Consider the following 72,089-nt stretch of genomic DNA (forward strand, 5'->3'; position numbering starts at 1 on the left):
AAGATGAGTGGGTTGTTCCCTTGGTGGGACCCACTTAGCAAATTCAAAATTTCATATTCATGACATGGGATGAAAGAAAAAGAAAATGTTAGTTTTTTTACTATAAATATTTTAATATTATTTAATGTTTTTAGTTTTATTTCAATAAAAGTGTATTTTTCATATTAAAATACAAAAAATTTAGGTTTTTATTGTTTACAAAATAAAAACATTCCGTGTCCTCATGTCATATGTTTCAAAAACATTTCAAACTTTCAAGTCCAATCCGCATCACACGTCCTCCTGTCCACGTGTCTTTGTGACATAGCCAATTATCCACACAAGTCACAACCAGCTGGATCTTTCCCATATGCTCTATAAACATGGACCCATCCATAGGTGCAAGCGGGTTGGATTCTGACCGGATCTTATCCTATTCAAATTCAAATACAAAATGCAAACTATATATCTGAATATAGATCTGAATCCAAATTAAATCCAATGAGGTAAGCCTGAACCTGAATCCGAAATACATGTGGTAACACTGGATCCCGAACAATTGAAAAAGAAGAAGCTATTTACGTGTAAAAGAGGCAACATGTTAACATTTTGATTTGGATCAATTTTACATCCAACTTAAAATACCAATCCGAATCCGACCCAAATACAAAAAATAATTCAATGGAACATATCCAAATGCACATCTGAATTTTACCTAAAGGATCCAAATCCAAAAATAATATGTTGGACTCATATCAGATATCCGACCATATCTGATCTGTTCCCGGCCCTACCACAAATCCACGATGACCTTCTCGGATAAAGATCCAGACTCGATCCGTTCATTGAAGCAGGCAACCTGGAAAAGGATCCTACCCTACGCCGTATTCTTATGTTGAGAATAGTTGGACGGCTAGGATTGATTTATGACGTACTCAGTGATATGACTGGATCCAGTTCAGAAGAAAACTCCCAATAAAACCAGGCTACCCTTCGACGACGCCAACGATTGATGGCGACTCTCTCTCTTCCTTCCTCCTCCCTTCCCTCGATTCCTTGGTCCAACCCTAACCCTAATTCTCCCCATTCTCCATCCGAGGAAGCTGCCGCCGGAGACAGGATGGCCGCCGGAGGAGGAGGAGGAAGTGACGACTACGATGCCTCGGCGTCTCCGGAAGGGCAGGCGATCGACGGCTCGAATTCGGCGGTGGAGGCTTCCTCGCTCTCGATCCCGTCCATCTCCGTCATCTTCCCCTCCTCCCTCAATCCCAACCCCAACCCCAACTCCAGGCGGCCGCCCTCCTCCCTCTTCCACCTCGGCTTCAACCAGGACGCCGGTTGCTTCTCCGTCGCCACCGACTGCGGCTTCCAGATCTTCAGCTCCGACCCCCTCACCGAGACCTTCCGCCGAGACTTCGACGGAGGCGGCGTCGGCCTTGTCGAGATGCTCTTCCGCTCCAACGTCTTCGCCCTCGTCGGTGGCGGCCTTTCCCCGCTCTACCCCCCGACGAAGGTCATGCTCTGGGAGGACGACAAGGACCGGTTCATGGCCGAGCTCTCCTTCCGGGCGCCCGTCCGCAGCGTCAGGCTCCGCCGCGACCGGATCGTCGTCGTCCTGGAGCACCGCATCTTCGTCTACAGCTTCTTCGACCTCCGCCTGCTCCACCAGATCGAGACGATGTCCAACCCCAAGGGGCTCTGCGCGGTCTCGCAGGGTTCGACCTCCGCCGTCCTCGTGTGCCCCGGGTTGCAGAAGGGGCAGATCAGGGTGGAGAATTACGGGTCTAGGAGGACCAAGTGCATCACGGCGCACGATTCTCGGGTGTCGTGCATCGCCCTCACGCTCGACGGGCACCTGGTGACGACATCCAGCTCGAAGGGGACACTCATTCGGATCTTCAGCACCGCCGAAGGGACGTTGCTTCAAGAGGTGGGTTGGAAGAGAGTGCTCCATTTTTTTTCTTCTCCTCTCTCTTCCAATGCTCAGGATTTTTTTATAGATAGAGCTCTTATCTTATGCAATGTTCAACTTCTTATATCGATACCCATTATTGAATTGTGGTGAATTTTGGTTGTTTGGTTTTAATTTACACTCACTAAGACAGTTATATGTCTCGCTCTGTGCTTGCGTCGGGTATAACCCATAATTGCTTCGTTCTATGGCAATTTGTAAGTGTGCGTCGAACTGCTATGAGATTTTCATTGTGGTGGAATGTGTATATCTAGTAGGTTGAATTGAGTTTCTTTTCTCGAGACAGTAAATTCACCAGTAAAACTGGATATTTTTTCAGTTGTTTTGTGAATCCTGTTAAGTTCTGGTACGAACATGCCATTTTAGCCATTCAATTTAGCTGGATTTTCTGCACCATGGAACCTGAGAGAGTATGAAAGTAATGTGCGAAGACCTGGATTTTGATAAGCTCCGATGATCGGTTCATTTCTCAGGATAGGTGGACAATTTGACTGCAGGTGGTTCGCTGCAACAGTTGGTACAGATTTTGGTATTGATTTGTAGAAAAATATTGGTGAAGTGAACTGCTATTTATTTGAAGAACATATTATGAGCTGAGATTGTTGGAAGCATCCTGCCATTACCATTTGTGTGCCTCCATAACTTAGATTGTCATTTTAGTACATTGTGGTGAGGGCTGAATAATTGGTATTTCAGATCATGTCATTCTGTCACTATTTAAGGAGCTCATGTGCATATTTGTCAAATTTGGAATACATGGAAACACGGGGTGAATGCAGGTGATGTCAAGGTTTCTGATGATTATGGAAATAAACAAACAAGAATTTCTTTCTCTTGTTGCGATGATTATGGAAATAAACAAGCGAGAATTTCTTTCTTTTGTTGGCTTTCATGAAAATACAGCATTGTTGTTTGTTGTATGGCTGAACAGGCCTTGGTTTAATCCTTTTTTTTGTTTGGTTGCCATCTGGCCTAGTGATTTGTGAATTTTATGTTTTAAACTATCACTTTACTGCATTGCTCTGTATTTAGCTCGCTTTAAATATAAGATTTTAGTGGTCGTTACTGTTATAAAGAAACATGAACAGCTTTAGGGATGCCTAGATAACTAAATTAGACTTACACTGCCTCACATTTTAGCACTGATAAAATAGAACAGCATGCTAAGATGATAGCAGTAAACACATATGCAGGGAGTTAAATTCTCGTAAGAAGGTAAGAGATTGGAATATTATACTAGAGAGACATGGGAAGGAAATAATATGCTGAGCCCCTCGGCCTCCTGTGTGAGTGGCAGCATACATGTTTCATTTATGTAGAAATCATAAATTACAACGGTGCTTAACAAAAAAAAGTCAAGTTTAATCCCAATCTAAATATACAACCAAATACTACTCCATAGTTAATTCAGTTAAACATACAATCTTGTCATATGTACAATTATTTATGTAGATGTCATCCTTAGGTGGCTCCAAAAATATACCTGGAACTGGGATGATCTGAACTGAATCTTTTTCTGGACCCTGTATCGATTCTCTTCTATTAAGAGGTGCTTTTGTGATGCTTTGAACTTATCCTTTCTACGTATAATCTCATTTATTATTAGAAGATGCCGGTGCAAAAGCAGCCCTAGCTATAATCTCATTTGTTATTAGAGGGAAAAAATGGCACGCTTTGGTTGAAAAGGTCAGTAACTATTTAAACTCTGAAGCCTAATTACTTCATGCAGTAGCCTAAAATCGCATGGATCTGCCCATTAAAAACATTTGAGACTATGATAGTGTATGATCAACTAATATATGTATTTAAAAGAAATCAACCGATAACTGCTGGTTCTTTATAAATGAAAACATTTGACAGTCCTAATACCCTTGTCAAGGAGGTTGATAATAAACAACATGATAAGACATGACAGAGGGAGAAAATGAGTTGGGTACTCCTAGATCTGATACATATATACCACACACACACACACACACTCTCTCTCTCTCTCTCTCTCTGTGGCAACAGGAGATAATATAAGTTACAATTATATAAAGTGCAGAATTTATCACCTGTGCAAATATATTGCAAGTGTTATCCAAATGACGTGAATGGATCTTTTTCAACATGTAAGAATATATATAATTTTATGCCCCAAAATATATTCATAATTAACAATAGCGTGACTTTTTAATCTTACAAGTTGTATTTGTGAAACTTTATCCCGACATTCTTGTCTTGTATTGCAAACGGTATTGTAGATTACTTGAGAAAAAATATGATCTTCATTTTTAATTTTTAGTATATTAATTACTTAGATAGACCCCATTTTTCACATTGACATAAGTTTCAATATGGAGAGCGCATTGCCTCTCACCAAGTTCCAAGTCCATGGTAATCAAGTGTGACTTAGTCCATTGCAATCAACGTGCTTTTGGTCAGATCAAACTAAATCTAGACCCTTGATTAACTCCGGTGACTGCTCATTGAATGCAATCTATAATGACCTTGACAAGGATGACATAAGTTCAACACAAGCCAAAGACTGCTTTCCCCCCAAGTTATTAGTCATGGCTCTGCTAGTGTTACTACTTTTCTAGCTGTCCATTTCTTGGGACTGATGTGTCTTATTTCACGTTCCATTGTGCACATGCAACTTTACCTGGAGCTTCCGATTGTCTTATGAAAAAGTGCAGCTATTTTCATACAAATCATGCGTGTGTGTCTGTAACTTTGGGCTGGTCAGCCTGGTCTTAAACTAATAGCTGATTTAATGCTTTATGCTATGTCTAATTTCTGTTGCAGATTATTGCCCCACTTGTATTCATCACTTTTTTTCTTTGCTTTCCCGTTCTATCCTTTGTTATGTATCGATGTTCTTTCCTGGGGAATGTAGCATATGAGGTCCAGAGTGTATAATATTTCTTTTCTATGTCTGATATCATTATTTATTTATATCCAAAATCAAGGTTCGAAGAGGTGCAGATCGAGCAGAGATATACAGTCTGGCATTTTCTTCTACAGCAAAATGGCTTGCAGTGTCCAGCGACAAGGGAACTGTTCATGTTTTCAGCATCAAGATTAATCAAGGATCACAGGAGCAGGAAAATGTACCTGTTCCAAGAACTGATGCTAACCTTGTTCCAACCACTGGTCACAATCTTAGTTCATCCCTTTCTTTTATTAGAGGTAAAGTCTTTCCTTATTCCATGCTTATTTTGTATTCTGTGAACTTGTTTTATTGGTCTGCTGTAGAATATGGGGATGAACACAAACTGATGTTTTGAACTGCAAAAGATGCTAATGGAAGGCATACAGTGTTTCATGAGCCCCATGGTTTCTTCCAGCATCTGTATGCAACTTTTTTCTTTTTTTCTTTCATGGCCTTTTTTTTAAACTCAAGTGTTGGTGTGAAAATTTAGGGCTTTCTCCTCTTATTCTTAGTTTTCCTTCTTTTTAGTATTATTTCCTGCTGCAATATTTTTTCCCTTTCTCCTTGCCACTGTATTAATTCCCTTCTAATCCTCCCTCTCAACTGTGTTCTGGACAATTCAATACAATGAAAGTATTCTGGACCAGAATTGTAATAATATGAAAATGGTTTTGGTAAGGTGTATTACAAATGAACATGTTGGTCTTTAGGTAGGAATTTTTGCTGCTAAACTATAATTGCACCGTCTGCATTGTAGTTGACAAGAATAGAAAGTAGATCCTATATGCTTGTACTCAGGTTCCAGTTTGCTAGTGATTCTGTAATTTATTGGGCATGCTTACTGTTCAAATCCTTGTTTGAGTTTGATGCTTTGTCTAATGGCCATAATTATTATTTCACTGTTTCTTCTAGTAAGTTCATGTAGTTTTTTAAAGATTTTGATAATCTCATCCTTTAGGTGTGTTGCCAAAGTATTTTAGTTCAGAATGGTCGGTTGCTCAGTTCCGTTTACCAGAAGGATCCAAGTGCATCGTGGCTTTTGGCCACCAGAAGAACACTGTAATGATTCTTGGCCTTGATGGGAGGTAAAGAGCTACAGCTGAACTTTTTGATTTCTCCATTGACATGGTCTGGTTGATTTTGAATGTGATTGCTGGAATCATTAAGGTTTGCATATTTCTTCATTGAGGCGTCTGGACCGGACTCTAAATGAACTTAAGGGCTTTTGACTTTCGTTCCCCACCCAAGTCCATTGTGATTTGGAAGCTTTACTTTGACCTTGCATGCTCATGCAGGGCACATACTTGGCCTTAAATATATGCCTCGCCTTTTTATCAATTGCTTTTACTTTGAAAAGCTTGATGATTTATCTGGCATATTTCAATATTAGATTACAGCAAGTCTGTTGGTGCGCAAGTAAGGTTCCAGCGTCTAATTTTGTGATATCAGTGAGAAACTATTCATGCATTAATCAACCTGAAATCCTGTGATGACATTCAGGAGATGCTCAGATCCATAGTCCAAGTGGAGAGTGCGAAAATAGTCACTAAGACTGAGAGTTGCTGCATGTATAAATCTAAATAAATAAACATATATATATATATATATATATATATATATATATATATATATATATAGAGAGAGAGAGAGAGAGAGAGAGAGAGAGAGAGAGAGAGAGACGAATGGTGTGAACTTCATATGAACTGGACATTTTCGACACTTTTCCCACAAGTCCAACCATGCAGATGTGTTGAACAGCATCATGGTTCAGATGCTAGGAATCTACACTTGAATGGTATTTTTTTTATAAAAATAATGATTTTGGAGCATTAAAATCAGTGTTGTGAGAGGTGTATGCCTCAGTACCTGAAGCGTACGCTTCAGAGGCGAAGCGCCTAAGGTAAATATTGAAATCAGGTACTGTGTAAAAAATAAACATATATTAAAAATATTGAAATCAGGTAGGCGTACGCTTCAATATTTTATCGGCTCATACCCTACGAGTAAAAAAAAAACGAAGAAGTGTAAAAAATAAACATATATTAAAAATATTGAAATCAGGCGTACGCCTCAGAGGCGAAGCACAGGCTCAACGCCTCGCTTCGCCTCATCGCATTTAACAACCTTGATTAAAATTTATGAAAATGGTGACACTTTATTTTTTTATGCCTTAAAAAAAGCTGCTCATCTGTCATACTTGGACGATCAAAGTGCTGGTTCTTATAAAACTTATCACATAGGTCACATCTATACGGTTAGATATGAAAAAGAAGAAAAAACTGATAATAAACTCCCAATGTGCGTAGCAGTCTCCCTCTCTCTACACACACATACACACATGCAGACAAAAATACAATGATCCTTTCTTTTCTCTAAGAACGACTACAAAGAACAAGAAAATGAGTATCTAATCTACTGATGAGATTGTATTTCTCTACTGATGAGATTGTATTTCTCTGCAGCTTCTATCGATGCCAATTTGATCCTGTTGCTGGTGGTGAAATGGTTCAAATGGAATTCCACAACTTTCTGAAAGGAGAAGATGCCTCGTAGTACCTCAACATTGGTAGTGTCCCTCCATATTTGCCTCATGTAATATGCTATTTAGCTTGCTAGTTGCTGTATATGACTGTAAATAGGTTTTTCACCATCTTCCACCTAATGGATTATCTGTAAATATGATTCGAGTGTTGAACCCACTCTCCCCCCTGCTGAAGGAAGGACACTGGTTAACTTAATTGCTTACCAATTATAAAGTATGAAAATTATATATGAAAGTGAGCTTTTAGAGTTTATGTTCAAAAGTTGCTTCAGTGCGTATTAATTATACAGGGATGCTTCTAGTATGGGCTTTATTGATTAATAGTACTGAACTTTCATCCATCATATCCGGAGGGTTGGATTAGTATTTGTTACCCTTGACTGTACTGACTTTCACCATTCTTTAGACATTTTTATTAGTTTTGATTATTGATATTTAGTCCAAAATGTGTTTTGGATCGTTGGGTTATGTTGTGTAATCAGGATTTTTAAGAGCTGAAGAGGTCAAGATTTTGTAAACATGTGCTGTATATGTATATTCAAAGCATGTTTTACCAACGGGGCTCCGCTTGTCTGGTAGGAGCAGCTAGTGCACGTTGCCTTGTGTTGGGACGTTGCAAGTTCGAATCTCAATGATTTAGGGTTCTGCCTAACCTCAGTTTGCCTTTAAAAAAATCATGACAGAAAAAAGTGATATTTAGGTGAAACTTTTTATCCAATTTGCGGTTCCTAATGAAGAACAAAGGGGAATACATCTGTGAGGTCGAATACTATTAAACTGTATATTTTAAAAATACTAAAATAATGTCCATGCGTGTCAAGAGTTGTTGTCATGTTATAGTGCGTTCGACGCATAATCATTTTTGATCACCTCCTCAAAACCCTGTCTACAGGTCAGATTTTGGTGATCCAAAAGTTGGTTCCCATTAAACAAAACTTATAGATCGCATCTATGGTGTTGGATGTGAGAAAAAATGCAAAAACCTGATCCCACGGTAAAAACCAGTTCTGAATTGTTCTTATATTTCTCAGTTCTATATTCTAGAGACTATATATATATATATATATATATATATATATATATATATATATATATATATATATATATATATATATATATATATATATATATATATATATCACGATTGCTAAGTCATAACGCGCTGTCCTCCCCTGTTGAGGTGACCTCAATTTTTTTTTGTACACGTCCTGTGCTGTTCCGTCGAAGAATAGGGGTGACAGCAGAAGATGATGTTTTTGTGTCCATGGGACGCACTGAAAAAGCATCCACACGTTTGTGTGGGTGCACGGACGTGCATGGGCCCCACATGCTGGGTGTCCCGTGGCCGGAAGGGGACGGTGATGCAAAAGCTTGAGTAACTAGTGGCCTCTATTTGGTTCAATGAGTCATCTCAATAAATACATGTTTAAAATCTTTGCCTTTCTTAGGCCATCAAAAGCTCAAGTCTGTTGCAAACACTTAAGCAAACATAAGACCTGGGCTCCCTCAGATTTGAGAGGAATGATGACTGATGTTTGTTTTTCTTTTTTCTTTCTTTTTATTAGCCGTTTGGTCAAATTCCTGCATTTGAAGATGGTGATCTCAAGTTTTTTGGTAAGTTATTTGTCAACCATAATGTGTTTTGGGTGAATTATTAGGATTTTTTTTTTTTAAATTAGAACAGTGCCCTTTACTTTCTATCATGATATATTAACCAGCCTAACAAACCATGGTTAGGATAGCTTAAAAAGTGATTAATTTCTTGACTCAAGCACTCCCAATACCCGGTGGTTACGACACTGAGACCTCTCTCACAAGCAGTGGGTAAAGGTTAACATCAAAAGCAGATTCTAAGACAAATGGTATATGAGGTATACGATGCGCACTCTAGGAGTTGAAACAAGGTGTTTTTTTCATGATGGAAAGTTGGAGGATGGGAATGGTCAGCATGGCCCTAAATAATGCAAGAAAGTCATCATTAGAAACAAGCCGAATGAATGTCTACCATAAGCCTTGAAAGCAACGGGTCGAGGAATTGCTTATAAAGTTGTTACATACTTTGTACTGTTTTAATAGGGTTAACATTAGCTATAGTTATTTTAAAGCTTGTTTTTTAATTAAAATTCTAGCATAGTTAGCTAGAGGGAGAATGACCAAGACTTGAAAAGATCAGCCTTTGACTGACACCCATTGACGTAAGGGTGAATTTTTGTGTAAAAATCATAAGTATTTGATCGATAAACATGTAGGGATCTGCCTAAACCCAGCTTGACTATAAAAAAAAAGTTGGAACTTCATGAACTTAGTTACAGCCACCATGGCTAAACATGGATAAGTGGCAACGCGTTTATATCCTATATCGGACCACAGATTTCTTTCAGCGTAAAAGGTGACCAATTTCTTGAAAATCCAACATTTCTAGAAGTAAAACATCAGAGTTCATGAACTTGGTCACTGCCACATTATGCTAAAATATAGCCAAGTATCACCAACTATATATGCCATGTCGACTTTTAGAAAATAAGCATAATGGAACATTTCCTTAAATGCCTCATTATTAAAGCTAGTGTGACTAATACCGACAATACTTAGAAAATATCACAAAAGCAACGATATTTTAGGTTATCGTTTTAAAAGTTAAAATATCGTTATACTTCAAAATATTACAATATTTTCAATAAAACCTAGATATCATGATTTTGTTGTAATATTTACGCTTTTGTTCGGATGTTTTTATGAAAAAATGGTGTATTTATTTTTTATATACTTGTAGTTTTATTTTTTCTTGCAAATATATTTTTTATTTTTTAATTAATTAATTGTTGCTGTTAAATCTGTATAAATATGAAAATATTATTATTTCTCATAAGAATTTAACTGACGATATGTTTCCATTTTAAACATTTATCACCATGCTTAAAACCATTCTCTTGATTTCATCCTTTCTCAGGCTGACCCTTTTAAGTAGGGAGTTGAGAGTTGTTAGTGTCAATGGTATATTTCCTTCAATAGGTCAGCGCAATATGATGGTCCTTCCTCACCGTCGCAAGCCTACTTATCGCTCGCTTACCAGTCGCAAAAGCTTGTAATCAGAGTGAAAGAGAGAATGGAGAAGAATTGCAATCACAAGAAGCAATCACAACGAGGGTGAACAAAAGAAAGCTCAACGCATTTATTTCTTTCACAATTTAGCCTGCAAGCCTCTTACAATTCAAGTATATGGGCTGCCCCTTTAGGGTATTGATTAACCTAAACTAGACAACTTATATCAGAGTCAACAAAAGCAAAATAGACTCTAGACACAACTTTACAATGTAAGTCACAAGGGAACATGCTCTCCCTTCAAATCATGCACCGTCCTCGGCACTATCCGTTTCATGGTAAGCCCTGACTTCAGCCGGGTAGCAATTGTTCATCCAGAAAGCTGACTCCCACGTAGGTTTCACTGTTTTTCTCCCATTGCACTAAGTATTTCTTTGCTTCGCCCAAGTAGTTGACCTTATGGTGAAGGATCTGACTGAGGTGCTTCTCGGCCCATTGTGTTGTCGGGGACCTCTGCATGATGAAAACACATTGTGACACACTACATTTTGGGTCTCCGTTATCTGTACGAAACTGTTTGAGGTTGCAAACGTAGAACACCAGGTGCACCTTGAAATCTAGGTGCAACTCCAGCTTGTACGCCAGTTTGCCCACCTTTTTTGTGATGGTGAATGGTCCTTCATACTTTTTGATCAGTCTGCGGTGCCGCTCGCGAAAGATGCCTGTGCGACTGGGATAAAGCTCCACCAACACTTGGTCCCCAACTTGAAACCCAGTGGGCTGACGATGCTTGTCCGTCTAGTTCTTCATTCTCTTTGTTGCCTTATATAGAAATGCCTTCGCCAACTCATTATGCTCGTGCCAGTCTCGAACAAACTAATAGGCAAATGATGACTTTCTCTTTTCTTGCACGACAAGAATGTGTGGGGTCAGCGACTGCTGCCTCGTGACTATTTCAAACGGGCTGTGATCTAAAGACTCGCTCTTCTGTAGATTGTAATAGAATTATGCCACGTTAATGAACTTCATTCAATTTTTCAGATTGGCAGTAATAAAGTGCCTAAGGTACTACTCAAGTATCTCGTTGATGCACTCTATTTTCTCATCGGTCTACGGATAAAAGCTTGTTGAAAATAGCAAATTAGAGCCAAGTAGTTAAAATACTTCAGGTCAGAACTTGTCCGTGAAGCGAGCATCGCAATCACTCACAATGCTCTTTGGTATGCCCTAGTGTTTCACCACATGCTTTACAAACAACTCTCAGTCTTCTCTACAGGGCACTCCTTAGAAGTTGGGATGGAGGTGATATACTTTGAGAAATGATCAACCACCACAAGGATGGAGTTGATGCCATCTACCTTCGATAGACTAACAATAAAGTCCATGTAGATGCTTTCTCAATGATGTTTTAAAATCGGTAGGGGCTCAAGGAGGCTGGTAGTATTCTGGTTGGTCCCCTTATCTTGTTGATAGATGAGGCATGTTCACACATACCCATCCACATCATCCCTCATCTATGGCTAATAGTAGTCGAGTTCAAGGAGTTCTAAGGTCCGCTTCTGACCAGGATGGCCAGCCCATAATGTATCATGACACTCCTTAAGCAACTCTCGGCGGAGGCTTCACCACCGCGGCACAAAGATTCTTCCCCATTTTGTCACGAAGAGGCTATCCTGTAGCCAAAATCGTTGAGTCTTTCATGCCTGCGCCAAAGAAATAAGGTGTTGTGCTATCAGATCTTGGTGCATGCCTTCACAGATGCGGCTCAACAATGCACTCTCTAAATATACTTCAGAAGGCTCTACGCACATAGCTGTCAGTTCAGCCTTGCGGCTCAAGGCATCCGCCACAACATTGGTCTTTCCAACCTTGTACTCCAAGGCAAAGTCGAACTCAGCTAAAAACATCTGTCACAGAGCTTGCTTAGGTGTCACTACAAGAAAAATGTGACGTAGCGACATATATTAGCGACAAATTTTTTTTGTCGCAACTTTGCGTCGGATTAGCGAGAGAATCTAATCCGTCGCTAAGATTTGTAATATTAACGGATGTAGCGACCAAAAACCTTCAATATAAATCCATTGCTACGTAGTGACGGATTAGCGATGTTACAGTTTTGTCGCAAGAAACACGACGATTGGCAACAAATTTGGTGACGAAAGATTTCTGTCGCTACCTAGCGATGACGTCAGCGACAAAAATATTTCGTCGCTAAAGGCTCTTGTAAATTTACGATGGCTTGGCAACAGAATAATTCAGTCACCAAAGTCGTCGCTAATTTTCGCGTAAATCCCTAACTAAAGCCCTTTTCCCTCTTTTCCTATTTCCTCTCTCTTGCTTTCCCGATGCCGCCCTCTACCGCTTGACGCTTTCCTCCGCCGCCCAGCCCGTCGCTCCGCCGCCCGATGTCTTCCTCTGCCGACCGACGCATTCCCCGGCCCGTCTCCCTGTCGCCCCTCGTTCCGCCCGACCCGATGCCTTTCTTCGCCGCACTCCCCGGTCCGTCGCCCCTCGTTCCGCCTGGCCCATCACCCTGTCGACCGACGCACTCCCCGGCTCACCGCCCGTCGCTCCCCGATCCGTCGCCCGTCACCCCCCGTTCCTCGCTCGCCGCAGGCAATATTGTCTTTCTTGACAATGAACTGGGCACCTAGAAGGTAGTGCCGCCAAGTTCTAAGGCAATACACAATGACTGTCATCTCACGTTTATGCACCGTGTAACACCTCTTTGCATCCTTTAGCTTATGACTCTCATATGCGATCGGATGACCATCCTACATAATAACTCTAACAAAGTGTGAGGCGTCTGTATGGACCTCAAAGGGTCTTGAGTGATTAGGTAGTCGCAACACTAGCTCCCTCACTAAGGCTTTTTTCAAGCTGTCGAAGGCATCTTGGTACGCTCCTATCCAAAGCCATACCTGATTCTTCTTTAACAAATCTGTGAGGGGCACAACAATGAGGGAGTAGCCTTCAATGAATCACCGATAGTAGTTTGCCAAACCAAGGAATGACCACAACTCTACGACTTTGTTTGGCGAAACCCATTCCTTGATGACCCTTATCTTTTGCCCATCCATGCACAACACACCACGCCCCATAACGTGACCAAGAAAGTTGATCTCCTCCTGCCCGAAGAGACACTTCTCTTGTTTGATACAGAGGTCATTCTTCTTCAGCACCTGAAACATTGGTCGTAAGTGCCCGACACGTTCCTCTATACTTTTGCTGTAGATTAAGATATCATTAAGTAGACTACCACAAACTTGTCTAAGTAAGGATATAAAATCTGGTTCATTAAAGTCATGAACATGGCTGAAGCATTTGTTAACCCGAATGACATTACTAAAAATTCTTAAGCATCCCAGTGGGTGACGAAAGTTGTCTTTGGCTCATCGCCATCTATAATCCTCACCTGTCAGTAACCCGATCTCAAGTATAACTTTGAAAAGACTCGGGCACTGCCCAATTGATCGAACAAGTCTGCTATTAGTGGCAATGAGTACTTGTTCCTTATCGTGACCTTGTTTAGCACACGATAATTCATATACAATCACTTGGAGCCATCATGTTTTATCTGAAATAGGACTGGTATGCCAAATGGGGCTTTGGATGAACGAACAATGCCTGTATCCAATATCTCATTATGTTGTCTGCGCAGTCCTTTCAACTCATCTGGCCCCATGCGGTATGGAACCATTGTAGGAGGCTTTGCTCCCGGGGTAAACTCAATCTTATGGTCAACCTCTCATCTTAGTGGTAGACGCTTGGGCAATTCTGGAGGCATCACCCCCTGACACTCCTCCAACAGAGGGACTAGGGTTGGCGGTACTGTTGCTTATACCTTAACTTCTTCTGCGCATATGACAACTAATAATGTCTGCTCCATATGCTTGACACCCTTCTTCAACTACATTGTCAATAACATTAAAGACTTGACTTTCTGCGTAAGGCATTATACTGTGTGGGGCAAGTTTAGCCCCATGATCGTCAACGTGTTAAACTTTGGCAGCATCATAACATTTTAGCTTCGTAGAAATTTCATACCCAAAATCATCTTAAAATCATTCAGGGGCACCACAAATAAGTTAGCTTTGTCGGCTTAACTCCCCCACTTGGATAGCCACATCTCTTGCTTCACCAAGAATGAGCTTGGTCTCAGACTTCACAATTTTGATGGTCCTCTGCTTTGGCCCGGGCTTCAAGCCCAATCACTCTGTCTCTTCCCACGAGATAAAGTTGTGTGTGACCCCAGAGTCTACCATTGCTGAAGTAGACTTTTCATTCATAACGAATTCAAGATACTTCAGTTCTTTGCTAACCTGCATGTTTTCAACTGCACAACTTCTAGCTACGTTAATCGATCGTATGACCCCCATCTTTGGTTGCATGGTCTTAGTATCACTGTATTCAACCTGCGCTGCATTGCCTTGCCCATCATTCTTTACAAGATGTTTTAGACACTGTATGGCGATATGCCTATCGCAATAGAACCAACAAATAGCAAATGCTCCCTTGTTGCTGTTGTCATACTTCTTGAAGTTCTGTTTCTTATCAAATTGATGGGATGTCAACGCCTCACCTTTATTATCACGTCACTGATCCTTCTTGCCTTCGTGGTCAGGCTTCTTTCTAACCTTGGTTGATAGGGTGAAGGACTTGTGCTGAGTGTCAGCTAAGCGCTCGACCGTCACATATGCGTATTCCAAAGTATTGGGGTTGCTCCTTTTCACTTCGGACTATGCCCATGGTTGAAGTCCCACAATGAACCAGTTAAGCTTGTTCACATCTGATATGTTAGGCACCTCAAGCATAAGCTTCTAGAACATTCTGACATAGTCTTGCAACAAACCAGTATGTTTAAGATCTGACACCATTCTGTAAGCCTGTCTTTGCATATTTCTCGACATGAAGTAGTTGCGTAATTTCATTTTAAAGTCGTCAAATGTGTCTATCACGCTTTGACCCCTCTCCATGTCACTGCACTTATGTCTCTACCAAGCGATATCATCTCCATTCAGTAAGGTTGTTGTAGCCTTGATCCTGAGATCTTCAAGCATCACGTTCTGAATATCCAAGTAGTCTTCTACTTGGAACAATAAGTTCTCAATGGCCTTGCTATCGCGAGAATTATTGAACTTTGCTGGTCTTGGCACATCAATCCTTGATGACCTCTCATCATTTCCCCTATTTAGGGTCACAGTTCGCTGTAATATGTGGTTCCTCAACTGAAGCTCCCCTACTTTACTCAGCAAGTCAACCACTGTTGTCATCAACAAAGTGACCAGTTCCACCAGTAAGATCACCTACTCTTGCAGGCTTGTCACCACATCATTCAGCCTATCGAATGATTTAACTGTATGTGAAATCACTTTTTCTTGCAAAGTCACATCTTTCACCAGCCTGTTGACAATTGCAGCCATCTGCTCTTGGCCTTGAGGTGAACCCATCTCCTCAGCTTTGGCAACTACCTTGCCTTTGGTATTACGCAAGTTTTGATAGAGCGCCACAATGTCTTACTCACAAATCGTAGCCTATCAGCGCATCTGTCGACACCGACTCCAGAGTCCCTTCCCAAGCACGAGAACATGCTCTGGTACCACTTGTTACAAACCTATTTCCTTCAATAGACCAACGCAACACGACGATCTTTTCTCACCACCGCAAGCCTACTTATCGCTCGCTTGCCAGTCGTGAAAGCTTGTAATCATAGTGCATGAGAGCAAGAGAGAATGGGGAGAGAAGAATTGCAATCACAAGAAGCAATCACAACGAGTGTGAACAAAAGAAAGCTCAATACATTTAATTCATTCACAATTTAGCCGTAGGCCTCTTACAGTTCAAGTATACGGACTGCCTCTTTAGGGTATTAATTAACCTGAACTGAGCAACTTACATCTGACTCAACTAAAGCAAAACAGACTCTAGATGCAACTTTACAATATAAGTCACAAGGGAATAATTAGGTTCCTATTGTATATAGCCCATCGTTGGTTATATTCAATCTGCATCTTACATCTCACCTGAAAACAGTGAGATATGTGAGAGTGGGGCTCATATGCCCCTTCATCAAGTGAGACATGCAATTGTGATGATATATAACTTCATGTACAATACTGCTCTCCTCAAAACAGTGAGATGCGTGAGAATGAGCCCATGTACACTACCATACTGCTCTTGGAAACAGTAAGATGTGAGAATGTGGACTGAAGGCACAAGAAGCATGCAAACATATAATGCAACAAAAGAACAAGAAGTAATCAAGCGCACAAACCATCAAATTTACGTGGTTAATCAAAACTGCTTACACAAAGAGAGTATGAAAGAAATCTTTATTGAAACAGTCAAGTATACGATGTTATAGGGCTCTCAAAAGCAAAAAGAAATACACTAATATGCCGTTAATGCGGATTATCTTGACCCTATAAGTCAAAACCGAAATCTACACCACTTTCTTTCTCCTCATTTGTTGCAAAATGATCAAGCAGCCCTTCAAAAACTCTCAAAGAACCTCTTTGAATCCACATCTTTAAATCACCTTCTATACCTTTTTATATCAAGGTCTCATATTAAGTTTTCAAAACAAAAAGAAAAACCCTTAGTGATTTGGTAACATAGGAAAATGACTATTTGGTGTTTTTTTAGTAATATAGGAGTGGTCCCATGTCTTCTATAACAAGAGAAAGCTACAATCACCTCAACAAAGCCCACATACACCTCCACAAGGGAGAGGTTTTGCAGCCACATTGTATATAGCTGATCATCACTTATATTCAACAGGCCATGAATATTTCGTGTAGATTTGCTGCCGATATGACATGAATGCTCATATTTCTAGTTCATACGCATCCACATGATTGATTTGCAAAACAAGTTTTGGAAATGCCCATATTTCTAGTTGGTTCTTATATTCTAGTGATTATATAGAGTCACAAGAATATGAGAATTGGTAAATGAGAACTAACGTGTGAATTACGATTTTTATGATTTTTTTGTTCTTTCTCTTGAATCTAACCATCAAGATGTGATCTACATGCTTGGTTTTATAAGAACCCATTCTTGAGTCATCCGATTTTGATGCATAAACGAGATTTTTTTAAGGCTTTAAAACCAATGGCTCATAATCTTCATAAATATTCAAACATTCAAAAATCACTTTTAAAATATATGATCCAATGGTTGATTCCTAGCAAATTCACCATGTCAAGCACATCCATATGGATGGATTTGCAAAAAAAAATGTTGAAAATGCCCATATTTCTAATTCTCTAGTTATCATATTTCAATCCTCATATTCTAGTGACTCTCTCTCTCTCTATATATATATATATGTTGGTATTTACAAAGTCAAGGGCTATCACAAAGTATGTGGCACATAGGTACAAGGATATTGGGATAGATCTCTTGAGGACCAACCCTGTAGAGATGGCTAATTTGGGAGTGTGGTTGGAGGTTGAGGCTCACCATTTCAACCCTACAATCTTTCTCTTGGTCTATGAATCCAGGGGAGGGACAACTGATTAGAATGTGGTGAGGGCTCAAGCTGAGAAGTTGGCTAAAGTGTTGGATGTCTATGAAGAGGTGTGGTCTAAGAGGAAGTACTTGGCTGGGGAGTTCTTCTCCCTTGCTGACCTCCACCACTTGTCCTACGCTCACTACCTCATGACCTTTCCCCATGTTGACAAGCACATCAATGCTTGGTGAGAGGACATCTCTCTTGGTCGTACATGAACTCTGTGGTCATGTTTTACGGAGAGTCTCTCTTGATGAAGAGAGATGTGGGCCCACTTTCTCTCAACGGGTGAAACTGTTCAGAATATAGCATTATCCAAAATAAAGCATGCTTCATTTTGGATAAGATCAAATCATGAAACAATTGCCTACTTTCATGATCAGTTATTGGCTACTCAGAAAAGAGTAAATCCTCAGCTCAAAATCTCTCTTATTTAAAGTAAGAAAGAGCTTACTCACCGACAAGTCATGAAAAATGAGTGAGAGCAAACCCCTCTTAAAGCAGGTTGTACACATCATCTTCACGCACATCTGCACTAATCCATCAGTGGTATCAGAGCCAGAGGTTGGCGGTGTGCGTAAAACCATCTCTAAATCACGGTTTGACACTCGAAGTCACGAATTACCGATCAACGGTCTCTAAAAAATCAAATCGGCAAAAACAGGTCAATGCTCGTGTTTAGGCACATCAGACATGCTTCTGTCCTTTTTACAAATAATAAGAAGGGAGGCAGAACTTCACTTGAGTCTGCCCTTGAAAGTGAAAAAAAGAACAAAATTTTTTCTCTTTCGGTTTTATTTTGATTTGGGGAAAAACCTTATTTTTTTTTTCACAGGAGGGATTTGATCCTCTGACCTCTCTCTTCAATAACCCGAGGGCTGAACCCAAATCAACATTCATGCTTAGGTCAAGAGATCAAGCCTCAGTCTTGGATATTTGTCTCCTTAGGACTTAAGGATACAGTTGTTCAGAGATACACTTAATTTTTTTTTGTTTAAAAGTTTTTTTTAAAGGGCCGCTAGTAACCAATGACCTCTTTGACCTCTGTTTTTAAGAAGGTCCCCAACATCAGGCAACCTCGGTAAATAAAAAAAGGGCCATACTCGAATCAAGGACTACAATTATTCTCAAGATGGGAGAAATAAAACACAAATCCTATCTGGGATCTGCATCGGATTTCAGGGGGTCTTCAATTTTTAGAAGGTCGCCAACATTAGGCTACCTCAATAAAAGAAAAAGAGGAAGAAAAAAAATAATTTTTTTTGTTTTTGTTTGTTCAAAAGATATTTTTTTTGTTTTTGTTTGTTCAAAAGATATTTTTTTCTCATAGGGTTGCCGGTAACTGGCGACCTCCTTCTTCCTTTTTTTCTCTCTACAAAAAAATATTGAGGAGGTCGTTGGTATCGGGTGACCTCGGTAAATAAATAGAGGAAAAATACAGTGGGCCACCAGAATAAGGCAATCGATGACCCTTGTTTAAAAAAAATAAAAGAAAGAAGCAGAAGAAAAATGTGTCAAATTGAGTAAGAATGACAGTCCTGGTGATGGACAAGAAAGGCTAAATGTTTGTTATACACAAGCTGTTGAAAGCTTGATGTATGTTATGCTATGCATAACGCCTGATATCAGTTTTGCTCTTGGCCTCGTTAGTCGCTACCAAAGTAATCTTAGTTTGCTATATTGGTAAGCAGTAAAACGAATATTTTGATATTTAAAAGAGATTATAAACTTGAAATTATGCTTTCAAGCTGATTCTTTAAAATTAACTGGGTATTTTGATGCTGACTTTGCAAGCAACATAAATGATAGTAATTCCACTACTGAATATGTTTTTTTCCTCGGAAGAAGAGCAATTTCTTGATCTTGTAAGAAAGAAGGTTGTGTAGCTCAGCATACTCAGAAAGCTGAATATATTGCATACAATGTAGCTACCACATTTGCCGTTAGATAAACTACTTCATTAATGATTTGAAGCAAAATATAACTAACGGGCCAGTCTAGATTTATTGTGATAATCAGGCTATCATCTTTCTTATGAAGAGTGGTGCAGATAATTTTAAAAGTAAGCATATAATGGTAAAGTATCATTTATTCATGATATGATTGAAATGAACACAATCAAAGTCAGCTACTTACCTACATCTGATATGATTGATGATCCTTTAACAAAAGGCATATCAAAGGAAATGTTTTTGAAACATGTATCCTGTATGAGATTAAGATATATCTAACAAAGACATATGTCTGGATGAAAAACTAAAAAATATAACTCATTCCAAGAATGTTGATGCAAGTGAAATACTCAAATAGTGAAAGGTAAAATCCTGCATCGTGATTAATTACACATGATCAAGTGGGAGATGTTGGATATACATGACCTCTGTGGTCATGTTTCACGGAGAGTTTCACTCGTTGAAGAGAGAGGTAAGCCCACTCTCTCTCAACAGGTGAAAGGTGAAACTGTCCAGAACAGGATCTTATCCAAAATGAAGCGTGCTTCATTTTGGATAAACTCAGATCATGACATGGTTGCCCACTTTCATGCTAGGTTATCGGCTACCCAAGATGAAGTAAATCTCTATCTTATTCAAAGTAAGAGAGGGCTTACTCATCCACAAGTCATGAAAAATGAACTAGAGCAAACCCCTCTGAAGCAAGCCACATATATCATCCTCACGTTCATCTGCACCGATCCATCAATATCATCTCGCCATGCTTTAAAGAAGTTGTCAGCCAACATGAAGTTCTAAGGAAAGGGCGCTCTTTGTGTAAGTGTTACACATGTGTATTTTTGCACACGTGTGAAAACATGCACTCATGCATGTGTACGTGTGGGTATGTACTTCCTGATTCTGCTAAGCCCACGCAAATAACCAAATACCGGTTCAGGTTTTGTCGGGTCACGAAAATGGAATCTCAAACCCAAGCCTGCATAATTTCAGATTTTTTTTTGATAAAGTAGGGTACCTAGCAAAAAAAAAAAGCAAGGTCGGTCTGGTACTTAGCAAAAATCATAACCCAAACTAAGCCCACGTACTGTTTGGTTTTGGATTCAGGTTGACATTTTTCATAAATCACATCTGTTGGTAACCCTAGATAAGAACAACACGGTCACAGTGTTTAGCAGGCCATTCATCATATGGATGAAATACTTAGAGTGACCTCTGAACGATTACTGTTAGAGATGCTTGTCACCCGATCCACTCTCAAATCGATCAGGTATTGAATAAAAGGTCGATTATATTCGATTTCGATTCCCTATGCACATCTCTGTAGGTGGCACCACTTTCCATATATATATAAACAGGCCTGGTTTATCCTGACTCAACCCAAACCAAATCCTATTGGATCCTAGTGATAAATAAGAAGACTCAATTAAGACCTGAGTTCAGATCCGAAAGTCCGATTAATACATGGACCTGTGTACAGTCTGTGATATTTTATACCAGACCCGGACCCGAACCGAGTTCCAATTAAGACCCGCAATTTTTCAGTGTAAAAATGATAAAAAATTATGGTTTTACAGGGTATAGTCAGGGTTTGGTTCAATGTAGTTTTTATTGTGTCCCAATATGGTTTTTCTTATAGTGGACCTGATTAGACCAGGGTTGGGACCCGTCAAAATCTGGTTCTACCTAAGTCCTAACCAAACCTAACCCGTTGACACCCATAAATTTGTATAATGTGTTCACATAAAATGTGGCGCCACTGCATCGTAGCCCACAAAGCCACCCATCTTAGCATTTCTCGAGATAGGTGTGGTCTCCATCTGAATAAATGTTGAGATGGGTGGCTGTTGTCAGTGGGGCAACAATGCTGCATAAAAAATGCCCTCATATATAATTTAGAGTTGACATCTGATTCTAACAAAGTAAGGCTGTAATAGGTCAGGAATGTTTTCATGCCACTCAAGAATCTGATCCTCTTAAACTAAGTTTGAGACCGTCAGATATCTTATTTGAGAATATGAGGCTCCTAGGGATTTGAGATCTGAGGATCAGAATTTCATGGATCTCTGGTCCAACCCCAAACCCTTCCCCCCATTGGACCAGAAATGTGGATTTCAGTTTGTTTTTTAGTATATCATATTCGGATATGAGATCCTCAGTTTGTTTGAGGGGGAGGCTGGATCTGACATGAAACTCATGCTATCTGACCTTAATTGACATACCAATAGATCCTTGGGTGACCTCATCTGTTATTGTGTCTTTTACTGTGATATTTGTGTTGACTTTGTTGTCCTCTTTATAAGCTTTATTTTATATTTATGATTTAAATTTAATTAAAATAATTTTTTTAAGACTTTCATCAAATTATTTGACTTTTTAGTCGCATATTGAAAAGTGAGAGAAATTCAAGTAGGTTTATATAGGCTAAGTTTGACTTAAAAGGGAAGAACTTATAGGAGTTTGTCAATTGCATTTGCACTTGCCTTTGACTAAGCCCGGCCTTGGCTTTGGCTTTTATGAGTATGCTCTTGTTTTTTTTTAAAAGGTCACCCAACATGAGAATCTAAATTCTGGGTCAGGTTTTAGTTAGATTCATGTTTTTGTTGGATTCAGGTTTAAATGCAAAACTCTGTACTAAAACCGAATCCAATGATTAATTGGATCTAAATCTACTAATCAGATATGGGTTTGGGTCTGATGTTGGGTAATATCCGACAGGTTGACACCTAGAAATGGTGCTAGTGTTTTATGACTATGGTTGGCATTCTCTTTGGATTTTTTTTTTTTGTAAAAAAAAGTTTTCTACTTTAATCAACAAACCCTAACTCAAATAAAAAACATACTATGTTGGACCCAAATCTCAAATAATGTCACTAACACGGTATTGGGTTTCTCCGGAAATTGTTTCTGAATAAATCTTAGTAAAATGTCCATATTTATAAAATTTAATGATATTAGGATAGATATGAACCTTAAAAATATAAAACATTTAAAAAAATAAAAAACATCGATATCTCAATAACATCATGATAAAATATCATAACATATTGATTTGATACTTTAATTAAGAAACATTATGATTTTAAAATATCATAACAAAATCATGATATTTTCATAAGTTTTCTACTATATCCCAAGGGCTATGTCACAGGGATTCTTCAACTTGTGTCTCTTTGTATACTATTTTTAATAAAAAAAAATGCAAAACAATGGCATGTCTCGTATCCTTTTATCTGAGTCCTTGTGACATAGCCCAAGGGCCCCAAACACACAATACATTAGCCCCTAAACTCATTTAGGAACAAATTTTAAGCTTCGAGTTGGATAACATAAGCTGCGAGAAATAAACGGATCTCATCATTTGAAATACAATGGGTTTCATCATACATTCAATCCTAGCCATCCAATCAATAGCTAAATAGTTAAGAAAGTAATTCGTTGAGATCGTGCACCTTTCCTTATTATTTATTTAGATTACAATATGAAAATATAAAGTGCCGATGATTAGCTCCAGCCTATTCTTGAAATACACAACTCGCACACACCCTTTTTCCAAAAAAAATCAATACACCAAGCACTAGACTTAGATTTTGTTAGATTTGTTGCTAAAATATCAGCAGTAAACCCGAAACTGCCGACGGATGGCCTAACCCAAAAAAGTGAAAGAATCTTTTTGATTTTTCATACTTTGAGCTATGGTGAGTTCAGCACCAATCAAGAATCCCCAAGGAATTCTTGTTATATGTTTCTTCCAACTTTTAACCCTCTTTTCTAGGTTCATCGATATTGAATCAATCAAACAAACTTCTAACACTTGTTCAACCTTTGGAAGGACATGACTTATATCACCAGATCTCGATTTTTCATATATAAATGTAACTAATGTATTTCCTTCCTAAAAGATTTCTCCATAATCACCATGAACGGTTGCTCTTCGTGTGGCCAAATAGGGTTTAATTGATCTCATTATGAAATACTCAAGTCACTCAACATGAACCGTTATAACTTGACCAGATTTTAAATGTATGATAAAAACCATCTTATTTTAAATGATGAAATCCGTTTCCCATGAAAGAGGATGAAACTTTGAAATGTTAGGTGAGAACGGTAGCTACTTCACGAGTCACGAGCCGAGCCCATCTCCCTTTCATACCCATCTGTCTCTCTAGAATACACAACTCAAACCAGCTATAAATTGACAAAGAAAAGCAGGAAGAGAATGAGAAGAAATGTGTCTAAAGATCAAGCCTTAGTAAAAGTGTGAGATCATGAGCAACATCAAGGTGTACGGTCTCCCAAGGTCTCCAAACACTGCCCGAGTGTTGGCTTGCTTGCAAGAGAAAGGACTCGACTATGAGCTCGTGATTGTGGACATAACCAAGGGAGAGCAGAAACTGCATCCTCATCTCTCTCTTAATGTCAGTACATATACTCTCTCTCTCTCTCTCTCTCTCTATATATATATATATATATATATATATAGAGAGAGAGAGAGAGAGAGAGAGAGAGAGAAACCACCTCCAAGATCAAAGACCTAGCTAGTCACGCTGACTCTACCTGCCATACTTACAGTCAGGGATAGCAGTGGACCGGGGCAGGGGCGAGGGACAAGGTCTCCTCCACCCCCGCCCTGTTTCAAAATCTGAACCTTTATCTCCGCCTCCATCCCCGCATGAGGATGGATTTTAGCCTCCACCCCCATTTTGTGTCCTCCATCCCCGGTCCAAACGGGGGTGAGGCGGGGCGGAGCGCCGTTTTCCCTCGGTCTTTAGTCATTCTTTAAAGGATTGGGGACGGGGCGTGGCGGGGGAAAGCATAAGTCCATCCCCACCTCCATCCCCATTTCATGCCCTTCATCCCTGGTCCAAATGGAGCGAGGCGGGGCGGGCCCGTTGTCCCCCCAGTCCACTGCCATCCCTACTTAGAGTTGCTGTCCTAGCAGCAGTGAGCTTACTTCTTGTCCAATGTAAAGCATGCCCCCAAGGGAGTCGACACGCTTCATCTTTAAGATTTTGAATATAATTTTTAATATTATATAATCTGTTATTTAAAAAAAATTTGTCCCAAGGGGGTTGAGGTAGTGGGGTGGGGCCTTGGCTGATGGGCGGGTGGTCAAGGTTCGATTCCCATGGACGTCTCCCATCTGCGCAAGCTGATGCCCAACGTAGGCCACGTGGGTCGGGGTCCTAGCTTAGGAGTTTTATGACACTGACATAACGACCGTAGGTATGTCATGTTGAGCCAACCCGATCAGGTCTTCGTTTTGGGTGCAGTATTTTCGATATATAAATAAAAATAAAAACTTAAAGGGAGGCAATTTACATATGGGCACCTAATGTATGGTAAATTTATATTTGGCTGTCTCAGTTTCAAATATTTAAGATAAAGGCTAACTTTTAGGAAATTGCCGGGATAATCCGCTAAGTTACCTTTTGATTACCTAACCCTAGTTAATACTTGAAAATGAGAGTTTTAACATTTTTTTCAATGATAGAATCACTTTTGTAGCTTCTTTTGTGTTAATGTTAAGGCCAAATAAGCAATTTCAGAGAGTAAAGGTAACAACAGGCGGGCAGCTGAGCAATTTCTAAAAAAAGTAAAGCGTTTTCTTTGAATATTTCAAACCTGAGGCCGTTAAATGTAGATTCACCATATGTTAGGCACCTATATGTAAGTTTCCCTTAAAAGGTTATATTGCATGACACTATGCACGCTTGGACAATATTCACTAATTCATAAATTTAAGCAGAAAAAACCATTTGAAATCTATGAAGATTTTTTTTTGTTATTTTAAGTATTTCTTAGTTTAATGTGAGATTATATATGTTTGGGGGATATATATGTTTGGTTGTATAGAGTTGAAAGCCGATTCCATGGAATTGAATTTGCTTTTCACCAAGAATCCACCATTAATCTCTAGCAACCGAGGAACAAAATCAAGTTTTTTTTTAATAAGAGAAACAAAATCAAGATAATTTTCATGATAATTTGTTTCACAAGGCTGGTTTTTTTCTTTTGTGGTTTTGGCAGCCCTTTGGTCAAATCCCTGCATATGTTGAAGACGATGTGACACTATTCGGTGAGTTTTTTTTTTCTTTTTTCTTTTTTCTTTTTTTATTTTAATGACGAGGAACCCTCACGCAAACGAGGGAAAACCCCGGGTTGGCCCCATGACTCCGACATCTTCAACTCAACACCTTCACAACCACCCCGCTGGCCACACAGGTGACATTCGGGCCAGAACCTACCAGATTCGAGTCCGAATCTTAAATGCAAACAGTAGATCCTAATCTGTATCCGGTAGGGGTGTCAACAGGTCGGGTTTGGTTCGGACTCAGGTGAAACCAGACCTGGCTCCGATTTTCGGGTATGGTATCGGATACAGATTTAGGCTTAAATTGACCCACAATAAGGAAAACCATATCCAGATTCGATAAGAACTACATGAACCAAACCCGGGCCATACCCAGTAAAATAATATTTTTTATCATTTTCACATTGAAAAATTGCTGGTCTTAATAGGAACTCGGGTTTGGCCTGGGTCTGGTAAAAAAATTCACAAACTATACCTGGCTCTTAATCAGGTCTTTTTATTTATCACCATACCCGAACCCTATAGGGTTTGGTATGGATTGGGTCTGGGTAAACCCAACCCATTGACACCCTTAGTATCCGGATCTGAATCAGATCTGAAGAGGTAAGGTTGAATCTGAATCCAAAATACATGTGATAATACTGGATCCAGAAAAAAAGAAGACAACCAAGCTATTTACGTGTAAAAAAATGCAACCAGGTCAGATTTTGATTCAGATAAATTCTAGGTCCGACTTAAAATACTGATCCAATTTTGACCTGAATCCGAAAGTGATCAGATTGAACAACTCAGAATTCGACCAGAATGCACATTTAGGTTTTACTTAAATGATCCAAATCCAATGTCATACTCGGGTCGGCCATACGACCATATCGATTTGCAGCCCTAAGTCCTTGTGGTCTCGTGCACACTCTTCCAAGTTTATTCTACTTAAATTGGGATGCAAGGGGCTGCCCACATGGTCTCGGGCTTGTGGATAGGGTGGTCTCCCCCCTACTCTGAGTTCAAATCCCCATGTGTGCGCGAGCCTTTCTGCAAGGTGAAGCAGAAGGCTTTTTGGGACAGCGACCATGGGTACAAGAAGCTAAGACCAGCATGGCCTTTTGTTAAACTGTGCAGTGATTTTCTGTGTTTTGTGTGTGGCCCAAGTACTTTGTAAAAAATAAACACTGAAAAATAATGACGCTCACGGTGATAAACCCGAGTAAGTTTTAAAGTACTTGGGCTCCATCACTGGATCGACGCCGGTTTTGATCCATAGGCTGGGTTGGACCAGTTGAACCCTAGTGGAAACTTGGCCATTGGGCTAAGCCTGCTGCTATTCATGTCTGTGCCTGCTTTAGCATAAAACCAGAATGTAGAATAACACAGAGCTAGATCTAGCCCTTGGGGGTACTGCCAATCAAGGTCTTAATTTCACCATTTTGTTAGGATAGATCACAACCAACAAGCTTAAGCATTCTTGAAGCAAGTTATGCTAAAATATAACCAAGACAAGACCCAAGGGGTTTGGCGTCCCTGGATGGGGCCTAGACTGTTTGACGGTCTGTCTAGGTTCAAATCCAATGGTCATCACCCCCTGCGTAAGCCGAAGCTTGGTGACTCCCTGGCATCGAGCTCGGAGTTTTACGCTAACATAAACAGAGACCATAAGTAAGCTGAAGCTTGGTGACTCCCTGACATTGAGGGGTAAGCCCTTGGAGTTTTATGCTAACATAAACAGGAGAGAGAGAGAGAGAGAGAGAGAGAGAGAGTCATTTTCTGCTAATTAAGCTCACTATGTGACTTTCAGAATCAAGAGCTATCACAGACCACATTGCATCCAAGAACAAGGAAATGGGGACAGACCTCTTAGGACCTGAACTTTCTGGCATAGCCATCGTTGGCCTGTGGATGGAAGTTGAAGCCCACCAGTTCAACCCTCCGGCCTCCGAGCTCGTTTACGAATCCATCATGAAGCCGGCCTTCGGCAAGGCTCCCGACGAGGCCTTGGTTCGGGCACTGTGTGAGAAGCTGAGCAAAGTATTTGATGTGTATGAGGAGAGGCTGTCAAAGTGCAAGTACCTGGCTGGGGACTACTTCACACTTGCTGATCTTAATCACCTTCCTTGCCTGCATTACCTCATGGCTTCACCCCATGCTAGCTTTGTTACTTCTCACAAGCATGTCAATGCTTGGTGGGAAGTTATATCATCTCGCCCTGCTTGGAAGAAGGTCTCAGAATCCATGAAGTTTTGACAAAGGATGTTTTCATGTATGTATGTGTGTGTCTCTGTGCAAATGGGTCGGATTCAGAATAGAGGCTTTGCAATTTTTGGCTGTTCCGGATCCGATTCCGATCCGTATCCTCATGTATTTAGCTGTTCCGGATCCGAACCGTTTGCACCCCTGTGTGCCTGTGTGTGAGCTCTAGACTGTATGTTTGATTTTATTAGTGCAGATCTCCTTTTTCTTATTTTACAAGCTTTACTTATAAAAAGTTTGGTTATTGTAGCCAATGTTACTAAAATTGGTCTGAATCAGCCGATTCGAATTGAACACATATTTTAGAGTTTGATTGAACCCTATAAGAAGGCCTGATCAGGTGAAATTACATTGCACAAAGTTTATGTGCTGCTGCACCTGGCTTCCACCATCCTTCTGACAGCTCGTGAACCGATTATATCATTCAAGCATTGAACACACATTTTAGAGTTTGATTGAACCTTACAAGTGGGTTAGATCAGGTGCAATCATAGTGCACAAAGTGCATGTGCCACTGCACCTGACCTCCCATGAACCTTATAAGGGTGTTAGATCATGCACCCGAAGAAACCTTACCCGGCACGATCAGCCTGCCATACCTACAGTCTGAGTGGAAAAATGAGAAAATAAGAGGGAATCAACAGGACCCTAAGCAACCCAGTCTAAGACTGGATGAGTTCAATAGAACCCCAACTATGGAAGGGGGCAATTCCCATTAATTTTTCTTTCAATCTTGTTAAATGTATATGATTTAAAACTTTTGTTTACATATTATATTTTTCTTATTTGATATTTCTCACTGGAATCGTATCCTTTGTATATTAAACTTAATGACAAAGTCTAGGACAGAAAAAAATTAAAATATTGTTTCCTTTAATTTACTGAGAAGGACTTATATTATTGTTCTCATTTGATATTTGTCACTCGCTAGGTCAGAATATCTTTGAGGATATGAGCAAACAACAGCATAGTTGAAAACTTCAGCTTTCCAGATTGTTGACTGTAGCTATGTCAATGGTTGGGGTTCGGTTATTTATTTTTTAATCAAATTTGAATTCGTTATCAATAATTTCTTATTCGAGTCCAAATCCAAATCCAATTATAATATATCTGCGGAATTTTTAAATGCCCGCATCTAAACCGAATCCGACCCGTACATATCCCTAGTTTACGAGTAATTACTTAATAGTTGAAAACAATGTTGTCAGTATCGGTATCGGCCCTCAATCGTTTGGCCAACGATTCAGGTGAATTGGCCGATACAGATTCTTAAGTGAATCCTTCTGAATCGGTTAAAAAATAATTTAAAAATATTTCGTGTCAATCCGAATATGACAAGTGTTAAAAGTATTAAATATTTAAGTATTTTTTATATTTATTAAAAACAGCTTATTCAGGTTAGTCTCATATTAATTTATTTTTAACATTTTAAGTTGGGTTTTCTCAATGTGGAGCATAATGAAATATTCCAACTTAATTAACCTTTTTTTTGGGATAAGTTCTAGGCATAGATACGTTTCCTCTAATTATTAGATCTTTTTATTAGCATGTTTCTATATTGTCTTACCTTTACATGGTGCATTTATCAGAGAACAAGCCAATTGGTTTTCTTCAAAAGGGCTTGACTGTTTTTATTAATTTTATTGTCTTAAATTTTGTAATGAGATGTAAAATTTTACAACCTTTTTTTTTTTTGAGAAAAGTCAAGAAGAAAAATCCCAACACCGACCACTCACTAGCAGGCCTCCTGTTGGTAAAACCCTTGAAGTCCCCTTTGCTCTCCTCCCCCTTCCAGGGTGAAATACTGATTCAGCTCTGCAATGTATATTTATAATGAAAAGAGGACAACCCTAGGAACCCTAATTTGAATATGGATCCATATTCAAATTAGGGTTCCTAGGGTTGTACTCTTTTCATTATAAATATACATTATAGAGAGATAAATTGGGTTTGTTTAACTGAGTCAACTCGTGACTCACTCGTTGGCTCAGATTTGAACTTAACTGAGTCAGAAAAATAATATAACTTGGTTATGACCAAACTTGGCTGAGGTTATCATCGGCTCATCTCAGTTTTTTCACTGCCATAGAGGATAAATTGGGTTTGTTTAAAAATTTAAATTATTAATCTTTATATTCTTCAAAGTTCTTCGTGGCATTTTCCAGGGAAAATTATTTTCTATTATTGGTAATGGTTCTCGGTGAACGAGAGGAACTTAAATAGCATTTAATAATAGAATCATGATAAAAAATAAAGATTTTACCAAAGATGGCGCTGTTCAATTCATGTTAAATCACTCATGCAATTTTTTGAAACTTTCATCTTTGGAATACAAATATTGTGATATTTACATTTTATCAAATATACCATAATATTTTATAAATATCACTTTCTTTTACAATTTTAAATAGTGAACTAACGTATCATGTTGTTCAGCATTATTTCATAATACATGTAACTTGAAATTTTTTCTCTCACAGAAAAGCAATAGTCGACAAATATCTATAATCTGTCACTGTGTACATATTTATAAAAAATTCTAAGTTTCATGCATTATTATATATAATAAATCACACTTATATGTTAATTTTTTAAAAGTTTGCATTATAAATTATATATTTGTTATTTATTTTTAATAATTAAACAAAAAAACTTGACTCGTTCAAGTCACCAAGTCACATGCAGTTGGTACAATACCCAGTCCCTAGAATGCCAACCATGGCCCCTACAAGATGACAGGACTTTGTGGGCTTAGAACTGCTCTTAATAACTAGGGGTGTCAATGGATCGGATTTGGTTCGGATGCAGGTAGGTCCAAACCTGTATATATCTGCCTTTGAGGTGTTGGTACCGGATCTGGACCCAGCTCTAGTTGGGTCTGCCATAAGAAAAACCATACTCGAGTCCTATAGGCATTACATAAACTAGACCCAGTAAAAATATTTTTTACCTTTTTTACAATTGAAAAATCAAGTATCCTAATAGGAACTCGGGTTGGACTCAAGTCTCGTATGAAATTTCACAAACCATATCTAGATCCATATAGTAATTAAGTGCTTCGAGTCCAACCCAGATTCTAATTAGGCCACCTCCTTTATTGCCAAGCCCCTAACCATATAGGGTTTAGTACTAGTCGGGTCTGGGTCTGGGTCTGGGTCTGGGTCTGGGTCCACTGATGCCCCCGTTAACAACCAGCAACTTTCTTAATTAATAGGCAGCTGGGAGCACAAAGGTTCCTTCCATGAAGTTGGTAAGGCCACCATTTGATTATTCATTGTTTCCATTTCTTTTTCCCATAGAATGATAGATTGACTTAAAGAAAAATATGTGAATGATTGACTTATTGCTAATATACCTAATTCATTAATTGGTTCTTAAACGAGTGCTGGTAGTATTAATATAGTATGTCTCTGTGGCCTTCCTGCTGGAATACAGGATGCCCCACCATTATTCAACTCAAAAACCTAAAATATTTTATATTTGAGTTCACAAAAATCGATGCAATTCTCTATTCAGATAGGGTTATCAACGGGACCCGTGTCCGAGTCCCACGGGTTTACACCATCGGAAAAGCAACTGTAAATATGACAGGTCTGAGGGAGGTTTTCCTGTTTCTACCAACGGAAGCTCTACTTGGTTGGTAGGAGCTGTCAGTGCATGTCTCCTCTTTGTGGTGGGATGTTGCAGGTTCAAACCCCAGTGGTACATTGAATCAGTGTTGTGAGAAGCGTACCTCTCAGTACCTGAATCGTATGCCTCAAAGGCGAGGTGCACGCTCAAGGTACTGAGGCGTTGCTGTGATGCGCCCCTCATCAACCTCCGACCAGTTGTGACCACCGACCACCGGAGTTGCTGTGCTGCAGCTGCTGCTCAGTCTTCTCCGACCACTGGACGACCGGCATATCCCTCGCTTCCGTACCAGCTGGGCGCGTGGTCCTTCTCTTACTGCCTCCCCTCCCACCGCTTCACTTTCATACCAGTTGTGAGAGGTGAGGCGTACGCCTCAGAGGCGAAGCCCAGGCTCAACGCCTCGCTTCGCCTCATCGCATTTAACAACCTTGCATTGAATAATAACTTGTGGAAGTCTGCCTAACCTCAGCTTGTCTTAAAAAAAAATCCTTATTTCTCATCGATAAAATAGGTTCGGTATCGGACCCCTCTAGGTATGGCAGTGGACTGGGGTGGGGGCGGGGGACAAGGTCTCCAACCCTACCCAGTCTCAAAATTTTGCCATCCATCCCTGCACGGCCTCCATCCCCGTTTCATGTCCTCCATCCCTAAAGGCATTTTAATTATTTTACTACGAGGGATCGGGTACAAAGAGGACGGGGTGGGAGAAAGCATAAGTCCAATATCCTCACTTCCATCCCCACACCGGTTTTGATTTTAACCTTCATCCCCACTTCTATCCCCGTTTCATGTCCTCGGTCCAAACGGGGCAAGGCAGGGTGGGACCCATTTTTTCCTGGTCCACTGACATTGATAGACCCATCGGGTCAAGAAAATGAAATCTCAAATTTGACCTATATGATTTAAGGAGTTTATAAACTATGCATATTCACTAAAAAGATACATTTGGGGGCAAGCTGGGTGAAGTGCATATCCAACAAAAATCATAATCCAATCTCGACCCACATATTGCACGGGTTCGGTTCGAGCCAAATGGTATTGAGTTGGCATCTATTATATCCATATGCAGTTATACGGGTTCGGATTTGCTTAAGTACATGATACAAATCCAACCCATTGACACTCTATATGCAGAGGTACGTAAGGCCATTGAGGCAAATATTATGGTTTATAGATAGAAATGATGGGATATTCCTACTGTCCAAAATTTTCTTTTCCTTTTTCTAAGCCAAACAGGGGATGCCCCCACCAGGTTTTGAATTGGAGACTCCAAAAATAATTAAAATTTGGTTGACAAGTCTTCCGCAGGTTTTATGTGCACAGAAGTAAGAATTACTTACAAAAATCCATTTTTTATCTGATATTTATAAGAAACCACCAAACATTTGGTTATTACATTCAACTGCCTATTTTATGTGAATTCATTTCAAACACCCGCCTTGAGGTATACAATGACAATTTTGTTATTTTTTTCTTAATTTAACAACTCATTTTTATCAGATCCCATTATATTTTTATTAAACAGATCAATAGTGAAGGCAATTTAGTCACTTTTTTTTACCAACGAAATTGAAATGAGTGAGTTTAAGACCAACTATGTCCTTGAAATAAACATTATAAAAGCAGGTTATATGTATCTATCCAAATGTTAAGTGGCTATTTGAGACAGCTTAAATGAAATGCAGTGGCCTTTTGTAAATTACTTAAATATAAAATCACTAATACCCTAGTTAGAATTCATAGGGGCAGATTGCTTTGACCAAATCTAACCTCGTAGATGTGTTCAAAATGGTCAAAATAGTAAGAATAGACCATTGGATCATAGTTCGATGTAAAAAATATGTTTTATGAGGTTTGAAAATTCTAATATATTGTAAGCCATTGATTTTTCAACCCACATAAAATCTCAGAACAAACATGATCCATATGTCAGTTTCTACTAAACTCAATACATAGATCACATCTCAGATGTACAAAAAAACTAAAAAAAATTAAAATGTTATACTTGTTTACTAAGAGTTTCCTTACCCATACATTACCTACAAAGGACTTTATATATATATATATATATATATATATGGTAACTGAAACATTACCTTTGTTGCAATCTCAAAAAACAGTCCTTATTTTTGTAAATAGTCCAAGAATTGCCTGAATTAAATTAACCAGGGTTGATCTTGAGTTTGGGCTACTGTAGAATAATGAGAATATCCTTTTTGGCTTTTTCTAAGAGCAATTAATTTTTTTTCTAAGGTCAATACAAGTACATCAAATGCAAAGGGCATATAAGAAATGATTACCTTCGCAAGAAACCCTACAAATGTCTACTAAGTGAAGCTTCTTAAATAATAATTGGTGAGAGCAAGTGTGCTTTTTTTTTGGCAAGTCTAAAAAATAAGTAAATTAAAAAAAACAGCATATTAAAAAAAACAGAGATCTTCTCAATTGCTGATGAAAATGCACATGTTATTTTTGTTTAGAATAGTGCAAAGCTGGCACATAATTAAATGATGTTAGAGTATTTTTTTAAAAAAACTGAATAATACTAGTCAGTTATTTACGAAAAAACTGTGCTACATTTGAGTTGTTTTAAATCAATAATGAGGATAATTTTAGTTGTTTCTTTGCCTAAACGAATGATTTTAGGACTTAATCATGTACTTGAAATAAAAACAAATTTATAAATGCAGAAAATAAACCAAATCATCAAAATGTTAGTGTAACTTTTCGCAAAAAAAAAAAAACTTTTCGCAAATGGTTGATAAATTAAGTAGCACAAAGCTTTATAGAAAAGGGGAATTTACATATAAGTGCCTAACATATGGTAAATTTACATTTAACTACCTTAGGATTCAAATATTTAAGATAGATACCTAACCTTTTAAGAAATTGCTTAGATAATTATTGACCTGTTTTTTCTTCTAAAATTACTTATTAACTTTTAAGTATAGCCGCAAAAGGCGTAGGACTATAAAGAGTGACATTTGATAAGTTAAAGAAAGGAAAAACTTGGCCAAGGAAAGAAAAAGATAACGAATGAAATCGGAGAAGCATCTAGAACAATCTAAATGTCTATAAAAGAAAGCCTTGTCCAAACTTCCTTCACCGTTCATCGTTCATCGTTCTTTATTGCTTAGAAAAAGTCCCCTTGTCGATGTGCGGTCATGGCTGAGCGCAAGGTGTACGGAGCTGCCCTATCGACGGCCAGGATGAGATGTTGTCTGCCTCTACGAGAAGGATCTCGACTTGGAGTTCGTATCGTATCACTCTCTCTCTCTCTTGTGTGTATATATATATATATAATGCTATGGTGCTCCCGGAGTACTTACTCCCACAAACTAGAAAATTATGGTAGAAAATTATGGTTGCAGGTTGTATCTTCACACTCAACGTAGTATATTTGATAAGAATCATGCTTTGGATCTTTTTTTAGACATAAAAATAAGTTTTTTTAAGTTCTGAAATTTTGATACATTGTGAGTCGTTGATTTTTAAAGGTCTTAAAAAGCATACATGAATGCTATAGATGATATCTATATAGGGTTTTGATAAAAAAAGAAAGTTTAAGAAATTTGAAAATCTAAAGCTTCTATTATTAGGGGGAGTAGGTACTCCGAGAGCACATTATCATAACCAATATATATGTGCCGGTATCTGGACTGGGTCTTGTTTGATGCACGTCATCACTGAGCGTTCAGCTCGGAATCGGTTAATAGGCTTTTGACTTGCCATTGCATTTTTTCCGAGTAACGTGTGTGAACATAGACGAATTGGATCGCGACCTAGTCTCCTTGGGATTCAAGAATTTTGATTTTTTTTTATTTTCTTTTTATTTTTACTCAAAGAAACTGCCCCCGACAACCTAGTCGCACTGCCATATTTACGATCGTTGTCCTGTCAGCATAAAACTTCGAGGGCTTATCCCTAAACCCCATCGAATCACCAAGCTTTGGCTCATGCAGGGGGTGACACCCCATAGTGACAAAATTTTTTATTGGCAATTTATTGTTTTTCAAAAATTCCATAAATTAATCTCGCATTTTTTTAGGCAAAATCTCGGCAATAAAAAAATTAATTAAAAAATATAAAAATGATTTTTTATAAGAAAATATTAATAAAATTTATTTAAAAATAAAACACATGATTTTTTTGTGATAAATAGCTGTTTAAAATGTAAATATCGTGTTTAAATCACGGAATTTTATGTTTTTTTCATAAATCTCATGAGAAATTGCCATATTATCATGAGATCTTCGTAAATCTTGCGATATTTGTTACACTGGGTGACACCCATGGGATTTGAACCTAGGCTATTTATGTAAACCGTCAAATATGTAAACTGTTATAAACCAAGCTTTTCACAGTTTTTTTTCTCTAAAATTTCACCGTACCCACGTGATCTAGATGCATGGTTTTATTATGATGTATAAATTTCATTATGCTATATATAAATAAAAAATTATGGTTCATGATGGACTTTAGAGCACGCTTGGAAGTGAAAATTTCATTAAAAACTGTCAGTGGAAACAAAAGGTACAGTTTTTTTAATTGTTTCGAGCCAAAATTTTCTCACATGAAAAAAAGAAGAAAAAGAGTACATTTGTAATCTGAAATTTTTTTGTTTATGAGAAGTTTTCATATGAGGACTTTTCTTTATAAAAAAAAATGTGTGTTGCAAAAATATGAAGTCATTTGATTAGGTTTTTATGGAAAAAAATTCTCCATCTCCAAGATGGAGAAATTTTCCTTTCAAAATCAGGGCAAAATGGAAAAAATTTCTTTAGAAAAACTTCTATTGTTCGAAACAAATAAAAAAGTTGCCACTTTTCCTATCCAACTTGGATTTTCTTTCTAGCATTTTCTAGCTTTTAAACGTGCCCTATCTAGGTTTTTCAAATGAAAAACATGTGAAAATTTTCACAGCCAAGTCTCTCTCACTCTCTCTCTCAATTGGATTTTCACGTCACGCAAACAAAGGAATACTTTTCACATATCTCACTTGTAAAACATTGGATTGTGTGCAATAAATAAGTTGATTATTTGTCATCTTTTTTTTCTTCTTTATTTCAATATAATATTAATTTAATAATAAATTAGCATAGGGTAGTTCGTCGTTCCTTTTTTTCTTTTTTCATTTCGTTATAATATTAGTTTAATCATATATTAGCGTAAAGTAGTTTGTAGATCGCAGCACCAAAGACTATCATAACCCGTTTGACATTGACGGGATATTGTAGAGTCAAGGGCCCCTGGCTGATTCGGCCCTGGTCGGTGTGTGGATGGAAGTCGAAGCCCACCAGTTTGACCCGCCGGCTTCCAAGCTGCTGTTAGAGAGCCTCTCTAAACTCACGTTCTTGGGAGATCAGCCCGATGAGGCCGTGGTCGCGGAGAATGAGGGGAATCTGGCCAAGATCTTGGATGTCTACGAGGCTCATCTGGCCAAGACTAAGTAGCTCACCGGGCCCGAGTTCAGCCTGGCCGACCTTCACCACCTGCCGGTCATCGACATCCTCCTCAAGGTCCCCAAGGCGATCGCACTCTTTGCCTCTTGGAGGCACGTTGATGCTTGGGTCAAACACATCATGGCCCGACCATCTTGGCGAAAGGTGGTCAAGACCGACAACCTAAAGTGGACGAGACCTATAAGCCCAGTTTGACCCGTTGACCCTCTCTCTGTTGAGTGTGTTGATCCAAATAATGGTCAGTTGGTGTTTGACTGGTAGGTGTGAGGCCTTGGCCACTGAAGTTTTAAAGAAAAACTGTTTGGGTGGTGGATTTTTATTTGGTCAGATGTAGTTTGTGTAATGATATTACATTGTGGTTGGTCTGGAAGCTTACGGCACGAGCATAGTATATAATATCACGAGAAATTGCTTGAAAGTTTAAAATAGCAATTTCTCGCAAGATTTTCAAAATATCGTGTGATTTATGAAAAAAACATAAATATTGTGATTTAAATTCAATATTTATTTTTTAAACGGCTATTTATCATGAAAAACCCATGTATTTTTATTTTTAAATATTTTTTTATTAATATTTTCTTATAAAAATAATTTTTATAATTTTTATAATTTTTAATTAAATTTTTTATTTCCAAGATTTTGCCCAAAAATGCAAGATTTATGAAAAAATTTCAATTTCTCTCGAGTTTTTGTTGATAAAAATGTTTGTCACTGTGGGCATGATTTGACAAAATGATATTTTTGTCGATAAAATGATATTTTTTATTATTTTTACATTAAAAAAATACCGGTGTTAATCAGAACTCGGGTCGGGCCTGGGTTTGGTATAAAATTTCACAAACTATACCGGGGTCCATGTATTAATCGACATTCGGTCCTCCTAACCGGGTCTTCTTATTTGTCATCATATCATGACCCTACAGGGTTTGGTTCCGGTCAGGTTCAGGTACACTCGACCCATTGACAACAGTCCAGACCGACACTGTTCCAATAATGAATTAAGGAGTTGCGGTAGTTGCCTTCGTATTGGGCTTCTCCATAGTTTTTGTCATGTTTTTCTCAAATATGACCACTGAAGGCCCAGGTTCGAATCCCTCTGACACATGGGGCTTAATAGATATCTGGTAAGGGTCTGCCTAACCCCAGCTTGCCTATAAAAGAGAAAAAGGAAAAACTAATTAGTGAGACATTTTAGTAATTGTTTAAATAGTTAAGCGTTCATTTTAAATATTTGAAACTAATGACAGGCAAACATAGATTTAACATATCTTAGGGGCCTATATGTAAATTACTCCTAAAAAATTGAAAGTCATCGTTAAATAAACAAAAACGTGTCTTGACCGTTGACGGGGGAAGCACAGGTCGTGGAACGTAGTTTACTGAAAATCAGGGTAGCTTTATGAAAATATAAATAAATTGAAGCAGTCTCTGTAATTTTTGCTCCAAAGAAATGAAAGAAAAAGAAGCATCTAGAACAAGTGAAAGGTCTATAAAGGGAAATGCTTGGCCAGGCTTTTCCTTCATCGCTTATCCTTCTTTCTTGCTCCGGAGGAGTCCCCTTGTCCATCGTGCGGTCATGGCTGAGCGCAAGGTGTACGGAGTCAACCTATCGACGGCCACGATGAGGGTTGTCGTCTGCCTCTACGAGAAGGATCTCGACTTCGAGTTCGTACCGGTCGACATGAAGTCTGGCGCTCACAAGCAAGAGCCCTTCATCTCCCTCAACGTATCGTATCGCTTCCTCTCTCTCTCTCTCTCTCTCTCTCTCTCTCTATATATATATATATATATATATATATATATATATATATATATGAAAACTGAAATATGTTTACCAACCAAATATGATTGTTGGTATAAATTGAGATTTTTATAGGTTTTTTAACAAATCTAACCGATGCATTTGGCGTGGTCCATGGGCTGTTTGATCATCCTAATAGATCAAAAAATGCTATTTTTTATGTTTAAATATTTATGAAAATTTTAAGCCCATGATTTTTAATGTTTTTCAACACTTAAAAGATCCTTCTTGTATATATTATAAGGATGATCTAAGAGTTTATTTCTATAAAACCAAGCGTCTAGATCACATCCTTATGGTGACATTTAAAAAAAAAAAGTAAAAAAACGTATAAAAATCTTGGTTCATATCAGTAAATATTTTAGTTACCCATATATATGCCCGTATCGGGACTCGGTCTTGTTTGGCGTCTTCTTTGAGCGTTCAGCTTGGAATCGGTCGATAGGCTTTCGACTCGCCGTCGCATTTTTTTTAGTCTCGTGTGCGAACATAGACGAATCGGATTGAGACTCGGTCTCTTTGGGAGTCCGACCCGATCCGTCTCCCTTCTCGCTCCCCTTTTTCCCGCTTACACCAAAACTCCGGAATTTCCTAAAAATTCTTAGAATTTTGATTTTTTTTTATTTTTAATTGGGAGGAAATTTCAGGATTTTGGTTGGTAAAAATTTCGGGAACTTTTTTGTTTTTTTCCGGAATGTTTACAGCTGTATTGGAATACCCAAAAGCCTGAAATTTGTGGATTTCAGTTCACATTGAAAGATTCCCATTTTTTTTTTTGGGGTGGGGGGGATTTTGTGTGATGTTTCTTTATTTCCAAGTTAACATTAATTGTTTTTGTATGAGAAATTGAAAGGTTTATTTTTTGGTTTTGGCAGCCGTTCGGGCAAGTTCCAGCATATCAAGAAGGCGATATCGCGCTTTTCGGTAAATGTTCTATTCTGTAACGCAAATCATGATTTCTGTGTGTTCGGATCTGTTTGAAACCTTTTTTTTTTTGTACGTGACCAAGTTCGTGAACTCACGTGTTCCTATTTGTAGAAGAACCCCAAGTAGCTGGAAAAGCATGGGAGTGCACGAACTTGTTCGTGTTTTTTGAGTGAATGATAATAAATCCACTTAGCCACTTGCATTGGTAGAAGCCCATGAACTTGTTCATGTGTTTTTTTGAGAATTATGTTATGTATTCAGTCAGTGAGTTCACGAACTTGGTCATGCTCCACATGATTCCCAAACATGTCTAAGAACTCCTTGCCAATCGTCATGGAGAAATTTTTTCCTTTGAAAATCAGGGCAAAATAAATGGCCCGAAAAGGGTTTGGCCTAGTGGGATGGGGCTAGACCCCCAGGCAGGCGGTCTAGGTTCAAATTGCATGGACGTCATTCCTTGGGCGTGGTGAGCAGGCAATGGCTAGGTCTCTCTGATCTTGAGGTGGTTTCACAGTGTAAATATCAAAAAAAAAAAAAAAAAATCAGGCAAAATGCCGCCCCGTCCTGGATCCTGCCCCACCCCATCCCCGATCCTTCTTTAGAGATGGTAGTGGACCGATCGACTGCCATCCTTAGCCCTATCTAGGTTTTTCAAATGAAAACATGTCAAAATTTTGACCGTCTCAATTGGATTTTCACGTCACACAACCAAAGGGATGGATTCTATGCAAATAATTAAGTTGATTATTTGTCATTTTTTATATTTTAATATAATCATAAATTAGCATACAGTAGTTCGTTCTTTTTTCATTTCATTATAATATTATTTTAATCATATATTAGCATACAGTAGTTCGTAGATCGTTGCACCAAAGGCTATCATAACCCGTTTGACATTGGTTGGATACTGTAGAGTCAAGGGCCATATCCAAGAGCATAGCCTACAAGTATGCCGATAAGGGCACCGAGCTCATCGGCAAGACCCCGGCAGACTCGGCCCGGGTCGGTGTGTGGATGGAAGTCGAAGCCCACCAGTTTGACCCGCCGGCTTCCAAGCTGCTGTTCGAGTGCTTCTTCAAACCCATGTTCTATGGAGGACAGCCCGACGAGGCTGTAGCTGCGGAGCACGAGGCGAAGCTCACAAAGGTCTTGGACGTCTACGAGGCTCGTCTGGCCAAGACCAAGTACCTTGCGGGGCCGGAGTTCAGCCTGGCCGACCTTCACCACCTGCCGGTCATCCACGACCTCCTCAAGGTCCCAAAGGCAGCCACGCTCTTTGCCTCTCGCAAGCACGTCGATGCTTGGGTCAAAGACATCACGGCCCGACCATCTTGGCACAAGGTGGTCGAGACCTACAACTTCTGATCCCAGTTTGACCCGTTGACCGTCTCTCTGTTGAGTGTGTTGTTTCAAATAATGCCTGGTCAGTTGGTGATTGACTAGTAGGTGTGAGGCCTTAGCCACTAAATTGGAAATGAAAAAGCTGTTTGGTTGGTGGCTTTTTTTTTGGACCTTATGTAGTTGGTGTAGTAAGTGCACACTTGTTTGTGTGTACCAGCCTTATAATATTATATTGTGCTTGTTCTAGAGGCTTATGGCATGAGTTGCATGGTTTCTGCCCTTTACACACTTCTTGGGCTGTCAATGGGTCCAGTACCCGATCCATCGGGGTATACCCAAACCCGCCCATATAACAAATGGCCAGCTTCAGGTTCGGGTTTTGCCGCTTCACGAAAATGGAATCCCAAACTTGGACCTGCATAATTTTAGAAATTTAGTTTTACTGAATACATATAAAATACTCGGGTTGGGTTGGGTTGGGATCTCAGCAAAAAAAAAAAAAACAGATTAGGTTGGGTACCTGGCCTGCATATTGCTCAAGTTGAGTTCGGGTTGACCCAATAGACCCGACACTTTTCATGTCCATACTGGGGAATTCGGGTTTGGGCGGGTCAGGTACCTGATACAAATTCTACCCATTGGGCAGCCCTATTCATTTCAGAATGAGTTGAGATCTGGAGATTGTTTAACTGCTCGCTTATGTGACACAAGCCACTCATGACAACTTTCTTACTGCTGCTGTGGGGCTAATAGGATGCTCTAATGTGATTGGGTTGTGTTACATAGTTGGGCAGTTAAGCGATCCTTGTGTCCTAAATCATTTGAGTATTAACATACTTAACCAGGCAATTCTGTGCATAAACTCAAAATATGTAGAAGGATATACTGTACTAAACCATCCTTTTACTGACCAGGGAGCTCCGCTTGTCTGTCCGGAGCAGTTTGTTCCAGTCACTTTGTGTTGGGACGTCGTGCAAGGTTCGATTCTCATGAGTGTTGCCCTTCTGCCCAACCTATGCGTAGCATAGGCCCTGGAGGCAGGGGTTCTAGCGCCACAGTTTTACGCAGCTGGCACGATGATTGTAGGCATGGCAAGCTGAGCCAGTGCGATCAGGTTTTTGTGCCCGGTGCAGTTTCTTCGGGTTATAAATAAAAAAAAAAAGCCCTTATTTGCCCAATTAGGCAAAAACTACAAAAAAAAAGGCCCTATTATGAAGTATGGCGTGTAGAAATTACACAAAAAGTAAAATAGAGCCATATTTTACTCTCTAAATGCCTCATCCGGGGTTCTTCCCTCAGCTTATGTGCCGATGCTTATTTATCTTACGATATATAGCTGCTGGAATCCTATGTCTTCAATTCTAAAACTTTGAAATCAAAGGGTGATTAAAGAGGATTACATTTCTAATTTGATAGGATATTCTTGGTCAATATGCTTAAATCACCGCAATTCATTTTTCCCAACCCCTCATAACCTTGTTTTTTGGTACTGTAGTGTGAAGGATTTCCCCACATACACATTTCCCATCTTCATAGAAAGAACTTTTTAACTGTTAAGAAATCAGGAAGCCACTTAAGGAAAAATGCATACATATAAGGATGAAGAAAATATATAGGTACTTTTAGGCAACAATTAAAATTTAAGCCCAGATAACCTCATTGATGAGAATTTTGAATCAACCAAATAACACCTGGCTAATTTGATAAATGGGAATCATCACTTATTCATATCATTTGAGAGCTGGCGTTCAAGAGAAAAGAACAAAAAGTCCATGAAAATTATGGTTCACACATTAGTTCTCTCTCTCTCTCTCTCTCTCTCTCTCTCTCTCTCTATATATATATATATATATATATATATATATATATATATATATATATATATATATATATATATATATATATATATATATATATATATATATATATATATATGTGTGTGTGTGTGTGTGTGTGTGTGTGTGTGTGTGTGTGTAGAAATATGGGTATTTTCAATAGTTTTTTTGCAAATCCAACCATGTGGATGTGCTTGGCATGATGAATTTGCTAGGAATCAACCATTGTGTAGTATATGTTCGATAAAAAAAATATGATTTTTGAATGCTTGAATATTTATGAAGAATATGAGCTATATATATATATATATATATATATATGTGTGTGTGTGTGTGTGTGTGTGTGTGCCCGTATCGAGACTCAGTATGAATTGTGCTCTCTTGTGATATGAATCAAGGAGTTGGGGTAGTTGCCTATTTCAATCCATTCCTACTGGGCTTCTGAACAATTTTTGTCAAGTTTTTCTCAAATCTGACCTTAAGATGTGTTTTACATGCTTGATTTTATAGGAATAGACTCCTTAATCATCCAATTTTGACACCTAGTTAGGTTTTTACAAGGTTTGAAAATTGGTAGTGTATAATTTTCATAAATATTTAAGCTGAAAAATCATATTTTTTTATCAAAAAAACACTATTAAAGTGTCGTTCTCTAGCAAATCAACCAGGTCTAACACGTTTGGAAGGTTAGATTTGCAAAAACGCACCCCCAAAACCTCAGTTTGCTCACGGTAGGCACCTACTCCCACCCATGAATCAGTGTGCTTATATTATCATTTTGTATAGGACCAGCCAATGGTTGGACCTCAGCTAATTTTTTAGTGCCCTGGACTTAAAGCTTGTGATGCAGTGCATAAGTAGATTTAGTGACAAGATGACCTAAAAGAAGGAGCTCTATGCCAGGGGGTAGGGCATTTAATTAGAAAAATGCACATATGATTTGAAAAAAATAGAAAAAAAAAACAAATTTTTTTTTATTTACACGGAGAAACCACCCCCTAGTGGTGTTGGCTTTGCCTGCCATACTTAAAATCAGTGGGCTTTTCCCTTGCCCTAGGGAGTCACCACGCTTCGGCTTGTGCAAGGGGGTGATGCTCAAGGGATTTCAACCTAGACCACCTACTAGGTCCCATCCCACTAGGCCAAACCCTAACTTGATATCGATAATCACAAAATTCATAAAAGATTTTTCCATTAAATTTAAGCGTAGGTGGCATTAACGTTTGTTACAATTCCAAAACTGACTGCAAACTATAAACTTATTTATACTTTTGCCCTTTTGTCGTCTGTAAAATCAAAACACTTTGGTTGAAACCACTTGCCTATTGGTCCTATCATGATGCCTGATTTTTTCAGGCCAGAACTTGCATGGCACTTGATTTTTTCGGTTAAGTTGCTTGATTTTTTCAAGCGAGAAACTTAGAAAAGTGGTTTTGACCAAAGCGCCTAAAATTTCAGGCAATAAAAAGGTAAAACTAAAAAAAAAAATCACTGCCAAATTTTTCATACTTTCTAACTCACGGCTAAAAGTTAGTGCCATCTATGTTTTTATCGTTAATTTTGTAGCAAAGTTTCAATTATAACCATTATAAAAGTTTATTAGGCAGCTAGGGCAAGTAAACAAGATGGACCAAGGTGTTCATGCCTGCCTCTTCCTTTGTGGTGAGCTCGAGCTCATGGCAAGTCTGAGTTAAATGAACTGAGCACTAGCTGACTCATTAATGAAGAAAATATATTTTTAGAATTTAAAATAATATAATTTATACTCTAAACCTATATATATATATATATATATATGAGGACTGAACATATTAGGCTCCATTTCTAGTTATTTCCCATTCTGTCCTATACGTTTTAAGTGTTTTTTGATAGAACTGAATCGTTAGATGTGTTTAGCATGATCGATTTAGTGGGAATCTACTCTTGGATCATGTCTTTTCGAAGAAAAAAACTGATTTTATGAGCCGTTGATTTTGGGTTACCGGAAAAACCTGTATATAAGTCAAATTCCAGCAATCCAAAAGCTGGTTTTCACTAAACAAAACCTATAGATCACATCTACAGTGTTAGATGTGAGAAAAAAATACTTAAAACTACGATTTTTGAAAGGGCCTAATGAGACCTAACGAAAAAGAGAGCTTAGGGTATGTTTGATGCGCCGTTCCCAACGTGATTCAGACAAAAATCGTGCTGGGAACAATGATTTCCAACAAACGTTGGACACGGTGGGCAGCATTCCTCGCGTCCAAGGCGTCCTTATACTGTTATACACATGACTTTTTCGTTCCACCCTCCTCCTGTTACAAAATAAACAGGAATCGAGGGGACGAAAAAAAATGCATCGACAGGCGTGTTGTGCTCATCGATGCGTCTCTCTCTCTCTCTCTCGTCACCGTTGTCGACTGTAGAGTCCGTCTTGACCGATCGGAGCTTCGGCTTTCGAGCGACAGCGGAGCCGGATTTCAGGCCATCCACGCTGACGACGGCATCGTCCGTCAGTAGATCCTCGAAGGTGCGTTTCTTTTGTTTTTTGTTGGAGTTCTTTCTCGTGGATTTTGGTCGGTGTTCGGATCTAGGGTTTCCTTTCTGCATTCTTCTCTTCTGCTCCGAGAAGAGTGCTTTCGTTTGGCTGGTTCATTTGTTTCTTGTTTTTTCTTTTAACTTTCAACAGATTTTGCACGTTCTTTTCTTTTTCTTCAAATTTTTTTGGTAAATTTTGGGAATATTTCTTTTTCTTTCCAAAAAATTCCGGTTTATCAGATAGGTAGATTCCTCTATCCTCCCTTTAATTTTTGGGGTTTAGCGTGATTTTTCGATTAGATCGACTTTTTTTTCTTTTAGTTTTTGGCATGATTTTTCAGTTAGATCGTTTTTGGTTTTTGATTCTTCTGAGATTCAAGTATTTGTTCACGATATTTCTTTTTTGCCCATTGTTTCTATTGAGATTGAGTTTGAATTTTAGTTCGAAATTCCACTCCTTGTGTTTCATTGTCCTCGTGTTTGGGTTTGAAATTGAGCTCATCCTCATTGATCTTCTTGCCTGCATTAATATATTTTTTTCTTTTAATTTACGGTTAAGAATTTATCGCACATATATAACTTTAAAGTTTACTTCATTCTCAAGTATTTTCCTTTTTTTATCAATTTCCTCTATTTCTTTATTCAAAAGTTTGAATAATGATGATAAAACTATATCGAAAGTGTAGTTTTGTTATGTTTATGCGATCGGTTTGTGCAGCCAAAGGGCTTAGTTTAACGAATGGTTGAATGTCGAATGGCTCTAAGCTGACATTCTATAATACCTGTTAGTGTTGTACTGGCTAACTACTGTAAGATATAGAATCAGATAAGTTTTATACACAATGCATTATCACTTGTGCAATTTGATGCGTATGAATTGATCATTTCGATCTGCCTGTCTAGAATTAGGTATTGCATGCGAGCACCAAGAATGACTTTCTTTATTTATACTGTTGAGATGCAAATGTACCTTTAATGAGACTTTTCCTGTATAAAATGCTATGTTATCATTAGATGGATCTGAAAAATGATCAGATCATATTAACTAAAGGCCATACTAGTTGCTAAATTGGTTCTCAGAGGTAGCTTGGCATGTACGAAGTCTTCTTATGCCAAGTCATGAGGAGACTTAACCAAGACTCAGAGAGTTGAAGATTTAGTATCTTGACTTGCACGTTGAACGCTCAGAGAGTTGCCTGAGGACTTAGTTAATGGAGTCTCAGTTTGTCTTACCAAAGACCTGAACCAAATTTCATGTTAAGCTGTGTTATGAAGTGAACAAAAAATGTTAAATCTGTGAAACCATGCAAAATAATAAACAGAAGGACAATAAGAATCGTGCATATGGAAATGTTTGTTTCAATCATGTGGGGTTGGGTTTTTTGTATTTATGTACTTGCTAAGAAAGTTTTTCATTTTATAAAACTGTAAAAGTTCTTGATCTTGATATATGTTTTCTCTCTCTGTTTTAGAATTTTTTGTTCATTTTATCTTTGAGTTGAAATTTTCTGTTAATGTTCAGTTCATCCCTTTTGTGAATGCAAACACATGATCTGAATTTTTGAGGCAAAGCATGTCTTCCTGTCTTCTGTGTGGGTTTGAAATCTAAGAAATCACTTTCAGCAAATGGGTATCGAGTTTGCATGTCTGTGCAACAAGCAAGTGGGGTCAAAGTCTCAGTCTCACCCTTAGAGCTCGAGAAAGCGAAAGAACCTCCTCTAAATGTTTACAGACCCAAGGAGCCTTATACTGCTACCATAGTTTCAGTTGAGAGGCTTGTTGGTCCAAAATCTTCCTATGAAACATGCCATATTGTTATCGTCCATGGCGGGAATGTGCCATACTGGGAAGGACAGAGCTTTGGTGTTATTCCTCCTGTAAGATCCTCATCCTTTACATAGTCTTTATTACATATAACCTGCAGACTTGTTAGAGATGTTATTGAATGTGAGATAGCATGATTAATTATGCCTGAAGAACAGAGGATCAGCTACTCGTCCTGAGTTGATGGGGAACCAAGACTTGTGCCCTAATCTGGCTACAGTTGCAGGGAGCAGAAGAACAAAAATGGTGGGAAGATGTATGTACAGGATAAGATCGAGAAGTACAACGATGAAATCTTAAAGCTTTTGGATCAAGGGGCTCACATCTATTGCTGTGGGTTGAAGGGTATGATGCTTGGAATTCAGGAAACACTGAAGAGAGTTGCAGAGGAGAGGGAAGAGAACTGAGACTAGAAGCTTTCCCAGCTTAAGAAGAACAAGCAATGACATGTTGAGGTGTATTAAAAGATTGGCGATGGAGCTAATTGGTAGCTCAGCAATCTTGAGTAGTTCTTTCCCAATTGTTGGAAGGAAAAGATTGGTCTCTATAGAATTTGGTGGTTGTTATGGTCATTCTGCTTTTTGTAAACTGCTATTGGCCCTAGTGGTATTACTTATCTATGTTATTGCTTTCGGATGAATGAGGTTGTTTTTTTTTCTGGTGTTTGCATTTCATTTAATATGCTTATCAGTAGGTATTCCATTTTGACTGTCGTTCTGTATCCTCTTGTATACTAGTTACACTGAAAACTTCATAAAATGGTTGTATCCTCTATCTTTAGTCATATCCATATAACATGGTGGAAAAAATGATGTATTACACTATCTTTTTCCACTTATCAATTACATCAACCTTATACACTATCTTTTTTTTATGCTGGTATTACAATACAAATAAGCTCACAAAAAAAAGTGATGTTTATAGCAAAAATCCAATTCCAAATCCATTTCCAGGACAAAAATTCATGATTTTAGACATAATTTCGTAATTGGATCTATATCCATGCAAAAAACAACAATCAACTTGTTAAAACATATAAAATGGTGGACGGATTGAGTCATACGATCTAAAACAAAGTAATTTGACCCATGTTGGTGGACGGATTGGGTTTACACTGTTGGTGTTTTATTTTAGTTTCTAATACGATGGTTGTGCACGATTTTCGTGGTCCTACATTTCAATCTATGGTTTCTGATAGATTTTCAGGGTTCTGCAGTGTCGTATTTCTTGTTCCTGGTTTGATGGTTGTGCTTCAGTTTGGTGTTTGCTAATGATCATCCTCTGAATTTATAGTTTCTTGTTCTTAGTTTCATGGTTGTGCTTCAGTTTGTTGTCTGCCAATGATCATCCTCTTAATTTTAGAAAATAGTTTCGTGTTGGTTATGATTGTTGCTGGTGGTGTACTTCAGTTGGATGGTCGTGGTTCGCTATTGTGCAGTATAATGCATTTTAATGTTTATACAACCAGGTGAATCATTGATGGCTTGACCATTGTAGTTTGTAATAAAATTGTCACCAAAGTGGTCTGTTCTTAGACAACTGCCGTAAGCTTATCGAAATTCTAGTGCAGGTTCCCAAATCCAGTAGTTTGGGGGAAGAAAAGAAAGCTGAAGTTGTAGCTCTAAGCAACCCAAAGTGTCCATTTGGATGTTGGGTTTCGATCTAAATTTTGCTGTATTTTCTTTGTTTGGTATCGTCCCAAATGAGTTAAAGTATGAGATAATTTATAATCTTTGTAGTTGCTTGACTTGTTTGAAATAACAATGTTGAATGCAATAGGATGACTGGACAAGGGTGCCCATGTGAAACCTTACAAGGGTTCATCTTAGTGGAAAGTGTTGGCTGGTGTTGCACTGGCACATGATAAATAGAATCATTTATGTCATAAGAAATGTGATTCTTGTAAGAAGATGAGCTCCTTTAAGAATGTCTGCTAGATCACCAAGAATGGACACTCAAAGAGTTTCAACAAAAGTACCGAAATGAACACTCGCAAGAACCAAGAAAGGTTCATACACAAATACCCAAAAATGGGTATTCAACAATAAGAGGAAAAAAATAATGATATTATTGATTGTAATCCACACCAAAAATCCATACAAAGAGAGGGGGCAAAGCTTCATATTTATACACAATAGAGGAGTTAGAGGAGAGAGTCGTTGGGCTCCCAATGAATCTATTTAGAGCAGTTGGGAGTCCAACGACTCTTTGTATTTGACTTAGTCAAATGTTGACTAGACAAATACAAACAAAAACATAACTAAAAAAAAGAAAAAATCCTATACAAACTAAACTAAAAAGAAAAAGTAAAAATTTCTTGTTAGCCTAGTTATGATACATTATTTAACACTCCACCTCAAAATTACGGTTGGATAACCGAAAGTTTATTTAAAAGAAAGTGAAATCTAGGAGCTACGAGAGGTTTGGTAAAGAAATTTGCCAATTGATATTCTGAAGAAACATATGGAAGATCAATAGTGTTGTGTAGGAATTCTTCTCGTACATAGTGACAATTCATCTCAATGTGTTTGGTTCATTCGTGGAATATCCGATTGCTGACAATGTAAATAGAACTTTTGTTGTTGTAGCATAGTCATGATGCTCCTGTACTCTGAACACCCATGTCATTAAGCAATCTTTTTAGCCAGACTACTTTCATAGTGGTTGTAACTATGACTCTTTACTCTGCTTCAGTTGATGAGAGAGAGACTTTTTGTTGCTTCTCGTACCTCTAAGAAATCAACGATTCACCTAAAAATATACAAAAACCAGTAGTTGAGTGTCAGTTATTTGGATCTTCTCCCCAGTCCGCATCAATATAAACAATTAAATCTAAAGAGGAAGGAGACAAAAAAAGTCCTAGAAAAATAGAAGTTTTAATATATCTAATAATATGTAAAACAACTTCTATATGAACTGTGGCAGGAGCATGCTGAAATTGGCTTGTTGTGTGGACGACATGCGCAATGACAGGTCTTGTAATGGAGAGATATGATAGTGCAACGATAAGTTGTCTATAAGGTATTGGATTTTCAAGTGGTTCTCCATCATCAATCTTTATTTTGACATTTACAACTTCGGGAGTGTCGACCTTTTTCTTATCTGAGATACCATACCTATCAACAATATTTAGAGCAAACTTAGATCGAGTAAGCAAATAGCCTCTAGAAGAATAAGCAACTTCTATACCAAGACTTTTTTTTAAAAAACCCAAATCATTCATTTCAAAATATATTTTGAAAAATCTTTTAATGTTTTCAACTCTCTGTTTATCACTTCCAGTGATGATCATGTCGTCTCCGTAGAGGAGACAGATAATAATACTTGCATCAGAAATCTTAACAAACAAAATTGTGTCAGTAATACAAGATTGAAAACCAAAATTAAGGATAACTTGACTAAACTTTTCATACCAAGCCTTTGGGTCTTGTTTAAGACCATACAAAGTCTTATTTAAACGAAGAGCCTTTTCTTTAGGAATATCAATGTCAGGTGGCGGTTTCATATAAACTTCTTCGGCTAAACTTTAATTGAGAAACACATTTTTGACATCCATTTGATATATATGTCATTTCTTTACAGAGGCAAGGGCTACTAAGGTCCTAATTGTGGTCATTGTAGCAATTGAAGCAATTGAAGCAAAGGTCTCTTCATAGTCTATTTCATACTCTTGAGAATAGCCCTTGGCAACTAATCTGACCTTATACATTTCAAGAGTTCTGTCACTCTTGGTTTTAACTTTATACACCCATCGATAACCTATAGGCTTTTTGCCTAGTGAAATGTCTTGAATAGTTCAAGCATTTGCCCTTTTTAAGGCATTTAATTCCACTGTCATTGCTTCTATTCCTTTGTTGCAGCATAGTTGGAAGGTTTTATGGAAGAATATATTAGTGCAATGTAGGCTTGATACTTAGGTGAAAAACACTCATAAGATACAAATTTTTTAGGGATTTTTGACACTCTAGATAACCTTCTTGTAAGTATCTCTTCTTGTTTTTTATTACGAGTATATTTTTTGATAGCATATGGATGTTCTAAATTACCACGCTTAGAGTATTGAATACAATCTTGATTATTATAGAATGATTCTACACTTATCATATCATTTTTATCTTCTTGGTTTTCATCAATGTCGCACTCATCAATCTTTGGAACTAAATCCAATAAAAAAGAATACTCATTTATTTCCTTAGTGTTCTCCCTTTAAAAAAAACTTTCCTTTTCAAAAAATGACATATTTTTTGACATATATAACTTGTTAGTTTTAAAGTCAAAACATTTGTAGCCTTTTTTATGATTTGCATGTCCTAGAAAAATACAAGGAATAGCATGAGGAGAGAGTTTGTCATTTTTGTCAGAAAAAACAAAACACTTGCATCCAAAAACCCTTAACTTGCAGTAATTTAAAATTTGTTTGAAAAGTTTTTCAACAAGAGATACATTTTTTAAAGAAGATGTGACATTCTGTTAATAAAATAAACTGCAGTTAGAGTGATTTCAACCCAAAAAACTTTAGGCACTTGATTTGTAATAAGTAAAGTCCTTGTTGTTTCTGTAATATGCCTATGCTTTCTTTCAGCTAAACCATTTTGTTGAGGGGTATATGGACATGATCTTTGATGTGTGATACCATATAGTTTTAGATAATCTTTAAATTCTTTTGATAAAAATTCTTCCCCTGAATCAATGCGAAAGATTGAAATATCATTTTTAAATTGATTTTTGACTAAATTATGAAATATTTGAAAGTGTGAGAAAACTTGAGACTTATGTTTAAGAAAATAAATCCAAGTGTGTCTTGTAAAATCATCAACAAAAATTACATAATATAAACAGGTGCAGGTCCTCACACATCCGAATGTATTAACTCAAGTGGTTGAGAAGAAGCAAAGGTTCTTTCTTGAAAAGGCAATCTCTTCATTTTACTAAGAATACAATTTTCATATATAAAGTTTTTAAAATTACAAAAAAAAATCATCTTTGAAAAAAAATGGATCTTGGATACACTAGGACAGCCAAGCCTCTTATGTCACAAATCCAAATCCACTTTTTAAACATTACAACACAATGTATTCTTGGGTATTTCCAAAAAGTCTATATAGTATAAGCCTCCTCTATGGTCTTTCTCAATCAGCTTTCATGACTGGTGATCCTGCACTCGACAACCATGAGAAGAGAAGAAAACATTACATCCATGGTTAGATAATTAAGAAACAAATAAAAGATTTAAGTTAAGTTTAAGAATATATCTAATTTGTGGAATACAAAATCTTTTTGAGTTTTGAGAGATATTTTCAAAATTTTCTATTCCTCTTATCTCAAGAGATGTTTCATCGGCGGTGAAAACATTTGACCCACTCGAATTATGACATTTGGATAACATATCAATATTCAGTGTCATATGAAAAGAGGCATCTGAGTCAAGAAGCCAAAGAGATTTACCGAGATCGGAGATGCCGAAGGAAGAGACCGCGGCTCCAGTGGATGAAAATGCTCGTTTGAGTAGAGGTTAAAGTTCCTCCACTAATTGAGTTAAGGACATGTTTCCAATGGATGGTCCACTTGATTCTTGTGGAGGTCTAACAGAGGCAACCTTCTTCTCATCGGGCTTCTTCAATTTTGGACAATATGTTTTTACATGTCTCGGTTCACGGCAATATTAACAAATGACTTTCTTTCTTTCAAACTCATTTCTTTGCTTCTCATCATTTGTTCTTCCATAGTATAGGGGTTTGTAAGTACGAACATAATTTTTCGGTTTAGATATGGTTAGGACCGAGTCATCATCATATTTGGAGATTATCTTTTTAAGCCTATTTTTCTTCATACTTAATTATTTTATCATGTGTTTTATCGAAGGAACTTTCTCTCGATGAAGGAGAACAGATTTGGTTGATTCAAACTTTAATCTCAAACCATTAATGAATTAAAATAATGCTTTGTATCTATTTGATTTTAACGGCGTTCTATGTCTTTTGGATAATGTCATTTTGGTTCAAGAAGAGTCAACTCTTTCCATAATTCAAACAAGCTATTATAGTATTCTCTAATGCTTTTGTCTCCTTGAACCATATTTCGTACTTTATCTTGTAAATTGCACACACGTGCAATATCTTTAAAGGAGTACATTCTCTTAAGATAAGCTCATGCATTGTTTGCATGATCTAATTTTGCAAGACTCTAACATTTTTTGATGTCGGCACTACTAATGAGCCAAGACATAATCTTGGCATGTCCTATTGTCCATTCCTTCCCTTTTTTCTTGTAAGTGGTTAGGACCTTATTTTTCTCAACCTCCGTAAGAGGTAAGGATTAGTTTGGGTTACGGATCGGTCTCATCTACTAATCCCCACAACTCCTTTCCCTATATAAGGTGTTTTATAATTGAAGCCCATGTTAAATAGTTAGTCATTGAGCTTAATGGGTTTGATGGTGACATTATCATTGTCATTCATTTTATAAGGTTTGAGAAGGAAAAAAGAAAAGAGAGAAAAAAAAAGAATGAAGAATGAAGAAGGAGAAGAGAAGAAAGGAAGATGAAGATAATGAGTGCTCCACCACCGATAAAGAGCATGTATACTCCACCAAATAAGCACCACCAATCTTTTACTTGAACACGATCACGATCTCACAAGTACTTGAATAGGAATTGCAAAAAGAGCTTTGCCTCTTTTAACTTTTGAATGGCATGTTTCTCAACGAAAACAAATTTAGCTTGATCACCAAGTTCTGATACCATGTAAGAAGATGAACTCATTTAAGAATGTTTGTTAGATCACCAAGAATGGACACTCAAAGAGTTCCAACAAAAATACCGAAATGAACACTCACAAGAACCAAGAAAGGTTCATACACAAATACCCAAAAATGGGTATTCAACAATAAGAGAAAAAAAATAATGATATTATTGATTGTAATCCACACCAAAAATCTATACAAAGAGGGGGCAAAGCCCCATATTTATACACAATAGAGGAGTTAGAGGAGAGAACTCAAATGTTGACTAGTCAAATAGAAACAAAAACAGAACTAAAAAAAAAGAAAAAAATCCTATACAAACTAAACTAAAAAGAAAAAGTAAAAATTCCTAGTTAGCCTAGTTATGATACATTATTTAACAATTCTCTATATTCTTCTTTTTTTCTATTTAAATGTCATCTTTAAGTTTGTTCCCCCAGCTTGGGTTCTGTAGCAATTGTTGTCCATGAGACTTGCTGCAGCCGCTAACTCCACTACCATCACCACTACTATTATTGCTATGAGAATGATGATGATGAAAATGACATCTATAGCTGCTATTTTGGTTGTTGGCGTCATTTAGTTTTCACGGTTGTTGAAAATATCCTAATCAACTCGATGATATATGCAGGAAAATCCATTTGCTTCCAGTTTCATGCTTTACTAACCAGGAAGTTGGTTGTAGTTAATGTAAGAAAAAAAGATCCTCCAAGAATGTATTTACCAAAACAACAAGGTGGACACTCAAAGAGTTCCACTAAAACACCAAAAAAACATTCACAAGTCACAAAATGGGCTCACACACAAACACCCACTAAAGGGGCAAACACAAGGAATAAAAATAATATTTTATTGATCAAGACCATGCGAGAATAATTCATTTGAGAGGGGGTTTCACCCCTATTTATATACACAAAATACACACAAAAAGGAGCTCCTAAGAGAAACGTTGGGAGAGGTCCCAACGACTCCATTAGAGTCGTTGGTCTCTCTCTTCAATGTTTCTCTAGCTACAAGGTAGCTGAAAAAGTAAAAAGAAAAGGTAAAAAATGAACTAACATTGTTAGACACTAATACTTCTAACCTAATCATGTGTATATATATATGCATTTACATTTTTAACAGTTATCTGCCCCTTGATCAGTCATGCATGATCATTGTTTAAAGCTGGCTAGCCATGGAATTTCAGCTTGTTTTCTTAAATCAGGGCAAACTGACACTAGTGTGGAGTATAAATCCATGAATGACACTTATTCTATTATTTATGTTTGCTCTGAGACAGTGTGAGATAAAAGATTTGCATTTTTGCTTTTTACTGTTCCTATATATGGTTGAGGCAGATTATGATATGTTTTTTATTCTCCTGCATATTAGTTGAGCCATTACACAGGCTTGCAGAAAAACGTGGTAAAGCCCTTTTTGTTGTTGATGAAGTTCACTGTATCTCTAAGTGGGGCCATGATTTCCGACCGGATTACAGGTTTCTGGTTTGTTCTTTTTTTAGTGCTTTTGTTTCATACTATATGAAAATAACGAAGCTTACATTGAAGATATGATTGATGTCATGTTCAGATGACTATGCACTGTGAGAATTTTACGGCATGCTACTTGAATTCTGTTAAGTATGATATTCCGCTGATGGCATTTACTGCTATTGCTACGATTAATGTCTGTGAAGACATCATAAACACTCTACATATGTCCAAGGATACAAGGATTGTGCTTACTTCATTCTTTCGGCCAAATCTTCGATTTTCAGTAAGTTTATTCTTAGTTTTGCATAAGCTGCATCACTCCTTTTACCAACAATGAATGAAGACAAACCTTTTTTGTTTCTTTTTTTTTTCTTAAAACAATTCTACTGCATCATCATTAAGAAATAGGATACACCTGCATCATATATTGAGTGTTCTATGCCCAGTTGAACAGTATAACCAACATAATTAGCTGAATTACCTGGAGAAGATATCTCAGATACATGTAATCTGTTATTTGCCGTAAGCTAATGTTAATTGCACTGAAACACAGTTTGCAACAAGAATCTACAGGCAACAATAATAATCTTCATGAAGATGCTTACATCCTATACTGAATGCATTGCAGAATATAGTGAGCTTAATTAACCTTAATGATGCAAAGAGTGGTGTGAACTTTCCTCTTCTTCCTCTCCCATTCGTTCTCACCAATAGTAGCAGCCATCAGATGTTTGTTTTCAAAGATTTACATTTTGTTGTCATGCAAGCATGAAAATGTGCACAAACACATGCATACGCAAGCATGAATGTGCACATGTACACACACAGAGGCACGAGTGCATATGAGTTGTTACTCTATGTAAAACCTGTGTGGCATATAGTTCTATTCAGTACTGAGGATTTTTTTTGTGTTTGGTGGTTAGCTATTACTTAGATACACTGTATTCTTTGAAACCTGTAACCTTACAGAGCTTAATCTCTTCTGGGTCTGTATTCTGTGATTTTTCTACTTAAAAAATATTTCCTGCATAAACATTTTGATTTCGTTTATTTTAGTATTTATTCTGGTCTTGATACCTTTGATTGCCATATCGGTATTTGGAATTGCACATGTTTGTTTTGTTGTATTTATATGGTGATTGATTGCTTCATAGCAACTTGTGAAACTTTTCTGTCCTATGTGAATAGGTTCAACATAGTAAAACATCCAATATATCATCTTATGAGGACTTCCATGACTTGATTGATAATTATTCTACCAAATGGACAGATAGAACTTTGGAGAAAAAAGAATCTTGCACTGTTGATTTTGAGAAAGTTGGGGATTTATCTAAAAACTCTAGTGAATATTCAAACAGATCTAATGTGGATGATAATTCCTCAATTCATAGCTACAGTGATGCCGAATTTGATGGATTTGAGGTGGAAGTTAGTTCATCAAATGATGCTTCTGTTAATGATTCAAAGGAAAATCAGATGTCAGTTGAATACCTGGAGGATGAGCTATACATCAATAACAGTGTTGATGGCATGAATGGTATTGATTTTTTTAATCAAGTTCAGGCTTTGAAATGCTTTAATTGATAAACTGTTCAATGAAATGATCCTGATTGATCCATTTTCTTTGAACTTGTAAATTTTGTTTAATGAGTAGTAGTGGTTTATATCAAATGGTTGTTATACTTGCAATTCTTCTAGAAAATTAGGAACTCAGTGACATTTATGATATAGATAGGATTCAAGATTTGAGAATGCAAATTTTTTAAATTTATTGTAAGATTTTCCCTTGCCACGAAAATCCTGATAATGAGATTTGTGACTGTTTGACACTCTGAACTCGAACGAAGTAAACTTGCCCGATGAACGGCAACGATCCATGGCATTGCCCAAAATTACCTAGACTACCTCGCAAAGGGTATTTTATTCAATTGATAACTTTCAGTTGTTTTCCAATTGTGGAGCACTTGAGTGGTAGTGTGCTATTCCTACCACGATGGTGTCCTTTGCCCTAAGGTTGAAGATGGGTGTATTCCCCAATGAGCGGGAGGCCTCAAGGGTTTTATCAATCGAAGACCAATCAATGTGCGGTCGGTGATGGAGAGATTTTACCTTGGCCTAGCAAAAAAAAAAGGTGACATTTGACACAACTCGTTTGATATTTGGCAACCTTACAAGAATGTGATTAAATTGCAAAAATTCTTCAACTTTGACTAACCCTTATAGACATCTCAATTTTGACCAAATAGTTTTATGAAAAAAGATCTCTTTGAAAACAAGGTGTTTTGGGTCATTTTAAAGTCAAAAATAGGTGTGAATGCATTTTTTACCTTCAAAACGACATACTTGAGGGTTTTGGCAAAAGATGAATTAAACTATAGTCTTAGCTTTTAAATGAGATATAAATTAGGTCGATCCGAGATTGGACTAACTTTATGGCAAAAATAAGATGGCATGTCTCATTAAAACCTTGTTTTTATGTAGGCCTTAATTTGGATGCATTTTTTACCACAAAAACTATGAAATTTGGGTTTTCATTTAAAAGATGAATTAAAGGGATTTTAAGTTTCCAATGCATCAAATCGTATCTCAACTTGACACTCGGATAGACACTTATGATCAAAACAATTTTCTTATCATGATAGATACGAAGTAGGAGCTAATTTGAAATATAAAGATATGAAATTCTTATATCCAGATTGGATGTCTCATTCACGCTCTCAAATTCTTATCTTCTTAGAAAACTTTTGAATCCACCTATAAGTCCCCCCCCCCCCCCGCCCTTCTCTTAGGGCACGTTTGAAAGTAAAAGAATGGTAGAAAAATGCATGTAGGAAATAAAATATGGTAATTTTTTCAATAATTTTGAGCGAGAGAAATTTTTTTTGAAAAGAAAGTTTTTCTAAAAAGTCTGATTTTTATAAGAAAAATTCTTCCACCTAAGAGTGCAGAGGAACTTTTTACTATCAAAAATTCTTTTGCATTAAGGTCACCATTCACCTGCAATGCATCTCGTTCTATGGGTTGCCACAAGAAGAGTTGATTGGTTCTAAGTATGACCTGGTTTAAAATATGAATATCCAAAATTCTTATATCCAATTCGTAGAAAACTTCTGAAAGCCTTATCCATGCCCCTAGAATTTTATCTTATTAGAAAACTTTAGAAGCTTCTCTCATTTTCTTAAAGATAAGCATTCTTAATCTCTTAGGAATTTCTCTCACCTTATATTCATTAAACTTAGTCAGATTGTGATACAAGGTCAATTTTATTATTATTTTTTAGTATTTTTGAATATTGAATCCACACCCAAATCTAAAATGCATGTACCCTTTACTCTTTTTGTTTGACCCTACCATGTTGATAGGGTTATATCTCTTTGTTTACAAGTTGTATTACCATATTCTAGTATTTGTTGGAAAATAAATGTTCCGGGCTACAATTTTTTATTTTGTGCAAGTTCAGATTTGGCCTCTAAGGCCTTCAAAAAAGTATGAAAATCAAGAAAACAAATAGCTTTCTACTGATCATCTTTTGTTTTTTGGATCATATCTTAGAATTCCATTCTCGAAAATCAAGGTTTTTACATCCATTAAAAATCTTAGATTATGATCTAAAACTTCTCTTGTTTGAGTCAAAACTAAAAACCCCTCTAGGGTCATCATTCTTGGGTTGCAAAACCGACATAGAATTTCAATTTGCCATCGGTGGTTGTCGAATAATCTATCTTCTAAAAGCCATAACTCTCGTCGAATTTGGGTGATTGCAGTGCCATTAGAAAGTTGATTTTATGGTTTTTTTTAGTTATTTTTTCTATTTTTCTCGATTTCCAATTTTGGTAGCTGAAAAGTAGGCTACATCAGTCTTGACATGTACACGGGTGCCTATTTTTCTCCTGCTATAGGTACGTTGTCGGGTTGTATCTTAGCTCTCTCTTGTCTTTTTTTAGCGAGTAAGGTGTCTTCAAAAAGGTCTTAGAGTCATCTTTTTCTGTTCTTTTGGGAGCTTTTCCGGATTCTCCCATCTTCTAAGTTCAAAATCAGTGTCAAAGATTGGTATAGATCTTGCACTACAGAATTTTTTAGTAACTCCTCTTCTTTGGATCATATTTTGCTTTTCAATTATGAGAATCTAGTGATTTTGCTACCCTTGAGTCTTTTATTATTCTGATAATATTATTTGGGTGCTCTTGTGTTGCATTTGGACATGAAAATCCTTGGTTAAAGGTTTCTTTCATGTCTAGTTCTCGATTCTGCGATCTGTATTATCACGAATCGAATCTTGTGAAAGAACCATTTCTCCTAAAAATATATTTTAGTTTTTTAAAAACTCTTCACTTTGAAAAATATATATTTTTGAGTGTATATTCATTGCTTTCTTAAGTAGATTCTTGTGAGAAAACCATTTCTCCTACGTAGATTGTTCATTTGCCTATTTTTTAGTTAAGAAATTTAATATAAACCCTTATTGGAAAAAATCTTGTCACGTTGAATTCCTAGGAAAATATCACAACCTCGAACAAGTTAGTCTTCCATTTTATATGGGGACATTGTTTGTGATTCCCTCTCTTGATTTATCCTTAAAATCTTGATTATAGAGCCTTAGTTTTCTTGCTCTATTTTTTAAAACTCCTATCATATCATATTATTTGGATCTTCGGACTCCCCACCCATACTAAGTGCCATCAACTTGGGTATATTAGTGGTGGTCCAAAATTTTGAGCACCCGCTCTCATGTACCAAGAGCCATAGCTCGAGTATATAACGAAAGCTCCGACAATAAGAAAGGAGCTAGTGGAAGTGACCTCACATATTCATGGAGCATTCAAAGAGATCTAGGAATTTCAATTGTTTTTAAAATTTGGATATGTGTGCAAGGTGCTTTTGTGTGGACTTTTTGTGTAAATAGAAACCTAAGTCTATGGGTAAGGGAGACTCAAAGAACAAATCAAATAGGGTTCTTTTGAGGTCCCAGTCCCACCAAACCTAGTTCAAGATCTCGAGAAATATGATCTTTGATCGAAAGCAGTACTTAGTGCCGTCGATAAGGGCGAGAGGATTGCTAGATTCTCTAAGTCTAACCAGGATCCTAAGAACCAAGAAATGGGAGAAGACCTGAATGATCAAGAAATGTTGAAAATATCAGGAGCTACAAGTCAAAAAGAATACAAGGATGGTCATGAGATTGAATGGGAACAGACTAAAGATGAAGAAAAAGAGATCAAGTCAATTTGAAAGGTAAAATAAAAAAACTTTAGTCAGTTTATGTCATTGCATATTGTAAGAAGCAGATTAATTGCTTACAATCAAGGGTCATTCATAGCAGAGATTTTCAAAAAAAGAAAGTGGATAGTATATGAATATGAGAACAAACAATCTCTTCTTAACCTAGAGAGTGAAAATGTTGTCTTAAAGTTGATGTTGAAAGAGATCCAACAAAAAATGGCAGATATTGAGCTCCAACTCAAAGCTCTCTAGTATCCACAACAAAGACAATCTAAGGAGGCAATTAATACCCAATCCATCTTAATCAGTCAATTTTGAATGGAATCACCCCCTCTGACCCAATTCCAAGAGACCCAAAATGATGAATACGAAGATCGGGTGTGAAGTTTGAAAAATGAGCTTCATGATGTGCATTGTTAGATCTGTCAAGTCAAAGGTGAAAAAAAGACTTACACAATCCAAGACTTCAAATTAGATGGAGATGAAATTCCAGAAGAAACTCTTTTAAAGTTTATCAAGTACAATGGAGTTGAGGATTCTGAGACCCACTTACCTTGTTCCTCAATGGCTATATTAATTAGCAAAACAATGATCAAACTATCATCAATGGTTCTCCAAGATCTTAGAGAGAGAAACTTTGTCCAGGTTTTCCACCTTGTATATTCACTACATTAAGAAATTTGATATAGTGATTGATTTATTCGTGGAAAGATTTAGATACAATATGGATGCATTGCTAACAATCAGTCAGTTGTTTGACCTGACATAAAAGAAGGATGAAGATGTTTAAGTATTCATCAATCGATGGAGAGTTATGTACCATCGAACGAAGGAGTCAATGCAAGAGTCTCATACACTTGCTATCATTCTCGACAATTTCAATCAACCATTGAAGGGTCTTCTCACCACCCATAAGTGTGATACTTTTGTGGTGTTGATAAGTACAACCACTTGTATAAATCCAATTTGAAAAGTGAAATGTACAAAAGAATGATCTTCAAAACTAAAGGAAAAAAGGACTCGGGCTCCATGAAGTTTGACCCTAAGAATCCAGTCAACACTATGAGCTCAGTTGGGTCCAACCGAGGTTAGAAGTCATCTAACCCGTATTAGCAAAGGCCAATCATCCAAAGGCCAAATACTCATAAGGGCTACCCAATTTCAATTGGAACCATAACTAGACTCAAGATCGAAGATTCACTAGGTTCAAACAATATTTGACAGAAGTCCTTGAGTCTTTGTTGCAATCCAAACTAATTAAACTCACTAAGGTCCCTAACCCTCCTCTAATTAAGGGTAATTACTAAGTTTTGCAAATTTTATCAAATGTGAGGCATATAATTCAAGATTACCTTGATCAAGGAGAGTTTGAGCTCACAGAAGAAGAAAGTCAACCAAGAAATGGAGACATGGGTATTTATACCAACCCATTTCTATCTCATTATTCCAACAATATCGAGATAGTGGAAGAGAGAAACAGTCGATGTCAACAAATTTTTTCTCATGTAAAAAAGTCTAATGTGATGGTGCTACCACCAGTCGATACAGACTCTAAAAAAAACAACAATCTTTGGTCATTTCAAACTGGGTTAAAGTATCAATTGTCAAAATTAAACCCGGGGTCAATGAAGGTGTCACTAATCAATCGTAGCAGGTCAACGTCATATGTCTTTATCAATGTTATCAGTATCAGTGTGTATCATCCTCTATTGGCCAATATGCATTGTATCGTCATAAAATTGATATAATTTAAGGGTGGATCAATTATTTTTTAATAAATGCAAACAATTATGAAAAATATTTTTAAATATTATTTTAATAGTGTTAGCATGTGTCATGTTATGATTGATGCATAATATTTTTTATTATTTTTTGGTTGATACAAGATGATTCACTTGAGTATTGGCATCGATCGATACAACTGAATAAGTGGCCAATACTGATACTGACAACATTAGTCTTTATCAGTCAACTAGGAGTATCAAAAATACCTCTAGAGCATGCAATCAAGAGTTTACCCATCAAAGAGCAGTTTCAATTGTCTCTTTGTCTTCTAACCATACATCATCTCATGGTGTTGATCACCTCATGAGGTTAGGGTTGATATACCAACAAAGGGCATTCCCCTCTTGCCACACCAAATAAAGCCACAAACTTAGCAAAATCTAGAAGTAGAAGTGCTAGCTGCTTCAGCTGGGGCAGATCCAAGGAAGACGGATAAATATGATATCAAGAGTCATTTGATAAAACTTACAACTCAAATCTTTATTTTTAAATTTATCATAGTGTCAATAGAATATAGGCAAGTTATCGACAAAATTCTCAACAAAGTCAAAGTCCCCCCATCTACATAACCTAATGATCTAGTTACATTGGTGTCTCAAGTCATGACCCAAATGTTCATCACCTTCTCAGAAGATGATATTCTTAGGACTCTTTTTTTCTATACTAAGGCTCTTCATGTCATTGTTCAAATCAAAGGGTTCTCTATCCTTAACGGCCTAGTTGATAGTGGAGGAAATTTGAATATGTCCTTGTATTGTTTCCAAAAATCAAACATACTTGGTTTGAATTAGGTGACCATAAAATCCAAATCAGTGAGTATGATGGGAACATAACAATGACTTTGGGAACCATCATTTTAGATGTAGGAGTTAGTCTCATATACCATAAAACATTGTTCCACGTTGTTGATATCTCAACTTGCTACCTGTTGTTAGGGAGATCCTGAATCCATGATCTAAAAGTTGTCCCATCAACGTATCACAAATGTGTCAAAATCCTATGAGAAAACCATATTATTGTTATCTTTATTGATGACCCAATTATTAGGTTAGCCCAACCCATGATCTCTAGGTATGGCAAGTTCTCTGGCATACCCTCAATCTGGAAAAGGAGATAAACCTCATCTTAAACCTCCATATTAACCTCTCAAAACCAACCCAAAGCAGCAATTGTGGATTGCTCCAAGAGGCTTTGATTAAACAAGATGGTCGGTTTGATTGATAGCTTAGATTTCAAAAGTTAAGAAAAGTATTTCATCTTTGCAAAGTTTGTCAAAGGGTGACCTATGATCATAAGGATGGGGCATAATCCATTCAAGGGTTTAGTAAAGCATGACTAGGGTCAACAAGATGAGTAAAAAGTGAGCCCAATTCTAAAGAAGAAGATGTCAAAATCCCACCAAATTTGCCAAAGAAAATCAAAATAAAAAAATGCATGTGTTGCAAAAAGGTCTTGTCATTTGAATGTATTTGTCAAGAAATTGATGCATTTTATGAGTTTACATGCACTTTATCTCATTCTTTGCATTATTAACAATTGTAAGTTTCTTTTCATTGTTATGAAGAGGAAGCTTGATGATATAGCCCTTTTTGAGAATGAAGCATAAAATAGAAGAATAAATCTTTTTGTAAAACCTAAAAATAATGAATGATGGATCATACGGGGGCATGTTAAGTCTCGTGTTACATGGTTTAAGACCATGATGAACCACTTAGAGGAAAAACCCTTCAAATTGAAAGATGTCAAGACTACCATCTGCTTTGACTTTTCTTCTCATCTCCTCCTTTGATCAGTTATGAGAATTTATCTGTCTTATACATTGATATATTCTATTTTTAAGTCTTATTTGTAGCATCCTTGAAAAAGACTAAGTTGTTTATCTCATTGTACAAGGCAAAACCTACTCATTCAAGCCTTATCTAGGGGCACATCTTTTCATCTTATGAAGAGAAATACACAAAAAACATTCTCACAAAAAGAAAGTTGAAAAAAAAAAGAATAAGTTATGTCATCTCCTAGGCTTGAGGGTTCCCTATAAAGTCATCACCCGGTCTTAGGTCCCAATGGGAGTTACAAAAGGAAAAAAAAAAAGCATTTAAAAAAAAAAGTGAGAAAGCTCAAAAAATTTTAATGTTTCGTTTGCAATTTGAGAGTCAAGTAAGAGATATCCAATATCCCTTACCCCTTTGTTATAACTTGGTGCCTCAGGTTTAAGAATATTGTATCTACTATCTTTGATACTCCTTTTGAGTCTCATGACATTCAAAGTTTAAAAAAATTTATTTCACTCAATATCATTGTCATTGCCATTACTTTACTTCTATTTTCCAAGTTCAATGACCCATGTCTTATTGTTCCTTCAAAGTCTTTGAAAAAAGGTTGTCCACTTGAAAATATTCAATATAGATTAGTTTTATGCAAACTTCATAGTGAAGTAGTTAAAGTGCATTAGAATGGAAAGTCTCGGGCTTTTATGTGCTTAGAGTTCTCATTTTCAGGCCTACATGACCAAAAAGTCTTGTTTATTTGGAAGTTTCTAGAGTCACAATCTTTGTAAGATTAGGTTGATAGTTACTGAAGCATGAGCTTATACATGCACTTCTTTGACTAGTTGCTTTGAGGTTTGAGGGTCAAACAAATGATTTATTTTGGTGAAGAAGAGCAAGATTGTTTATTTTATAATGACTATAAGTTGATCTTACAACTAGTGATTTATTTTGATAAATTTTTTTGTAATCTTTGTTGATTTTATCCAAATTGAGTTTTTTTGCAATGCGTGATATGTCATATCAAGATCATGAATATACATTGACAGCATAGTCATGTCACATCAAGTTCATACATCAACACCATGCACCAGAACTAGAGAGAATATCTTGGCCTATGGGGATTCCTGCCACTGAGACTCCCCTTGACCCTCTTTTGTGTCTCCAGCTTTGCTGACACCATAATACTTGTCCATCAGCACTAATCACCTATTGATTGATCCTCCATCTTCTTGTGTCTCAGTTTGTCTAAGAAAACTTTTGTTTGATGAAGCTTCTCTTATGCATCCTCATATGCAATGATTTCCAAAAAGAAGTGTCAGTATTTCATAAAGAGTTTTGAGTCTTTTTAAAAAGAAGTTTGTAAAAAAATAAAAAAAGTCAAAAGCAAAGGATATGATCCTCTATATTATTATAGTAAAAGCTTTAGACCAACATTTATGATGTTCTATACATTCATCTTTCATGCATATGGGCCCTTACATATTTTATGTACTTTCTGCCTATTATGCATGTATGCATGATCATAATCTTTATGCATCCTTCACAGGTTTCTCTGTAATCATTTTATGCATTATATCATGAATCATTTGTTTGCATATCTTGCATGCTACTAATATATTTTTCTTGTAGTTAACATAGTTATTAACTTAATTGTTCATTAAAAAACTTACTAAGTCTTATCTTAGGCTTAATTTAATACCCATTTGACGAATGTATAATCACTTTTATCTCTAAGTGTGTATGGGCCAAAAGTGTCTATCGTATCCTGATATGTTTGTCTGCCTTTTCAAGAAGTCTGTCTTTTAAAAAACTTGTTAGACATCTTTTGTGCAATCTTACACGACAAGACACTTGTTTTATATTTCATCGATCTAACCTTGCTTAGCAAAGATTTTATGCTTACCAAACCGAGTTTAAGGGAAAGACCTCATGTGAAACAAGGTATTAGATTAGTTATTGGCCCATGGTTGTACAGTCAAGAGCTCTCTACATATATAGAAAAGCATTATAGAAAGACTCTCATGTGAAGTTGCGTACATGCCTTAAGCTATAAAATGCATATTGTGTCATCATGCCATTGTCTTTCATGTGACTTTTTTTTTAAATTCTAGTGCCAAAGTCAATTTTTTATACTTTAAATCGATGTGTCTACTTGTTTGTTATCAAGCATACTCGACAACAAAGAGTGACATTGGTAAACACCTCAATTTTGATCAAATGGTTTTTTGAAAAAATCTTCCTTTAAAAAATGGTGTTTCAAGTCATTTTTAAGTCAAAATTAGGTCCAAGTACATTTTTCACTTTTAAAATGACATCCTTGAGGGTTTTGACCAAAAAATGAATTAAGCTAGACAGTCTTAACTTTCAAATTAGACAAAGAATATGTCAATACAACATTGAAGAAGAGTTATGATAAAAACAAGTTGACATGTCTATCCAAAATCTTAGTTTTAGGTATGACCCACTTTGAGTGTATTTTTTAACAAAAAAACTATAGAATTTGGTTTGCACTTAAAAGATAAATTAAAGCATAATATGTTAGTTTTCCAACACATTAAACTGTCTCAATTTGACACTTGGATAGCGAGTTGTAGTCAAAACAATTTATCATATTGTGATAGATTCGAAGTACGGCCTGATTTGAATATAAAGATTTGAAGTTCCTATATCCAGTTCCTAGGAAACTTTTACATTCCCCATACACACCCCTAGATTTTTATCTTGTTAGAAAACCTAGACACACCCTAAAATCTCTCTCCTAAGTCTTTTAAGTCTCTTAGGGATTCCTCTCATTATATATTCATTAAACTTGGTTAGCTTCAGGTTGCTTAATCCCTAAGTTAGGTAACTAATAAGATTCAACCTATTAGTAAGAACCAATAAAAAAAACTTCAAAACTTTTCACCAATAGGATTGTGCTACATCATCAAAAACTAGATCTAGATCTTTGAACTCAAAATTCGTAGGATCAAAATTCAAATCCATTTCAAAATCTATAAATATGGATCCACCCCTCTAGTCTAGTCATCTAAAAGTAGAGTAAGGAAGCTCTGTCACATTAAGAGTCAAACTCAACCTGAGCATCCTTACTCTGTAGAATCTACTTGCCAAATTTAGGTCTAAATCACCTATCATAAGATTCGTTCTGCTGGATTCTTACCTCCTTGAGTCTGTGTCTTATGAAAGTATTGTCAAATTCATCACTTGTCAGAGTCAATGTCTTAGGAGGACTACCTAAGACTGTGGTAAGTTCACTTTCCTCTTGTTTTTATTTTATTCATTTTATTTGTTTAGAGTGTGTTTGTCTATAATTTTCTTATATGTGCTTTTGTTTATGTTTTTTTGAACATTAGTGGTGCACACTACCAACCTCACATTTTTTTTATAACCCTCATACAAGCAAGCTAAAGCTCAGCCATTGAAGATTCTGAAAAAATTGTATAATATATTAAAATATTTTTATAGATTTTTTTTAAATATGTATATATATATATATATATATATATATATATATATGTGTGTGTGTGTGTGTGTGTGTGTAAGAAATTCATATTTGAAATGAATATACTCTTTAAAAAATATTTTGTATTTATTTTTTTTGAAAAAAAATATTTTTGTATTATGAAACATATGTTTGTTATTAATTTTTGCTAAAATTAAATATAACGGCACTGAGTCAGGTTTGGCAAATCCGATACCGAGTTCGGATAATACCAACCATGGTTGATCCCTGCTCAACGGAGGAGAAAATGTGTGTTACTTGAAGATCGGACCCCACGTTATCTTGTGTCTTTTAAATTTTGAATCAGTTTTTGAATTCAAAATCTATTTTTCAAATTTGTCCTTATTTTTTCTAGAGAATTTTGAGGATCCACAGCCCTTGAAGCCGTTGCTTCAAACTGCAATCTAGTGGCAAAAGTTGCCAATATTTTGAAAAACATTGCTGATTATGAAGGCTGATATAATACCAAGATAGCATCATATTTTCAAAATATAACTTAGTATCATGATTCTATCATAACATTAATATGATAATAAGTTTTTCTTTTGGAATGTTTATTGTTATATTTTGTTTACGTATGTCTTACGTTCTCATATGTGCCAAAATATTCTGGAATTCTGTGTGAATACAGATTTTTGTGATAAGCGTAGAAACAAATGCATCTTCCTCGAACTAACCCCATCCGTAGTGGCAATTTTGTTACAAAACGAGTCGATCGAGGGCATTTGGGACTCGCACCCTTTTTTAAGTACCCCATCGCGAGTCTGAACGAGGAAGACGCCAGGAAACCGCAGAGTCGTTGAGAGAGAGAGAGAGAGCCGAAAAGCGATCAACGAGAGAGAGAGAGAGAGAGAGAGAAAGAAATGGCTGAGGAAGACCGGGGAGGGGAGTGGGAGACGCCGCCGTACGGGGTGATACTGGTGGCGGTGGTGGGGGCGGCGGTGGCGCTGCCTATGATGCTGGGCTACCCGAGCTCGGTGATCGAGTCGATCCAGGAGATGGTGAGCCCCACGGCCATCGTGCTCGTCCCGCTCCTCCTCCTCTTCCTCATCCGGTTCCTCTCCTCTGAACGCTCCGCCTTCCTCTGCGACGTTATCGCCGCCGTCGGCGAGCCCAACTCCATCCACCGGGCCGGCGGATCCCCCGTCGGCATCGCTCTCGTCCTCCTCGTCGTCGTCCTCCTCCTCTACTATCGCTCCTCCCTCTTCGGCAGCGGAGGAGACGGCAACGGCGACTAGTCTCCGGCGGCTCTCCGGCCGTCTCTACATAATATGCCTCCCTTATCCCTTAGTCGGCGTCTTCTTCTAAAAGGTACAAATACTAAAGTGCCCCTGTACTATTATGGGTTGGGCGTAAAAAAAAGTTAGATTACTGAAATAACCCTGAATTTTCTGGTGAGGATATTCAGAATTCGTTGGACGAATATGCCCCTGATCAGTCGGTGTTGTGATGTGGAATGTGGATATCTTTATTTTTTGGTTCGTGGATATAAGAGAATGTCTTTTTTTTCCTCCAGTTTGTGGTAATGTAAACAGTTTCGGGTGCAACCCGTTACCCTACCCGAATATGAGTCTACTAAGCGGGTTTGGTATTTAAATCTGGATCTGATTAATAATTAAATAGTAGTTTGGTATTAAGTTTTGCATTCAAACTCCATACTGAATCGGACTAAAACTCAAATCTTACTAAAAACCTAACCCTATTCAGTGTAAATATCAGGTTAAAAGTTAGTTGCATCTGGGTTTGGTTTTATATTTTTTCATTCAAATCTGAATCTGACTTCTTGGCCAAACCCGATTAAGTTGAACTTAGTAATGCCTAGATCCAACCCTAATCCAAGAACCGTTTACATCCTAATGCTATATTAGCCAGAAAAAAAATGAAATTAAAAATAGTTTTTGTTTGTTGTCGGTGTAAACTGTGACTCGTTGACTTGTCACCTACGTCTCCCAGAGCGTGTATGGGCTCTACTTATATCATTCTGTCTTTGTGTAAATGACGACGATGCCCTTTTTTTGCATTCGGGGCAGTTTCGTAATCCACAATTACCAATCATGCTTTGTTTTGATTGGAGGATGATGGTTCTCTTTATGCCAATCGTGAACTAAGGATTTTTTTTTAATAGTGGGGGTGTCAACGAGCGACCCGACATCAACCAAACCCTGTAGGGTACCGGTATGGTGATAAATAAAAAGATCCCATTAAAATATGGGTCCGGATTCAAAGGTCCGATTAATACATAGACTCGAGTATAGTTTGTGAAATTTTATACCTGACCCAGACCCAACTTGGGTTTGGATTAAGACCCAAATTTTTTCAATGTAAAATAGTTCGGATAGTTTTTATCAGGTCGGGTATATTTTCCTTATAGTAGACTCGGGTTTGGACCCGATACCATATCTCAAAAGTGGTCTAAGTCTGGTTTTACTACCTGGCTCCGAATCAAACCCGACCTGTTGACAGCCCTAGAGAAGAAGACCCCTCGTGAAGGACCTGGTGTTAATGGGTCTGCCTCTTTGCCTGGTAAATCTCAGGTGAGGTCCCTGACAATCGAACTCTTATGGAATCCACCAGTTAAAGGCACCCCGGCACACTACTAGTAAGAGTCGACCCTGCGATGAAAAGGGTCTGCACTTTTCTCCCCAAGTACGTTGTACCACTCAGACACTCCATATCCGGAAAAGTTGATTCAATCATTGAGAAAAGGTTGATTTTTTTTTTTTTTGAGGCTGGGGAGTTTTACAAAGATACCATAGGGATTTGAACTTGCAAAGTCCTAACACAAGGTGACCTGCACTAGCTGCTCCTACCAGACAAGCGGAGCCCCCGTTTATATTGACAAAAGGTTTCTATTGAATACATATGATCATAAAAATGTAAATTGAAATTCCTTTTAAAAATAGATCCATTTTTGCCATTCCGCAAAGTCCGTGAGCATGCACACAAGCCGCCTCAAGATTTTATCCTCCACCCCCACCTCCATCCCCGGTTCAAACGGGGATGAGGCGGGGCGGGGTGGGGATATTGCGGGGAAAAGTGGTCGGGGTGGGGCGGGGTGGGGAAAAGTGCACGTCCATCCCCGCCTCCATCCCCATTTCATACCCTTCATCCCTGGTCCAAACGGGGCGAGGCGGGGCGGGGCCCCGCTTTCCTCCGGTCCACTGCCATCCCTACAAGCATAAAGCACTTTTTTTTTAACGAAGGCAGCTTCGTGGTTAGTAGGAGCTGTCCGTGCATGTCGCCTTGTGGTGGGAAGTTGCAGGTTCAAAACCCCAATGGTACGATTGAACAATAAGGGTGGCGGGTCGGCCTAACCCCAACTTGCCTTTCAAAAAAAGCAAAACACCTTTCTTTTTAAAGCCTTTTTTAGGAAAGAAAATTCGTTCCAACCACTTTTTCAAATGCTTACAATTACAAACTTGAGAAATTTAGCATGAGAAACTGGTGGATAGTTGAGAGAGTTGATACCCAACTTACTTAAAAAACGTGGGTCACGGGTCTAACCCTGTGGCCGACTTTCTCAATAAACTTTCTCGGGTAGGTACTTGAGGTAGTTGCAACCGTGCCCTATATTTTGCCATTGGATTTTTCATCCATGATGGTAAAGGACAATAGTATTATTGCATTAGATATTTAATACAAGAAGCCAAATAGGTGGATTGGTCCGAATTAAAAAAAAAAAAGATTGAAATGAAAATCTTTTATTGAGGCATTTATTTTCTTAGAGAAACAAATAAGATATCAGGACACATTGACATCTTTATACCAATGTTCTTAAAATTAGTTCACTCAGTAAATTGTTTTTTTAAATTGAATAATCTTGAATTGACCCTTTTTACCATCAGTTGATGCGTGTCATTAAAAAATAAAAACAAAAATGTTAAAAAAATTAATCCTTTTAAAAAATTAAAAATTGACCACTTTTGAATCGCCAATTTTGGCAACATTGATTTATACTACCGTGCTAAAAAGAAATAAAAAGATAAAAAAAAATTGTTTCTAGTATGA

At 37.4% G+C, this 72,089-nt stretch overlaps 2 protein-coding genes and 2 pseudogenes across 5 annotated transcripts; all 4 read left to right on the top strand.

Annotated features, from left to right (window-relative positions):
- The first annotated feature begins 989 nt into the window (after positions 1–989).
- LOC149839113 (autophagy-related protein 18a-like) lies at positions 990–7,642 on the top strand. Of its 2 annotated transcripts, XM_090002277.1 has the most exons (4): positions 990–1,909; positions 4,903–5,122; positions 5,824–5,950; positions 7,328–7,642. In XM_090002277.1, the coding sequence occupies exons 1-4, from the start codon at positions 992–994 to the stop codon at positions 7,416–7,418; spliced, it is 1,356 nt and encodes a 451-aa protein (XP_089858403.1). In that variant the 5' UTR covers positions 990–991; the 3' UTR covers positions 7,419–7,642. The 2 variants fall into 2 exon arrangements, with proteins under 2 accessions (XP_089858403.1, XP_089858404.1); XM_090002278.1 differs by lacking the exon at positions 5,824–5,950.
- Positions 7,643–27,841: 20,199 nt separating this feature from the next.
- On the top strand, positions 27,842–28,243 carry LOC149839114 (glutathione S-transferase F13 pseudogene; annotated as a pseudogene).
- Positions 28,244–35,043: 6,800 nt separating this feature from the next.
- Positions 35,044–37,536, top strand: LOC149839115 (glutathione S-transferase F8, chloroplastic pseudogene; annotated as a pseudogene).
- Positions 37,537–38,865: 1,329 nt separating this feature from the next.
- On the top strand, positions 38,866–48,229 carry LOC149839116 (glutathione S-transferase-like). Of its 3 annotated transcripts, none has more exons than XM_090002289.1 (4): positions 38,866–39,067; positions 40,018–40,066; positions 47,389–47,642; positions 47,743–48,229. In XM_090002289.1, the coding sequence occupies exons 1-4, from the start codon at positions 38,918–38,920 to the stop codon at positions 47,887–47,889; spliced, it is 600 nt and encodes a 199-aa protein (XP_089858415.1). In that variant the 5' UTR covers positions 38,866–38,917; the 3' UTR covers positions 47,890–48,229. The 3 variants fall into 3 exon arrangements, with proteins under 3 accessions (XP_089858415.1, XP_089858416.1, XP_089858414.1); XM_090002290.1 differs by having other exon boundaries at positions 47,748–48,229; XM_090002288.1 differs by lacking the exons at positions 47,389–47,642; positions 47,743–48,229 and adding an exon at positions 40,983–41,656.
- The last annotated feature ends 23,860 nt before the right edge of the window (positions 48,230–72,089 follow it).

This window comes from Nuphar pumila, chromosome 4, assembly GCF_984573655.1.
Source record: "Nuphar pumila chromosome 4, dmNupPumi1.hap1.1, whole genome shotgun sequence".
Lineage (NCBI taxonomy): Eukaryota > Viridiplantae > Streptophyta > Magnoliopsida > Nymphaeales > Nymphaeaceae > Nuphar > Nuphar pumila.

Coding starts and splice junctions, on each gene's coding strand:
- LOC149839113 (XM_090002277.1), top strand. CDS start 992: ATGGCGACTCTCTCTCTTCCTTCCTCCTCCCTTCCCTCGATTCCTTGG. Junction 1,910..4,902: donor AAGGGACGTTGCTTCAAGAG/GTGGGTTGGAAG, acceptor TCCAAAATCAAG/GTTCGAAGAGGTGCAGATCG. Junction 5,951..7,327: donor ATTCTTGGCCTTGATGGGAG/GTAAAGAGCTAC, acceptor ATTTCTCTGCAG/CTTCTATCGATGCCAATTTG.
- LOC149839116 (XM_090002288.1), top strand. CDS start 38,918: ATGGCTGAGCGCAAGGTGTACGGAGTCAACCTATCGACGGCCACGATG. Junction 39,068..40,017: donor AGCCCTTCATCTCCCTCAAC/GTATCGTATCGC, acceptor TGGTTTTGGCAG/CCGTTCGGGCAAGTTCCAGC. Junction 40,067..40,982: donor AGGCGATATCGCGCTTTTCG/GTAAATGTTCTA, acceptor TGGATACTGTAG/AGTCAAGGGCCATATCCAAG.